We start from the raw sequence: 71,739 nt of genomic DNA on the forward strand, positions 1-71,739 counted from the left end.
TGTACAAGGTGCCATTGGAGCTATATGGTTGTGGCAACGTTTGCAACCTAAACGAAACAGTGACAACAATATCTAAGAAAATCGTAACTATGATTATATAGGAAGCATACAATTGCCAAAAAGAAGCATTTTAGAGAGACGTTCCAACTTTAAATTGGCCCCGCAATTTAAAATGTCTGTTTTTCCCAACAATAATTACAAATAAATGTTAAGCTGAACATCTCTGAAGAACAATGAAACTTGTTATGAATTGAATGCATTCAATTAATGACGAGAACAATTGCTCGAATCTTCGAATCTTACAGGTAGTGGACACTATTGATAATTACTCAAAATAATTATTAGCATAAAACCTTTTTGGTAACGAGTAATGGGGAGAGGTTGATAGCACAAAACATTGTGAGAAGAAGCGGCTCCCTCTAAAGTGACGTAGTTTCGAGAAAGAAGTAATTTTCCGCGAGTTTGATATCAAGACCTCAGATTTAGAATTCGAGGTTTCGAAATCAAGCATCTGAAAGCACACAACTTCCTGTGTCATGGGTGTTTTTCTTTCATTATTATCTCGCAACTCCGCGACCAATTGAGCTCAATAAATGTTCAAAGGTTTATTTGTTTGCATATGTTGAGGACACCAAGTGAGAAGACTGGTCTTTGGCAATCCAATAGTGTCCAGGGTCTTTAAGGCAAGTTTTATTTTGAATGACGTATATGTCGAATAGGCACCATAGGGCTACTTCGGGGGGGGGGGGGGGCGGTGATTTCGTAAAAGATCCTTGCCCTAACAGACCACCCTTCTCTTGCTCTGTGTTCAGACACCAGTAGTAGCCTTTATTTCACCCTTATTCGTCATATACATTGTTTTTCGTTGTGATAGCGTTCTCACTCTCGCGACACTGGCGATGTTCTCGCGAGACTACTCCTCTTGCGACTATGGACGATAAGGGAGAAAACAAATCGCAGTGGGGAGTTAGAAGTGTTGCACGAGAGCAGTGGCAGAGCAGTCTTTTGTCGAGGAGAGCTAGCTATACATGATGTTTTTTTACGCTCTCACGGCATTAACGTCTTGTCACTCTTACTTTACCGTTCCCAACGAACATGCCATTTATAGAACCCCGGTGGATATACCCATTTTGCTATTGTACAATGAACCAAAGTAAGACCTTGAACACAACAACAGATATTGCAGTTTGTGTATATAGCGCGGGTGAGGAAACAAGGGTCACAAGTGTCCTCATAGTGTCAACCTCACGTTAATTTGAACGGAAGTACCCTTGTGGTCCGTCATCCATAATGGTAGCTATCAGCGGCCTGCGTACAAATGTCCGTCCATGTTTTACAGTACATAGCTAGGGTAGGATGTCTGCTTTTTACAATGCGGAAGTAGTTCTCTCTTGGTGCATGCTATATCGTCAAGTCCAATGTTTTGCTTCCCATGTTCTTCAATTTCTACAACTGAGTGATTCAAACTAGTAGGAGTATATTATGTGCCCGCGTGAAGCACATTCCACTGTTCAAACCATGTATGCTGTGATCTTCATCATTGTTCTAACTTCTGTCCCTGATGCGAACACGCTTGGCAAAGACGTGCCACAGAGACCAGTGTTTCACCGTCTGGGGAAACAACAGCCACCACGCCCATTCACGGCAACATGGAACGTAAACTACACAGCGTGCTGGGAAAGCTTTGGCGTTAACTTGGAACTCGAGAAGTTCAATATTGATGTCAATAAGCCTGGTGAGGTTAGCTTCATAAAGCTTTTCGGTCATGCTGGAATTAGCATGTATCCTTATTTGAAAGGGGGCAAGTTTGTCAACGGTGGACTTCCACAGGTAGGTTGTAGGCTATTGCGTGTAACCCTGGTTAGAGCATAGTCTTGAATATAGACGTTAATTTTGTTAACGTGGTTGCCGATATTGTTACAATGCGAAGTACTGTCCGCAACACAAATTACTGGAGAAGAAATATCTGTATCACCAAACATCTCGACCAGATACGTAGACTTGACCCAGTCCTTCCGAGTCAAAACGATCGATGTAGCGCCCCCTACCGGTGGCTGGTACAAAAACTGGGGGTCCCAAATCAATACTAGTTTAAAGAGCCAAGTCCATCATTTTAGTCTGTCCATGTATTTCGTAGGTCTTTCAATTATCCCTTCTGCAAACGCACACAAGCAACCATGGACTTCATTGTCCCTCTTTTTGTTTATACTCAACTTTGTTGCAGAAGCTCCCAATTGGTTTTGTACACGTTTTCCAACTGGACCTTTCCCGAACCGTGGACCCTATTGTCCTCTATAGGTTCCCGGTTTGAATGTGTATACCTACACACTTCACTCGCATCACCTGCTTTGCCACATCTTCTCATTATTCACTGTTTCTGTTCCACAGGTCAGTGCTTGTGAGATATTCGAATTGCTTTTTTTACTCAATTCAATGCACATTTTTAGTTTCCATATTGACAATGACAATAATTAAGCATACAGTTAAAACAGACAACAATGAACATATGAAGAGATGGATGCCACATAATTCAACAACAACAAAAAAATCACTAAAAATCGAGTGTAAGGCCGTGTCCGAATTGGCGACTTCGGCTAAAGCTACGGCTAGGGCACGGCCTAACTATGCTCGCCCGCATCATGCAAGAAAAATCCCTTCGCTTCTATCTGCTTCAACTTGAAGCTCATCAAATGTTACTTATTCCACTATCTTCAATCTATCCCAGTTTAAGAGAATTATGAACAGATGCGTTTTTTCTGTTTAAATTGTCTTCTAGTTGTTGTAGTCTTCTCCTTTTAGTGGCCCTTTGGTCTTGTGTTGTACGACTTTAAAATGAACCTTTAAGGCTTCATGTATTTCATTTTCTTCTCACAAAATATCATAGCTGGTCAACATGACGTCATATCTAGAGAAGGCCACCGATGACATCACCAATGCCATCCCAGATGAAAACTTCTCTGGCTTAGTTGTCATCGACTGGGAGTTCTGGAGTCCAATCTGGGACGAGAACTTCTGGCCAGAACGTAGGGTGTACAGGGAGGAATCCATCGCCTTTGTACAACGCCATTACCCCGACTGGGACGCGGCTAAAGTGGAGAGCGTCGCTAAGCTTGAGTTCGAGACGGCTGGGAAGGCCCTCTTTGAGGCTACGGTCAAACTGGGCAAGCTGCTCCGCCCCGGAGGCCTGTGGGGTTTCTACCACTATCCCTACTGCGAGAACAACGTGCGTCATGTTGGACGCTGTAACGCGACTACGATGAAACACAATGACCAACTACGGTGGCTGTTTGATGATACAACCGCGATCTATCCATCCATTTACCTGAAGGGTGCTGATGTAGGGCTGAACGGGTCGAGCGCTTTCGTTGATGCTACTCTCGGGGAGGCTTTTCGAGTGAGGGAGGAATCGGACAACCCTCTCATGCCAATGTACAGCTATTGCCGGTTCAACTACACGCACACCAAGTACTATTACACTATGGTAAGTATGTCCCATAGAACTTTAAAGAAAACCATGGTTCTTTCCTTTGGTTTGGTGTACCACATCAAGGTTAGGGCTAAACTTGTCACCGGCTCATGTGGTTATAGGGTTACCCCCTTCACAGTCCGTAAAGATGTAGGGCATGAGTTTTGATCCTGGTTGGTAAGAGCAGAATGCAATTATACCTTCCAACATTTTACGAAGCAGTTGTGGTTAAGTGCCTTGTTCAAGGGCACAAGCTAGTGTCATTGACTAGTGTCATGGCTGTGATTCGAACCCACACTCTGCTGCTGACAACATCGGAGCTTGGGTCCGGTAAACTAGAATGCTCGGCCCCGACACGAACAATTTACAAACAAAAGAGGAACAATACATCCAGTCATTGCAGACACACACAGGGCCGATTTTCATGGAGCTGCTTAAACACAAGAAGGCGGCTAAGCACATTGAAGTTATGCTTACCAGAAACAAGTTCACAGCCAAACTACTATGCCAATACACAATTTGGGACCCACATCCTGCTAATTTCTGCTAAGCAGCTAATGTGTCGAGCAAAATTGTCTGCTTAAGCAGATGAAATTGGACCCCCATGGTGTGTGTAGATTCGTCACTTTTACGTTATTTTCATTCTCACTCCTAAACAGGAAGATCTGAAGAGCACGGTCTTGGCGAGTGCAGAGAAAGGTTTAAACGGAGTTATATTCTGGGGAGATCACAACGATACACACGACAAGGCAGCGTGTATGGAACTCAAGGCGTACATCCACTCGGCTCTGGGTCCACTCGTACGAAATATCACCCAGGCAGCTTCAAGCTGTGCCTCCACCTTGTGCAACGACCACGGCAGGTGTACTGGGAAGATTCTTGAGTGTGGTGAACAAAAGAAGACAGCAACTTATCTTGGTCAGAGTAAAATAAAGTCTGATGCAGTCGACAACTGTCAGTGTCAGTGCTCTTGTTATGCTGGTTGGTCCGGCCCCAACTGTTTAACAAAGCAATGACAGCAACCCTATGGTTGTGTATAGTCACACGTTTTGTCTCGGTTTAAGTTTACAACGTCTTATAAACCAGACAATACACAAGTCGTATGAAGTTTTCCCACTTCTTTTTACTTTAAAATCAAAATAATGTAGATATACAATAATACTAACCTGTAAAAATTTCATTTCAAAGTGCCGTAGAAACTTGCCGACAATACTTATTCTGGTCAATGTGAATCAGCGGTTGGCTTGGTAGGATTCTAAACTACAACCTTGTGATTACAAGCTCTTACAGAGGGCGCAACATCAACTGAGGCTAACTTGGAGGGACTGGGCAAGTCTACATAAATCTTGGCTCCAGAGGTGCGTGTGATAACTAATTCGTTTTGCGGACAGTAACGCCCGGTTTATGCGTTCTGCGAGTGTGAATTATACGAATGGTTGAATTATACGAATTATATGAATGGCTCAACTCTCCTCCGAAGCATACGCTGCAGGGTGTATGTTTCCCTCCATCCTACAACCTATAGACTGTTTTACGAGGAATATCCATTATTACCTTTAGCTCCCTGGAGTTCTTTTCACATTGAGTCATTTTTCTTCTTGTATAGCCCCCGTAGTGGTTTATAGCCTTGGTTTGGGCGAACATGCACACACACAAAAACAATCAAAAAGTACAGTCAATCGGAAATAAATTCCCGATAAAATGAAGATGTATACGGTAAAAAAAAAGGAAAATAAATAACATCAAAATTCGCTCCGCACTCACATTATCGCAGGAAGTTTATGAATCGGGCGTTAGTTCGTGCAGCGAACGATATCGCTTAAGGCGACTACCTTAACAAAATGAACATCGCCAATCAAGCCTCGTTACGTGAGATTGCTCTCTCTAACGAATATAGTCTCAGTCAATCAGTAATATTCCAATGCCGCTTCAACACTAGCAGCTTTGGCTTAATTAACTCTATTTAGACTTTGAGACGGGTGGGGGGGGGGTACCTCCACGACATTTCTGCTCGTAATTACGGTGACTTCGCTCATCAAAATGCTAAGGGACATTTGTCCTTTCTTTCTGTATCTAGCTAGAATCAATGAACAAATAAAATGATGGAGAGGTCTGCGTTACCATGACAACCGTTTATTTCACCTTGCGGCTCAAGTTTGGATGTGTTGAATAAGAATAACTTAGTATATATTTTTTTCGTATTGCGTAATTGTGATTGTTCTTGTTTTTGATTTCGGTTTTTTTTCCCTCCAGAAAAAGGGGGGAAATAGCATCACGTAACCATTAAAAAAATGCATTTTGGGAATTCAAAAGGAAAGTCAAGTTGCGACTATCTCGTCTCATCCCGGACAAATGGGTATTACAACATACACACATTCATAAAACCTTTATTTGTTCGGTTAACATTACCTTGATTATGTAGACGATGAGAACAAGTAATCAAATAAGAAGAACACCTGCCCTACTTTGGATATTAAAGTGTTTTCGAAATCACAAACTGTTATAACATATTTCGGAACAAGGTCGATCGCAACAAAGTGTATATATAGCTGGGTGTAGTTTCAACAATAAGTGAAATGCCTGTCACAAGCGCACACACAGTAATTAAGGACGATATTTACGTTTTGTGGACAAAATAATTAGAGTTTTCGTTCGGTCAAACTGTGGTAACAACAATAATCAAGCATAAAAGAAAACATTTTACTATAGGTTTTCTCGGTCAAGTTCGGCAAATGAGCCAAGGTATTTCGCGCGAAATTGAATGCTGCTGAAAAAGGGCCATTTGATTTCGTTTTATGATCAGTCACATGTAATGTTGCGTCATTCGATTTAACAAAACAATTATCCGATTTAACAAAATCATAAAAGCAGCTTTCAAACTAGCACACGCTTCTTGATGCGTGTGTGTCACGAAAGGAACGAAAGGAAATTAACTCGTCTCAAAACGAAATTGAATGGCCGAATAAAGAAAAGCACAGTAACAACAGGTGAGGCAAACCACCCTTAAAGGCAGTAGACGCTATTAATGATAACTTAAAATGATTATCATCATAAAACTTTTCTTCATTACGAGTAATGGGGAGCTGTTGATATTATAAAACATTGTGAGAAACAGCTCCCTCTGAAGTGACGTATTTTTCGAGAAAAAGTACTTTTCCACAAGTTTGACTTCGAGACTACAAGTTTAGAATTTGAGGTCATGAAATCAAGCATCACAAAGCACACACCTTTGTGTTACGAGTGTTTTTTTTTCTTTCAGTATTATCTCGCAACTTCGACGACCAATTTTCACAGGTTTGTTATTTTATGTTGAGATACACCAACTGTGAAGACTAGTCTTTGATAATTACCAAAAGTGTCCACTGTCATTAATTCGAACGCATGAAAGTGTCGAATTTGACAAAGAAAACCTGTACTTATCAGGGGCACAGGGGTGTGGTGTGAATCATTTTTATAGGGGCTGGGACACTTATGGTTAATTAAAATTGTACAGTTTCCCGTTTCAGAGCTCTTGTTATGCAATTTTCTATTTTTATAAAACAGTCTGACGTGAGGGAAAACAGATATTTATATTGCCCGCGTGTAAGCGTGTAACAAGGAAAAATGGGTTTACAATTATTGAATTAATCAGAGCTTACACAATTTTACAATTTACCCCGGTAATTTTTAAAATCAAAACACAAAAAGTACGGGTTGGGGGCAGGCGTACGAGGGTACTGAAATCAACATGGATTCTTCAGCTGTACACTAAAACAAAAATGTATGTAGCTGGAGATGTAGAAAATTACACGAAGGGCAATGAGTAAAAATGTTAATATTTTGTGTCTCCTTTATCAATTATGGTCATCACAAACGATGGCCAACCATTTGCAGTAAAGGCAGTGGACACTATTGGTAATTACTGAAAATAATTATCAGCATAAGACCTTACTTGGTAACGAGTAATTTTGAGAAGATGTTAGTATAAAACATTGTGAGAAACGAATCCTTCTGAAGGTACGTATAGTTTTCGAGAAAGAAGTAATTTTCCACGAATTTGATTTCGAGACCTCAAATTTAGAATTCGAGGTCTCGAAATCAAGCACCTGAAAGCACACAACTTCGTGTGACAAGGGTGTTTTTTTCTTTCATTATTATCTCGCAACTTCGACGACCGATTGAGCTCATTTTCACAGGTTTGTTATTTTATGCATAATGTTGAAATACACAAAGTGAGAAGAGTGATCTTTGACAATTATCAATAGTGTCCAGTGTCTTTAACAAGGATTAACAACACCTGAAGGCCAAATCATAGTGAACTTTATGTTTATATCCCGCTGGGGAAACTATAGCCTTACTTCTCTTCTCCGTGCATAGTCTGTTCCTTCTACTTGCTACAGAATCTATCAGCAGTTATGCAAATTTATTCATGTTCCATCAAACTCAAAACCAAAAGTGTTTTCACATTGACAATGTAATAACTAAAATGTATTGAATTAAATAATAATATCAAAATGTAAAGAAAAATGGCGAGGCAGAGTAGTGCAACATCCGTAAATCACTTTGAAGAAATGTTATAATTAAATTTTCATTTGATTTGATTTTTATACTCATTGTGACGAGAACCAGACAGCAAGTTTGTGAGATGTAATAGCATTGACAGAGAAGCAAAAGTACTATTCTTTACCAATATGAAAGCAATTAAAAAACCGAGTGACAAACGGGCATTGCGTTTAATGAAAGACAACACAATACTCCCGTTGGCACGACAATGCCAAACGAAAGAACGTGACAAGTTGAAGTATTTTTTAAATAAAATAAAAACATTTAATGTTTTCACCCCTGTTTGTCCAACCATCGACTATTCTGCTCCTGTATTAAATTAATGGGGAAACAAATAAGTGTGTGAACGTAGTGGGGGGGGGGGGGTGCACTGTGACGCATCACTGACACTGTGTATAAAGTAATGACAAACACTCCAGTGTGCATTAACACTCCGTCTGAAGAGGATGGGACGATACTCTTGTTGAAGAGCTTTGCATGCTCACGGAGTCAACGTGAGTCTTTGAGACTTACGGGTCAGATCACGCAAGAAAGTTCTTTGGATTTTTGATGAGCACAGAGACACGAACGTTGTCGCAATACGTTTTAGTCATTTTATTAGCATGGAGGTATATGAGCGGTGAAGGAGTGCAGCCCGCTCCTGAAGCTCCGTCCGGAACAAGAATGAGCTCCAATATTACATCTAACGCCGAGTCAGACGAGCCGACTTTTTGGTTCGACATCCTCCGTTCTGTCTTGCTCTTCGCTTCCGTCTTCCTCATCATCACCGGTAACGCCTTCTGCATCTCGGTGGTCAAACATTCCACCCAGATGCGTAAAGTCAGCCGCATCTTCATCCTGTCTCTCATCGTGGCGGACCTCTGCGCCGGACTTTTCTCTGGTGTGGCTCTACTCGCCACAGTGGCCTCTGGACAGCTCATACCCGCCACAGTGGCTGCAGGACAGCTCATACCCGCCACAGTAGCTGCCGGACAGCTCATACCCGCCACGGTGGCCGCAGGACAGCTCATACCCGCCACGGTGGCCGCTGGACAGTTCATACCCGCCACGGTGGCCGCAGGACAGCTCTTACCCGCCACGGTGGCCGCTGGAAAGCTCATACCCGCCACGGTGGCCGCTGTACAGAACATCCCCGTCATGGTTCAGGAGGTACTTTGCAAGCTTTACTTTATATCAGGGATGTTGTTCAACGGGGTGTCGTTCATGTCACTTCTGACCGTCATCTTGGATTGCTATATTGCTGTAGAAAAACCTCTACGCTATCCGTCACTTCTTACGGCGCGCAGAGCGTATAACATCACACTTTGTATCTGGATTACCGTGGTATGCGGAACTTTGACTTACTCCTGGTATTTTGGCGCCGTTCCTCACTATAAAAAGGAGTGGAATTGGTGTTTAGTGGATAGCAATTCCCTATCCGATGAATCTTACACATTATTGCTTGTCATTTATTTAGCTCTTACGGTCATTCTACCACTACTCGTCACGATAGTTCTCTATTCGAGAATACGTCTAATAGTCCGGCGACACGTAGCGCGTATTGCCCGGATCACACCCTCCGGGCACCCAATCAACCATCGCTCCAGCGACTCCAAGTCACTCGCGAGTTTTCTAATGGTGAGCTGTGGAGTCACTTTAACATCTCTACCTCTGAGTATCATTATGTTGTACTCGCACTGGACTGGAAACTACTCAGTGTACTGGGTGAGTGCTGCTATGATACTACATTCATGTAACAATTTATTGAATGTACTCGTTCACGTCAGACGGAATAAAGAGTTCCGGACCACGGCTTGTCGCCTTCTGTGTAGATGTAGGAACCGTCAAGATGAGCCAAGAGGTACGGTTCCAAACTCTACCCATCTCACTAGCATTACTGCTGCAGTCACAATATGAAACCTGAGCTTAATTCAACGAGCACACTTTGAGTTCATTTTGAGAACATGCGAGTTTCCACGTGCATTGCTTCAACATGTAAATGAAACGAAACTGCGCAATGTAAACATGTATACCTGTAGACTCGGGCTCTGTAAGAAGGCCAAGTGGAGCCTTATAAAACGCCAGTCCATATTCACACAAAACCTTACTGCAAGCACAAAAAATTTGCCCAATATTTGTTTGGCTTGGAGGCTAACAAACCATGCACGATCGAGAACCATATAAGCCGTATAACAAATGGTTTGCCATGACATTATGCAGTTTGAAGAACCACAACACTCACCGTACAACATGGGGATGGAGAACCGATTTATACAAAACTGAATACTATGGCAACATACATGATTACACCCTCGTGGTGAGGCCCGAGGAATTAGCTCAGCAGCATAGCAAAAACAGTCACTGTGAGAAACATGGATGGGGAACTGATTGATAAACCGTGTGCAACTTGAGGAACTGGAATAGCCACAGTATAAACGGGGGTTGAGAACTGATTGATACAAAATGAATACTATACATTATTGAACTCTCGTGATGAGGCATTGGGGAACTAACTCAGTAAGTATAGCAAACAAAGACACCGAGAGAAACAGGGATGTGGGAACTGATTAATAATAATGGTTTTGCCGAACAGTATACATGTATATGCAATATTGAGGAACCAGAATAGCCACAGTAGAAACATAGGTTGGAAATTGATTGATACTTGTGTCCGTTAGCAAGACACATTTTTAAAACCACTGTTGCTGCGTCCTTCGGATGGGACGTAAAGCCGTTGGTCCAGTGTGTTATGTATATGGACGTAAAGAACTCAGTGCACTTGTCATAAAGAAAAGGGGTTAACCCCGGTGTTCATAGTTTGATTGGCTGCATAATGAAAATTTGAAGCAGCATTTGCAAAGGTTTCTGTGTTTTATTATTATTGATCAAATTAACACGGGAGTGTTTTTTCCTTTTAGATTAAAGTGCATGACCACAATTCATAATGTTTGCGAAACACAACCCCAAAACACAAACCCTCCCAAAATGTTCTTGTAAGAAATAAACATAAATAGTGTAAATTAATAAAAATCATTATAATAAAATAAAGTAAAAAGGTAGTATTATTAATAATACAAAACAAAAACCATAAAAAAAAATTGTTTCGTGTTAATTTGAATTACAATACAGTTTCATGTTTTTTTCCTGTTTTTTTTTTTTTTTTTTTTTTTTGCCAATGAAACGTTGTGTAATAGTTGGGGATAAGTGGTCAGTGATTTTCCGTATGATGTTTTGTTTCCACTATTTGGTTGTTGTTGTTTGTTGTTGTTGTTTTGAATTGTTTTTGTACCGAAGGACTATTCAGCCCAAAGCTAACCCAAGATTATGTCATCTTGTTTTCAAGAAAGAGTGATCTCTTACAACTGCATTTCAAAAAAAATATGAAGTCTTGCATTTTGTATCTGACCATACATAAAAAATCAAAACTGTCGAAAAAAGCGGCTGAAGAATAATTTGATAAAATCTTGCACGTCAATGTCCTCGAAATGTGATTATACATTTACTTCATTTTCACTTTCTACAAATTGTTCAGGCTGTGGCTCACTCATGAAGCGTGTGATGCCATGGTTTACGAGTACCATTTGTCGATTATCTTCATATTACGCTTTCAACAAAAACAGATTGTTAAAGGAACACGTTGCCTTGGATCGGTCGAGTTAATCTTTGAAAAGCGTTTGTAACCGTTTTTTATAAAATGCATATGGGTAGAAAGATGTTGTAAAAGTAGAAAACAATGATCCACACAAACATGCCTCGAAATTGCGTGGTTTTCCTTTTACCTCGTTGACTAACACGTCGGCCATTTATGGGGGTCAAAATTTTGACTCCCACAAATGGCCGACCATGTTAGTTCGCACAGTAGAAGGAAAACCACGCAATTTCGAGGCAAACTTGTGTGGATCATTGTATTCTACTTTTAAAACATCTTTCCAATCATATGCATTTTATAAAAAACGGTTACAAACGCTTTTGTTTTGACCAACTCGTCCGATCCAAGGCAACGTGTTCCTTTAACGTTTGGAAATTGGAACCCACTGTTTGTAACAATTTATAGTTGTAGATATCTACCATAAAACGTAAACCTGTGAACATGTCCTTTCAGTGAATTTAAAAAAAGGGTTGATTACGTACAAACAGTATAGTCTTCGTTCGAGTCGCTTTCTTGTTTTCGATACTCGGCAGACTTGCATATTTTGTAGGTTTTGCACCACCCATAGTGATAATTAGGCCTATATACAAACATTCCTTACAAACATTCCAACCATACAATTAGAGCTTTTGTTTGAGTGTGCTCTGTCCGAAGACACAAAATTACGATGTCAATATTTTGTACTGTTCATAAGAATTATTGGAATTTTTTACATTGGCAGAGTTGACAGTTATGGCTGATTATTTTATGCTCAGTTCAAAAATGTTATGCATTTACACGTTACGAAGAAGCAAGTTCCCAGTTCGCTATTGTTATACTTGGAATAGAAGGTGCCACAGTCCATGTATAAAGGTCTGGCAACAGTGAACTGGGTAACTTTATTGACTTCCTTAAACTGTACAATGAAAACAAAAAAATTGTTACTTCCCTTCTCTGAGTTTTCTAAAACTAATCACAACTGAGTTGATTGGATTGCGGGAAATGTTTTCTTCGCATGTGTATAGGCGTAATTAGCCTATAAAGGAAATCGCAGTGTTACATAATCCCTTAAGGAATACAGAACGCGTCAGAAATCTTACGCACTCAGATCATCAAGGCAATGCCATTTCTTGTTGGTGCAAATAATTCAAGAAAACCTTTAATAAAAGATGCGTGCAATTCATACTTAATGTATGTAGCGCACTAGTTAGGCATGCCCAGACACTGAACTAGATGATCGTTGTTTTATATTAAACACACACTGAAACTGGGTTCAGTATGGGTATACTCGAATCAGCATGGTTTGAAACTTTGTATGGTGGAAATACAATATAGAATGGTTCGCGGTATTACCATGTACTGATAAACTCTAAATGAGTTGGGGTGGTTCTGAAAAGAACCGTTGATTACTCGAATAGATCGCTCGCTGCATATAAGTTCTACAACGTGTAAAATTTGTTCATTTTCACATTTAGTTAAACTTACGTCAACTTGGCATCACGGCGGACAATTCTACGGGTGTTCTGCTAAGCTCCGTTCTTGTGCACCCGATGGGCTATCATGTGGCATTAGTAGATTACATGACTAACATCAGTTTGGCGTACCTGTTAACTGCCTCATCTTCGTTATGTACTGGGGTAAGACACCCAAAGGCCAGCACAAACACAAGCTTGTATTGGCCTGCAACCGTGGACCTCCAATCGTCCCTCTTTTCCTTATATTATTTACATGTTTTCCAACTGTGGTGGGTTCGAGCGATTTCACCTTCCTCCCCAAAACATCAACGTGGACGCCAGTACATCGCACCAGTCTAATAGCAGCCAGTGACAAAGCATAACAATGGGGAACAAGACATGACAGCCAACCAAAACATCTGCGTCAAGAATGCCGACCAGAGGAATGTTTTACAACATAAGACCACGCCCATGCTCTTTGTAACCAGTTCTTGGTGACTTACAAAGCCCTTTCTTTCCTTTAGTCTGACAATTATTGAGGTCGGTGTCGGTGAAATTGTCATCCATGAAGTTATGCATCTGTAGTAATTGATATTATAGTCCCGTGGGTATAGGCCTACGCCGGGATTGGCAATAGAAGATTTAGCAGGATAAACTAAAATGGAATAAATTAATACAACTTATTCATCACTTGTATTTAAAGTCACTTGACATGTTTGTTATATTGTCAAAGACCAGTATTCCCACTTGATGATAAATCAAAAAAAAAAAATAATGGATAAAATAACAAATCTGTAAACCTTTTGACTAAATCGGTCATCGAAGTTGCAAGAGAATAATGAAGAAAAAAACACCCCTGTTGGACAAAATGTGTGTTTTCAGATGCAAAATAAAAGGCCTGATAACTTTTATTATTCGAGTGAGAAATTATTTCTTTCTCAAAAACATCGTTACTTCATAGGGAGCAGCTTCTCACAGTATTTTGTAATACCAGCAGCTCTTTATTGCTCGTTATCAAGTGAGTTTTTATGCTTACAATTTTGTTGAGTAATTGCAGGATCACAATGTACCTGAGCTAAGACCATCGGGAACTTCTCAGTCGGCGACCTGAGCGTAACTGCAATGACCTGAGCGTAACTGCAATGATTTAAAGACAATCTGAAACAGTCGCCGCTCGAAAACAAAACAAAAACAAAACAACAGTCGCAAGAGCAGAACAATTTTCAACTTGTACGACGTGATCCCGACGGTCGGGAGCTAGTCGCAGGCGCACGATTTTTCAGTTAGTGTGACCTGAGCATAACTATTTTGTCTGCGCGTTGCCGACAGTTTATTGCGGGCGCAAGGAAATCGTAGGTCGACTTGAAGCCGGCTTCAGAGTGCGCCCGAAGAAGAAAACAGAGCTTTGGCCTCATTATAATTAATTGCAGGCACTCGGAACGTTTCTTATTAGACATACAGCTAGGTAGGCCTTCAGTGTAACATTTTGCCCAATGGTAACCCAGGGGTTGTTGACTTTCAACAATTTGTCATTTGAGGATGGCATACAATGGTTCTGTTTTTCCAGAGGTGTAGGGAGCTTTTTTCAAGACTAATGCTCTGACGTACACGGGGGTAAGAGTGTATTTATTTGGAGGGGTATACCTCGCCGAGCATTGGGACTCCCCATATAAAACTGAGCAGAGGACAACAGTTCTTGAGTAAATGGAAAGGTACCCCTTTACTGCAAAAACAAACTATGATAATTTTAAGTATTTTTAAAGTTTTTAAAAATAATATTTATCATTTTGCACTCGGTATGCTATGGGAGTCTGTTTAGTGTTTTTTTTGCGATATTTCTAAAACGCTACCACATTTTAAAAATGAAGTTTTCACCTCAGGTTAGTTTAATAATTATGTGTCTACATTTATATATAGAATTTAAACAATCGTATGGTTCCAATGGGCGAAAAATAATTGCCTTTACAAAGTGTGTCACTTTTTTAAGTAGATGTTGAAATTGCATCGAGGGTAAAGGAAATTCATTTGTTTGTTTCCCCACAGAACTCGCGAGAAAGTACCGAGTAAACAGTGCCATCACACATCGGTGTAAGGTTAGAAGAACCGAGTGAATATGTGTCCCTTTTGTTTGAGCTTGACATACATTTATAGAATTTAGGCTGAGTGCCATGTGAACTGAAAACAAACATTATTGAGTGCTTGTAAACAAAATAGAGTCACATTAATGTACACGATATTTGTGGATGTCATAAAATGATCTAGTTTGCAAATAATATGCACATTACGTTGTTGATCTTACAATATAAATAGACACACGTCTGAAGCTTTGTTTTTGCAGGACTTATACAGATGTTTTTTCTTCTCCTTATAACATGGTTTATTTTGATGGTAGGTAAATGCTGTATAATTATTTGCATTTCATATGATATTTTTTGTTGTATCATATACGCTTTGTTATCACTCTTAAAATTAATGGCAGAAACAAGTTACTTGATGTTAGAAGTATACAGCAATTTTCAATAGTATAGAGCACTTTGAGAATTATTTCACTTCGAAGTAACGTGTTCATGGGAACATATGTTTATCAGTTTTTATCCCAAACATTTGGATCTGAGAAATGTTTCTCAGATTGTGTGTTCCAAATACGGATTATTGTTCCTGCGTGGACATAGCCTCTCTGAGTTTTCGGTGATATTAAAAAAACTCTACCTTATGAAAATGTTACAGGTTAGTTTTATTCTACATTAATTTTATAGGGTTAAAACAAACACACGGTTCACTAACCAAGGGAATATATTTCCTTAGAGGTATAAGTATTTTCAAATTTAGGTCTTACTTTTTTAAATGACAAGTTATTGATATAATAAAGACCCTTTGTTTAAGGCTTACTTGGAAAGCTAAATATGGAAATGAATTGATTTCGTTTGGTATACGTTGTGATGAACTCAAATTCTCTTACATAAAAAATAAGTGACACAATCACAGTCAATTGTTCTATTTTTCTACTTCATTCGTTTTATTTGTCAACTCTCCATGATCACTTAATTTTTAACACAATAAATCAATACATTTCTTAACAACAGTTTTCAGGTCCTCTTGCATTGTCGAGACAGCAAGTCCAAATCTACGAGAAATGATAAAATAACAATGTTTGAGTTCATGATGTACAAGTTCAATGCTATGTAATTTTGATTATGTTAAATGCTGACAATTGTATCTTCTTTAACAGATATGAAATTTGTCAAAAACAGGAATGTGACAGGCATATCAAGAATCAGTAGGCCTATTACGGTTCCAATTTCCAATGGAAATTCTGAGAAACCAACAAAAAGAAATCGTCTAATAATCAGCTGAAAATGTATATCTCTGAAGATTTGTTGTAAACAGGAATGTGACAGGCATATCAAGAATCAGTAGGCCTATCACGGTTTCCAATTTCCAATGGCAATTCTGAGAAACCAACAAAAAGAAATCATCTAATAATCAGCTGAAAATGTATATCTCTGAAGATTTGTTGTAAACAGGAATGTGACAGGCATATCAAGAATCAGTAGGCCTATCACGGTTTCCAATTTCCAATGGCAATTCTGAGAAACCAACAAAAAGAAATCATCTAATAATCAGCTGAAAATGTATATCTCTGAAGATTTGTTGTAAACAGGAATGTGACAGGCATATCAAGAATCAGTAGGCCTATCACGGTTTCCAATTTCCAATGGCAATTCTGAGAAACCAACAAAAAGAAATCATCTAATAATCAGCTGAAAATGTATATCTCTGAAGATTTGTTATCTCATTTGATTGCTGTTAAGGTGCTCTGGATGGCTCAAGGTTCTCAATGGATTGCCCATAGCGTCATTGACTGCCACATTTGATGATAAACAACGGGAAAAGTGCACGCGTATATACGCGCTGTGCAGAACTCTCAGCAAATGACAGCGTTTCACGTGTACGTGTGCCGTTTCATTAAAGATTGCGGTCAATGACGTCATGTGCAATCCATCTAATATATCTTATTGTGAGCATCTACGGCAACTACCGCAACACATGACTATCAGACGCCCCAAATTTATTCAACTTCAAAAGAGTCTGAAAATCTATGGACCACACCGAGCACCTTTAACTCAGCATTCAAATGAGAAAACAATTCTTTAGAGTGATAACATTTCAGCTGATTAGCTGATTTCTTTTTTGTTGGTGTCTCAGCATTGCCATAGGAAATTGTGGGTGCATTTTGGGCAAAATCACATCATTATATAGCAATAACCGACAACAATAGTGAATCTATAACGCGCCATCTATATTCAGTGCAAGCACAAAATCCGAGGCGCAGCACAAAAATCATAACAATCAATAAACATGAGATATAATTTATCGAGAGAACAACTCGATACATGTTTTAGTAAGGTTTGATAACACATGCTAATTATATGCAAAACTAAACAAATTAGTCTTTAGCAAAGCTCGAATAAGTAAAAGTAAAGTGTCAATTTTAACACCCCAACGTTTTGCAGTGCACAATTCAAAACAACTTTATGAGTTAAAATAAAGGTTGCCCTTTTTGCAAAAGTTGTCCTAAAAGTTCTCAAGTTGACGAGGCTTTTTGGTAGTTTCGGTTGTATATTTGAGAAGCACGTTTGTTTTTTTATTCAACCTTACTCATCAGTGAGCAGTTTTTTTTTAACAAGTTAAATCTGCCCTTTTGTGCTAAATGTGCTCACCTTAGTTGCCGATGTAGAGCATCTTGTTGGGGGATCGGAAACCTGCGTTAGACACAACGTTGGAGGTAGAGCTAGAGAGCATGGATGACTTGAGGGCAGCTGGGCTCAGGGATGGGTTGTTGCCCAACATGATGGCAGCGGCACCTGATCAGGGAAGAAATAAAACCGGGGCTCATTAATGCATGCTATAGACATCTATTATTATAGACATTGGACACTATTGGTAATTTATCAAAATAATTGTCAGCATAAAACCTTACTTTGTAACGAGTAAATGGGGAGAGGTGTGGGAAACTGCTCCCTCTGAAGTGACGTAGTTTTCGAGAAAGAAGTCATTTCCACGAGTTTGATTTCGAGACCTCAGAATTAGATTTTGAGGTCTCCAAATCAAACATCTGAAAGCACACAACTTCGTGTGACAATGGTTTTTTTCTTCCATTATTATCTCGCAACTTCGATAACCAATTGAGCTCAAATTATCACTTCATGCTTATACTTTAAGAATTACCAATTAAAGGCACTGGACACCTTTGGTAATTGTCAAAGGCCAGTATAATTTAATTACCAAAAGTGTCCAGTGCCTTTAAGTTTGATTTAGACAGGGTATAATAGCCTTATTAATATTACGGCTGCTATCCATAAGGGCCAACAATAAAACAGTGAATGGCATAGCTATTAAGAAAAATATAGATTTTGTCCCTTTTTTTGGCTTAATGTGCGGGGAACAACTACTTTGGAAATGACCTTGCAAAGCGTCCAATAAGTATGCATACTGGACTCCAATATGTCAATCTTGGACTCCAATGTCAAATGTAACATAGTGGATGACCCTAACTCGTGTTTCACCGTTCAAAATAATAACATTTTATGTGTGTGGTTTATAATGATACGATCACATTTCAACATGAAATAATAAAACATGAATTTGTAACTTTCGTTTTGTATGGGCTAAACCAACATGTGTGTGAAAACATGTGTTTTATATTGTCGTTTTTTTTTTTAAATAGCGGTAAAATCTTTACTAAAAATGCAGAGAAATGTGTCTTACCGGAAACGTGGGGGCAGGCCATGGAGGTTCCACTGATGGTGTTGGTGCCCCAGTTAGTGGTGTGCCATGTTGAGGTGATGTCTACACCAGGAGCGAAGATACTCACACATGAACCGTAGTTGGAGAAGGAAGCTCTGGCATCGCTGCTGTCGGTGGCGCCGACAGTGATGGCCTGGCAGGTTGAGAAAAGAACAATCGAATTATAATCAAATATATGGTTTACTTGTACTGTACTAGACCTTATGCACTTGAATTCGTATCAGGAGAAAATATAGTTTTTCGAAACGACGTCAAATAATTGAGCAGTAGCCCTTAAGTAGTAATTAAGATTTAGTTTTGTTTTGAGAAGCTATGATTTTTGCGTCATCATTCTAAAATCAAAATGGCGACTTACGGTGGGTACTCTAGCGGGGGAAGAGTTGCAAGCATCGACGTTCTCGTTACCAGCGGCAGCAGACACGGTGAAGCCGAGGTTGACGAGGTTCTCTACGGCGTTATCGGTAGCAGAAGATGCACCACCACCGAGGGACATGGAGACAACAGCGGGCAGCTGTCCGTTAGATCCAACGAAGTCAATTCCTGTTGGTTTAGGCATAAACAAAATGGTTAGCTTTCTAATATAATAACTTTTGAAAAACTTTGTGTTACAAAAAAGTGAGTTTTCTGAAAGCAAAACATGTATTATGAAGAATACTCACCATCAACAACACCACTGTTGGAGCCGAATCCAATGCAGCTGAGCACACGGATACCGTAAATGGTGACGTCCTTGGCTACACCGTAAGTGTTGCTGCCGACGGTACCGGAGCAGTGAGTTCCGTGTCCGTTGCAGTCAACTCCGCTGCCGCCGAGGGCATCGTACCAGGCGGTAGCACGGCCAGAGAACTCCCAGTGGTTGGGGTTGACTCCGGTATCAATCACGTAAGCGTTGACTCCAGCACCAGTTCCTAAAATAAGAAGATGGCAATAGGAAATGATTACATGTTGGTGTTTTGGGGTGAGTCGAAAGAATATTTCAATTTGAACGATGTTATTTTGCAAAATAAAGTTACTAGGAGTTTAAATTTACCGGATGGGTTGAAGCTGCCGTCCAAGGGGAGGTATCTCTGGTCAGAACGGTCGAGACCCCAAGTGACTGCCTGGGTTCTGACGATACCGTCTTCCTCAATGTACTCAATGCCCTCGAAAGAACGGATCTACAGAATGAGGAGAGATGACAGATGATAACATTGTAGTTAAAGTAATTTACCTCTTATTAATCATGCACCCTCTCCCAGTGAAAACAACATCAAACAATTCGTGTATAACATATATTTTTTCTCCTAACTTAAACTAGTTTTGTTTAATATTATGGTTGAGATATTTTGATACCTTTTGTAGTATTTCGCCATGACATGAATTTCTATTCACTGTGAATGAAGATGTATATGATATAATAATACCTGTAGAAGTCAAGCTTCATTAGTTGTCAAGTTTTTGAGAAACAAAAGTGAAAATCACACAGCAATGTTTTCAGCAGAGTCGCGTAAATCCTTTGTATAGTCTAAAATAATGTTCGTCTCTAAAACGAACATTGTTTTCGTGAATTTTCTTTTCTCATATATCTCAAGAACTGTAGCTCCTCAGCAAGAAGGTTAAGGAAATCTTTCTACTACCACTTTATTGAATGTAAATATGTGGACGCTTTTGCCTTGTGTCGTACAAAAAGTACCCAAACCATTTAAGTTTAAACTTACGGTGTCGATGAACCTGTCTGGGATGTGAGCCACAACAGCGGACATGACGGTGCGGAACTTCTTCAGGATGGAGGCGGGGATGTTGAGGGATCGTGTACGGGTCTCAAGACGGTCGACAAACTCATCCAACTTGGAACCATCCTAAAAGCAAAGAGGGAAAGGAAATAAATTTTGAAGTTAAATATACACATAATTAATATGTTGCTCATACCTTATGAAACTTGCAAACGAGAAATAATGATAACTTGAGATTGAAAACGTAAGTATTTTCTGGAAAACTCACAACCTACAAGAAAATTCAAGATCCGTCAAGTCAGTGATCTTACCTTGATCTTGATGATGTACTTGTTGGGGATGCGCTGAGACACCTTCTTAAGAGGAGCAAGAGTAGCACTGGCAGCAGCCAGGCACAGGCACAAGAGGATGAAAGTCTTCATGTTGAAATAGTCTGTAAAAAAAAAAGAATATCCACAACAATTACTTTTGTACCCAGAATGTTTCTTGCAGAAAAACTATCTAGTCCCAATTGTCTCTATGGATCAAGGCGTGTAAAAGCTTGCCGGGCAAGGAACCGACATACATTCACAACATGCTCTTTTAATTAGTTCCTGAACAAAAGTAACACCACGTGCATCTTTTTATGAACTCGCAATAATGGAAAAACAAATTCAACATAAATTATTGTAGCACATGATATAGGTTTATGAGACTCTCATGAAAGGATTGCTATGTTGGTTTCACTTGTTTTCCCTATAAACTTTAGAACTAATCAGGCTCAAACTTTCACAGGCAAATTATATTGCATAGGGCCTACATATTCATTCAAAGTGAGTTTGGATTCATAACATGACCAAACACTTGACAATATTAATAAGCTTCAGGCGTTAAGTCTGTTCAAATATTTAGGCATCTAAAAGCAAACCAATTTGTGCAACAAGGGATCTTTTTTCCATCCATTATTCTCTTGCAACTTCAACGACCAATTGAGTCCAAATTTTCACAGATCGGTTACATTATGCACATATTGGGCAACAAAACCAAGTGAGAATACCGGTCTTTGACAGTAACCAAAGGGGCCCAGTGCCTTTAAAGTGTATAGCGAACTAGATACGAAGTACAATAACCACTTACCGTTTGTTGTCAGGCCGTTTCAGCTTGTGGTTGTCCAGTTCGAGTCACTCCCTTTTATACCAATTCGGCCAGCTACTTTGGAGTATTTTTAATTTTCCTTAAGCAGCTTTACGAAAAATTTACTTGAGTAATCGCCGATTAAGCAAAGCTTTTTCATAATCGCCGATTAAGCAAAGCTTTTTCATAACAGATGTCAGCTTCACATACAAAAATTAAGCGCGATTAGCTTTGTTAAAAAAATGTATAAGCTTACTCAACAAGTTATTCAAATGTTTAACACAGTCAAACAGTAATAGATGGATTGCGCATGACGTCATTGACCGCCATCTTTTATGAAACGTGCACGCATTCAAGGCTATCATTGGCTGAGAGTTGTGCGCAGCGCATATCACGCGTGCACATTGTGGTCGATGGTGTATATGCAATCCATCTATGATTAACTACTGAATTTATTTCTTTCACATTGGATCAATGCTTTCGATCACCGTTGAATATGGCTGCAACAAGAGTTCTAAATAGTACAAACAAAGTTTACACTACGACCATGGGGTAAATTAGCATTAGTCAGAAACAATAGTTTGGTTGTCATTTAGCTTATCAGGCAACAGGATGCCTTCGGCTGTACAATGCATAATATTTTTATCCCGTGAAGTCATGAGACAAAAATAGGTTTTTCTCTTGAGATAAAACCGAGGATTATTAAAAAATAAATAAAAAAACAATGATAGCAAAGCATAAACATCATCTATAATCCGTTAATACTTAAGTTGAATACTTAATTATGTCTGTCGAATGTTGCAATGGTGTGTTACATTTGGGATTTAAAAATAACTGCTCCGAGTGGTAATAGTTTTGTATATCAAAACTCTTCTTTTTTTCATTTTCTTTTTTAAAATAAGTTTTCCCGGCGAAAAAAAGGCAGGACACTTAAAGTTGTTTTCTTTTTACCTAGCAATATAAGGTCTACAACCTTCCGACCGTTGTTAACGGTTTTATTTTGTGAGTAAATTGGGTTGTATCTTCGAGCGCAGACTGTTAAAAACATATGCCTTCGATCCTTAACATAAATGCGTGACGTCATCATTGAAAAAATATCGGTGATCACAGATTTCACAGATGTGATTGGTCAATGATAGAATTGGGGCGGGGCCACCTTGATTACGTGTATATTGGTGGCAGGCGCTAGCATACGAAACGGATTATAAAACGAATTCACAGGGCTGCCCTCATATTTACTGCTCTTTAAGGAGCCTTATTATAAAATAAAAAGTCATTAAAGAACAATGGTCCCCGTAGCGAATTTCTAAAGAGGTGTTTGTTCCACAAGGAATACGATGTACAAAGTCAACTACAGGGACAAAGGAAAACACAATAGAACGTCTCCACAGGGAAGTAGAAACAGAAATGGGTGTTCATGATGTATACATTGTGTACATCTTTGTGCTAATTTTTTTTTTACAATTTTTATTTTAATTATTGGTTTATTCAAACACATTCAAACATCGCAGCTACAAGCTGAATTGAGTTTAACATACAGAGATTCATAAAAAAAATAGAAATACTAAAAATTACAGAATTTTTTTTTTTACAATTTGCATTTCTTAAAAGAAATGCAAATTGCTTTTATACATTAAAAATGCAAACTGGCTAGTGCCAGTGACAAATTAGATAAAACAAATAATATTGCACGGCAAATCACATTAAAGGAACAAGATGAACGGATGGGGACAAAAGGCATACGAACTGAGTGAACACAAAATCAAGAGCTATTGTTGAGTGATTGGACAAGGGATGGGATGCAACTATTTGTGTAACGACCAGTCCTACATTTGGGTGGCGGGGGCACATTTGTTGGCATTTTGCAAGTTGTTGTTTTTGTTTGGTGGGAGCCAGTGCCTGTAATTTTCAGATTCAAACAAGGGTTCACCAAAATTGACAAACAAATGAATGACTGTGTTACCTTATTTAGTACCCTAAGGAGATCTTAAGGACACATGAAAACAAAAGGAAAACAAAGGTTGTCATTATAGGGGAATTCTAAATATCTGGGGTGCTCCATAAGAAAATGTGTGTACAGAGTCAATGGATAACTGATGAATACAGGGACAAAGGAAACAACAAAATAATGCTCCACAAAAATGCATCTTTAAAAAAATTGTACGCTCTTCCAAGCCTGTGTAATTAATACCTTTTATTACCACACACGACAAATTATAAATAAAACTAATTTAATACACAGAAGAAGTCGTAAAACAATGGAAAGAGACTAAGAGACAGCTACAGTTAATTGCACCAACAAGGGCATATAGTTGCATCACGAAACAAACTATGCCCCGTAGTATACAATTGCCATCCTCAAGGATTCCTTTTTGGAATCGAGTTCACTCTAAAAATATGTTAGTCAAAACAACACTAATTAGTCATACGAGACATGATTTTGACTCACTTACATCAAAATCATGTCTCATATAAGTGTTGTTTTGACTAATATATTTTAAAAATGTTCAAAGAACAAATTGCCCCAAATAAAAAGCACTACGACTGTGGCAATTTTGATGTACACAAAAAGAAAATTGCGCCCGGGCAACCCCACAGACTCTCTAGTGGTAATACTTTATTTGAAGCTCAAAGAATTGACATAAAATCGACAATATGATATTGCTGTTACTGAGAGCCGATAACTAGAATAGTACAGTCCTTTCATATCAGTGTATCAGAGAGTCTACGAAATTGTAAATATTGTCTTCGAAGAGCCGAGACGTCGGATTGCGAGTGGCGTAGGTGTACTTAGCAAAAGATATGTGCGAAGATCAAAGTCATTTTGAGGCAATGCATGGTAGCGTATCAATAATATGTTTGGTTTGCGGTAGCGCCATCTGTGTATCTACTTGCCAGGTAGAGTTTGTTCTTAGAGAACTGTCTTTCTTATTCTACTATACCGCGCAGTAGATTTATCTGATGTTCGGGAGACTTCTACGTTCTGAAAAGAACTGTCCTACTTTTTAAAATATTATTTGTAACTATTACCCTGGCGGATGGTATAGGCTGGTATTACTACTTTAGCTTATGGGATCATAATGAACTGTACTACCGCGGAGCGAGTCCGAATGAAAAAGCAATGGTTAAGTGTCACGTTTAAGTGTCACGACTGGGACTCAAACCCACACTCTGCTGATCAGAAACACCAGCGTTTGAATTCGGTGCTCTTTAACCGCTATAGGTCACGACCAACCACAATGGCCATGGTATCTTATGCTGGACCATACCACACATCATTGTGGGGGTGCAAAAGTCGATTTGGGCAAAACTCTGTAACATCTTTTGTGTACAAATCGGTATCTCAATTCGTCAGTGGATTGATGAAGTCAAATCATGAAACTTTTAAGTTATACTGTTAACAAACAAGTTTGTATATATCCACAGACAAAACCTGTGCATATACCACACACTCAGAGTCAACAATGAGAATACAATCAGAAAGGCCATCTGTAACCCATGGGAAAAAACATTGGCTTAGCAACCAAACAGGTCCCCCTGCTTTAGGGTTTTTAATTAACAGTTGCAGTTTCGGCTAACGCATTGCTTAATATGTTATGATTCTCTCACTGTTTTCTATCGCGACAGCATCAGAGGTGCTAGTGAGAAGGAACGAGTTTGGAACGGTCCCTCTTAGTGCTCATCTTGACGGTTCCTACATCTACACAGAAGGCGACTAGCCGTGGTCCGGAACTCTTTATTCCGTCTGACGTGAACGAGTACATTCAATAAGTTGTTACATGAATGTAGTACCATGGCGGTACTGATCGTATACATAGAGTAGTTCCCAGTCCAGTGTGAGTACGACATGATGATAACAAGAGGCAGGGAACTCATGGCACCACCGCAGCATACAATGAGAAATGTGGTCAAGGATTTGGTGCCTTCTGTTCGTTGTTGATAATGGGACGAGTTGCCACTTTGGGCAGCACGGGCGAGATTGGCCACATTATGGCGGCGTATTAACACCCTAATCCTTCCGTAAAGAGCCATAGAAAGGACGAGTGGAACCACTATCGTCATACCACAATAAGCTACCAATAACATGATATAAGAGTAACTCCTGAGAAAGTTTACATCCAACACACACCAGTGCCACTCTTTTTTCAGGTGGGACACCGCTCCAAAGCCAACACTGTACAGTATTGCAATACATGACATCAAGAGCCAGATGAATAAGGTTATCGCGTACGCTCTCCTAGCTGTCAAAAGGGACGGGTACCGCATGGGTTTCTCGACCGCGACGTAGCAGTCCAGAGTCACGGTCAAGAGTGACAAGAACGAGGCACCGTTGAACACAATGGAAGCAATGCAGGACACTTTGCAGAAGATCCCCAAGATGATGTCCGGAATCCAGTGTGCCGTCGCCTCCGTGGCGAGGAGTAGCACTCCGGAGAAGACACCCCCGCACAGGTCCGCTACGGCGAGAGACAGGATGAAGATGCGGCTGACTTTACGCATCTTGGTGGACCGCCTCACCACGAAGATACACAAGACGTTCCCGGTGATGATGAGGAAGACAGAAACGAAGAGCAAGGAGGCACGAAGGGTGTCGAACCAAACGGGTGGTTCATTGTGAGGGGTAGTGTCCAACGTAGTGTTGGAACTCATTCTATCCAAGAGTTGCACAATACTCAATGCATTAAACACAAAGGAAACTGCACATACATTTATTCAGTTATCAGTTTGCGGTACTCTTAATAAAGACCATAACAGTTCAAGACGTTTTGCCTAGATTTAATACAGAGTAAACCACGTGACCAACATCACAGCAAAAGCTAGATGTAAACCAAATCCAAAAACTTCCGTCTCCTGGTATACCACTGATGCAAGTGATGATGAACAAGCCGAAGTCATCTAGAGCGGTACGCCATTAAAAGCTCTGGTGACCAACATTTTATGATATTACTTAAGTCGGACTTAATCACTCTTGTGGTTTCACTCATGCTTACAGTTAAGAACAGCATGTCTGAAACGGCGACTTCGGCTCCAGCTTACGGATAGATCAGTGCGTCTGCCAGTGTTGAAGAACATGCAGGCGCGCGTGATCTATAGCCATCTGTAGCCGAAGACACCGGTAGCTGTAGCCGAAGTCGCGATTTCGGACACGGCCTTTCTTCCTCTCGAAACCTTACATTGGTTTGACGTCTTGATTGCATTTGTCAGGTTGTCCGATTTAAGAGATGCAGCGGTTTTATATCTTCGTTGACATTTTTACAGTTATGGAAGACTCACTTATATAATATAAGTTTGACGTAATATGGCGAACTGTGTACTTCTGTTCGCGCCCTCTTTTGACTTCTTATCCTTCAACCCATGTTAATTTCCCATATGGGGGATAGAATCGCCGGCGGACAGAATTCCCTGATGGGACACCGGCCACGCTGGTTGAAAACGGCCCTTGAAGACTTCGTCGCCTACTATTTTTCCCTGTTCACACGTACACACGAGTCATAGTGCAACTCCCAATGTCGTTTATGCAGAGTTATTTTGAAAGCAATCACTAGAAAGCACACAATTCAAATTATTGTCCTTCATTCGCTTTCCAATTACGAGTTCACTGTGACATTCAATGCCAAGCGAAATGAGAAATTGAGATGAAAAAAAAACCCAAACCGACATAGCTTTGCACTCAAGGTTTGCATTTACAAACAGAAGAAAAAAAGATAAAAGAAAAACAAGGAAGAAAAGGAAAGACTCCAAGCCCCGCCCATTTCCATTAGTGTCCCTTCAGTTCCAATTGAGTTTAGGTGTGTTTTTATTTTCAGCACTAGCGCATTTATTAAGTTACAAAGAATATACTGGGTCTGCAATTCGATGTGGAATGACATACAAAGTAAAGACAATAAGTTATTTTATTGAAATAAATTGATAACGTCAGTCAGGCAATTTGATAGAAAGTACAGTCTGCCATAAAGACATTATAACGGCTACTTAACCATTTCAAACGTAAGTGGTTATCTCGGGCAGCTGCTTTTCATGACAACCGGTTTTTGTTTTCACTGGGTCAGACTTCTTATTTTAATGCAAAAAAACATATCTAATGGTCTGACATTTCGACCCTGGCAAAGTCTTTATCGAAGGCTTAATGACAAGGCACTAAATATGAACAGGTGTAACGTAAGTGAGAACCAAATACCATGTAAATTTCCCTCTCCAAATGGGATAACATAAGACTGGTATAGCGCCCCCAATATCAAAAATACAAAGTCACCAGTCACTGACATTCAAACTTAAACTGGGGCAATGACGTCCCGTTTCCCCCCCTGGATCAAGTACGACAAACTATGGGTTGTTATGCCCAATCACGGGTTAAAATGGTTTCTGTCTACACAAAAGAAAACATCCAAGCAACAGATTATTGTCTTCGGCTAGTCAATAAATAAAAAGAAAAACAACAAACACCAGTGAAAGCCTTGTTGTTGCTGTTGTTGTTGTAGTTGTTATTGCTGCTGTTGTTGTCGCTGTTGTTGTTGTAGTTGTTATTGTTGTTGTTGTTGATAATTGTTGCTGTAACATAGTTACACTCCCGAAAGAATATGCTTTTTCCCGAACCGACTTGCTGCCAGTTTTCACGAGGCACTCTGATCTTCAAGTTCCCAAGCCTAATTGGATCAATTTTAAAGGCAGTGGACACTGATGGTAATTGTCAAAGACTAGCCTTCACAGTTAGTGTGTCTCAACATTATGCAAAAAATAACAAACCTGTGAAAATTTGAGCTTAATCGGTCATCGAACTTGCGAGATAATAATGAAAGAAAAAACACCCTTGTCACACAAAGTTGTGTGCGTTTAGATGGTTGATTTCGAGACCTCGAGTTCTAAATCTGAAGTATCGCAATCAAATCCGTGGAAAATTACTTCTTTCTCGAAAACTATGGCACTTCAGAGGGAGTCGTTTCTCACAATGTTTTATACCATCAACCTCTCCCCATTACTGGTCACTAAGAAAGGTTTTATGTTAATAATTATTTTGAGTTATTACGATTAGTGTCCACTGCCTTTAACGCCCAAATTTACCAGCTCCCCTCAAAATTCGACGCACTCAGCACCCTAAATTGGTTAGATTGTTATTATTCACAGAATCTATTAATTACACAAGTACGACCACAACAATTCATTCAAATGAAAATGTGGGTTCACAACAAATCGTAGCTTGAATTTAAGCGTGTGACATTTTTTATTTTATGGATTCCACCTTTTAAATCGATTTAGTAGAAGAAAAAGTCCCCATTGAAAAGCACGACGACAGTGACAATTTTGGTGTTCAGAAAACGAAGCCCCAGAGTGAGTCTTGGCTAACGCCCTCGACCGACAGATTTTGATTAGTGTGAGGCGGGGGGGGGGGGAGGAGTAGATCTGAGTTTACTCAGTTTGTCTGCTGCCACCTATAGTCTATCCATGACACAGGTAGAAAACCAGTAAGTCCTATTAATATTAAGTTTTACAAGGTGGTGGGGAAAAAACCCAGCAAAGGTCTGTCATCGAGTTAATGATTTAGATAAGTCTTTCATGCCATAGGTTTACCAAATCCCTCTTGTTCATTGTTCATGTATGATTGTCATTATAATTAGGTAATCTGAAGGGTCATTATGTTGTGACCCCAAAATGATGTACCTTTTTGTCTAGAAAGCCCTATGTTATAAAGATGGCAAGTAGTAAGAAGCATCCTGCTAATTTATTTCGTCTCAAATGACCTAACTGATCAAATAAAAGAGAGACAGGTCCTATTTAGGTCGCGGACACACATTTCAAGTTGTTGGGTATGCAAAAAAGAAAGTTGCCTCAGACCTAAGTAAGATAGAGGGCGCAATTGCGTGTGCTACATTATTATCTAAAAAAACCCACCAGCAAACAAACAATCAAAGACGAATTATGAAACTTGTTTGTGTTTTCCACCTTTATACCGTGGTACATAATTTGGTAACTTCTCTAAGTTGTCAATGACGGTAATTGTCCCAAAACCGACGGTATACTACTCCTGTTTTGTGCCGGTGTTGAAGGGAAAACTGTCCGCCGGGAATTTGTGCCCCCCATATTGGTGAATTTACGTGTTTTGAAAGAAGAGGGTTCTAAAGAGGGCGCTATCAGAAGTAGTTTGTACACAGTTCGCAATACGGGGGGGGGGGGGGGGACACCACATAATCTCCGAGGGGGGGGGGGGGGGTATCTCCTGTCACACCGGTTTGAGTAAGGATATAGACAGGTAGATTTCTTGTCTCAAAATCGGTCAATAATGGTGTCACGTTTAAAATGTGTCGACATGAATGGGAAATTTACAGTTACGGAAACCCAAATAAAACCAATTCAATGTTTATTGGTTCAGTGTCGTGTACGTGATGTTGAACAACAAAACAATTCGCTTGTTCGACGCATGTTTCCCTCTCTGATTCATTAAACACAAATGTATTCCGGTGTTGGCCTTTAAATTGGGGTCACAAGTCCTTATTATTTGCAATGTTAAAGGCACTGTTGGTAATTGTCAAAGACCAGTCTTCTCACTGCATACAAAAATAAACCTGTGAAAATTTTAGTTCAATTGGACATCGAAGTTGCGAGAGAATTATGGAAGAATAATAACACCCTTGTCGCACAAGTTGTGTGCTTTCAGATGCTTGAATTCGAGACCTTAGCTGAGGTATCGAATTCAACTCAAATTATGTTAGTGAGAAATTACTTCTTTCTCAAAAACTACGTTACTTCAGAGGAGGGGGGGGGCGTTTCTTACAATGTGTTATAATTATTATCAACAGTTCTCCATTGCTCGTTACCAAGTAAGTTTTTAATTTTTGCTAACAGTTATTTTGAGTAATAACCAATAGTGTCCAGTGCCTTTAATTTTGCTGATGACGGAAAACAGGTGTTCCATCCACCAAGGTGCTAAGCATTGTAGTGAGAACAATGTATACTGAATGATACACACAGTCTGGTGCACGGTGTGTATTGAGAAAGATGCATGCTCCAGTTTCTGGCAGATTTGACCTTAACTCTTATGTTTAAATGAAAATTTTAAATAGCTATTTCTAAAGACAGTAAGTTTCATAAACGGAATTAAACAATTCATTTGCAACCCTATTGGTGACCTCCAACGATTGTTTAGTCAGATTATTCAACTCTAAACCTGTTTTGACCACCACCCCCTCGGTCCACCCCAATGCTGTCTCGCCTTGTGCCATTGTCTGGTGGCAGTCAAAACAGGCTGTGTTTAACTTGGGTTTCTCGGTACAGGTATTTGGGAAAATTCTGTTATGAACACGGTTAAAAAGAAAACATCTATATATATCGTTTGCGGTACCTACATGATTCGTACTGCTTCTATAGCTACCGGGTAACCTCGGTAGCTAGTTGGTAAGACATTGCTCTAGAATTGCAAGGGTCGTGGGTTCGAATCCCACCCGAGTAACATGCCTGTGATTTTGTTCACAGGACTCGGGAAAGTACTGAGTTATACAGTGCTATAACACACATCGATGTATGGGTAAAAACCAAAATAATATGGTTACATTGTGTTCATAATGATTAAAAGCATGGGGAAATGGTAAGTGGGTAGGGTATATGGCTTTAGGTGAGGATGGAAGTTAGAATTCACAAAGGGAAGAATGAACCCCGCCCTATGGGACTATCAATGCTCTAAAATCTACATCTCCGAGAAGAAAAAAAAACCGCCACCTTTACGATCATCAGAAGCAAGAGGAGTCGAGCCAAGCATGCCGCAAGGGCTGCTGTTTAATAAAGTGTCACAGGGAAAAACCATTTGCGAGGAGAGCGGGCCAGCGTTGTCGAAGAAGCTGCCGTGTACGTGACGGATCGGTCGGTACTAGTCAGAAGGAGCCGGCGTGCCGTCAGGAGTCCATCTCCGGGAATGATGGATCACGCACAGACACACACACTGCACTAGATGAGTACATAATGACACTTACCGCACGTCCCTTAGGAACCCCCTGTATACGCAGATCAGAGCTTGGAAAACACCACGGCAGTTTTTTTTTTTTTGCGGGAGGGAAAAACAAAAGAAACAGGAAGACTTTAAAACAAGGGAGGAATCTGTACTCAATGTGTACCCCGTGCGTCGTGTGTTTTATTTTTTCCTCCATATTTTTTTGTATTTCAATGGTCGTTATCTGGTAATGGCCCGGGGCCTGGCGTGAGGGGAAACCCTGGTTGAAATATAAATGCCAATATGTATTATGCATGGACACTGAGTGGCCGTATACTGACAGATGCTGTTAAAGTTGACTTAATTTTTGTTCTGTTCATCTTTTTTTTTTCCCTCGTGATGTTTCCCCTTGTTGATGACATCCGGTTGTGCCCCGGAGGAAGACGTCGGTTGCTTTTGGAACCGCTGTCCCAAAGAAAGCACAAGTCAAAATATTTAGACAGCAAAGCTCGTTTTCAGAGGGACACGAATTAGTTTTAAAAATTTATAATGTACAAGTTTTAGCTATAACGTGAAGAGTAAAGGGGTAAATGTTGAAGGCTGTTATGCAATTTATGCGACAGCAATTTTTTAGGACAGTTTTTGGCCTAATGTCTTTTCTTATTTTCAATAAAAGTGTCGTGCAGCTAGCTCAAGAAAACATTATCTAATTGCACATCATTATCTGTGTAATATTTGTTTCCAGAAGATAAATTCAACACCAAAGCTTGTAGGCCATTGTAAAATCAGAATACATTTATGTTGTTTGTCTTAAAGGTTGTACCATCAACAGCAGCTCTCCATTGGTTGTTACCGAGTAAGTTTGTATGCACAAATAAGTAATTACCAATAGTGTCCAGTGCCTTAAAAGCTCGCATATTCACTATAATGAACTGAGCTGAAGAAAAAAAGGATCTGTTTTCTTGAGGAGTGTTGATGAAGTAATAATATTAATAATAATAACCGTATTTTTGTCAAAGGATACAAAGCGCCAGATCTTATTACTGCAAGGAGTGGGATGAAGTTTGCGATATAAGACCTAATCCTTAGCACCATGTAATGGTTAGGTGCTGTGGCGCAAAATGCTGTCAATCCAGCCAGGAACACCGGGGCTAATCCCTTCTCTTTAAACGATAAGTGCACTGGGTCCTTTTAGATGCGTTTACACAACACATTGGACCAACGGCTTTAAGTCCCATCCGAAGGACGAAGCAATGGTTAAGTATCTTGCTCAAGGACACAAGTGCCATGGCTGGGGATTCGAACCCATGACTCTGCTGATCAAGTACAAATTTCACGTGACAAATTCCACGTGTCACTAAAGCTGTCACTTTGCTTTATTTGTCATATATTACAAACGGTAAAACTTGATGTATAAATTTAAATGCTTGATGGTTGTAATTTCATTTTCTTTTAATGGTTGAAAATTCTATTGTAGCAAAATAGTTCAGTATCAAGCTTCATTCAAATTAAGCTTGCGTGAGCAATGGAAACCACCATATAACACAGGCATAACAAGATATAGCCACAACGGAAATGACAAATAAGTTAACGAAATTGACACACAATCATCCAATTGCCGAAATATAGAGCACTTAAAACATGCGTCTTCCGCAATTTTTAAGCTAACCTCCAAAAGTCACTCAATCCCTCGACCCATCACAGAAAGAAAAAACCCGTATAAGCTCCAACAAATCCACCGTGATCGATTTGAACGCTTTTTGAGCACCACTCTGTTTTGGGACATCCGCAGTCGATTTCCTCTCCGGAAGATGAGGCGTGCGAGTCGACACTTCGCGGCCGCTCGGCCGGGCGGAATGCTATAATATTCCGCTTGACTTACCCCCAGCCACCCGCAGTTTGTATTCCAACCCTCGTACTCTCACTCCTTTCACTTTTTCTCCCGTAGCTTTTCCTTTCTTTACTGTCTTCCTCCCTCACACACATACTCAACCTTTCGTTGCAACGCAAAGACTTAAATTTTAATCGGATTGGGATCTCGATAATTCCTCCCACATTTCGCGCAAAAACGAATTCGTTGGGATCCCCTCTGTATTTTGGCTACAAGTACCAACGGCTGGATGGGGAAGTTTTTTCCCTCTCTTCATTTTTGCTGTTCCTTAAAACCCGGGAGAATTGATGTTGTTTCCGATGGTTTCTTACAGAAAGCAATGTTCATTTGATATTCAGATTGATAAGACCAGGCAATGACTCCATGTGAATTAAACAGTGTCTACAATCGTATATCATTAACACACGATGGGGAAAGTAACAGTATGTGTTTTCTTTTTGTGACAGACAAACCCGTCCAGTGTCCATATGTACTTCAGTCATTCCTGACGTTTAAAGGCACCGGACACTATTGGTAATTGTCAAAATAATTGTTAGCCTAAAAACTTACTTGGTAACGAGCAATGGAGAGCTATTGATAGTATAAAGTAATGTGAGAAACGGCCCCCTCTGAAGTAACGTAGTTTTTGAAAAAGTAATAATTTTCACACAAATAATAAAATATTTCAGGCCTGAAGCCTTCTACTATGCACCTGAAAGCACACAAATTGTGCAACAAGGGTGTTTTATTCTCTTGCAACTTTGATGAACACTTGAGTCCATGAGTCATCTATCCTTGGATATACGAAAACAAAGAAAAAATTCAAGAATATCATAAAATAGTACTGAATCATTGGGCACATAAGTGGAGTGTTCCTCACCATATTATGAACTGACTATTTCCTTTTTAAGATTCAAAAATAAGACTCCAAAAAAGACTCTTACCAATATCCACGATTTATTATTCCCTGTTCGTTTTATTAATGCGACAACACCCATGGTTTCAATTTTAACACACAGTTTTGCAGTGTATGTTTCATGATTGTGCTCGGTTAGAATTGAGAGGTAATATACCTTGCGTTTCTTTTTAAAGGTAAACAAAGAAACTCAACAATGTTATACTTTGCACTTTCCTCCAAGGAAGATAACAAACACTAAACAACTACTATATAGGGGCCCCTAATTCAATTTTGTTTTAACCTAAAAAAAAAAGAGAAAGGAAAAGGGGCATAATCACCGGCGGAGGGGGGGGGGGGGGATCACCACAATCTCCGGGGCAGGCCGGGTTCGAACCAACGACCTCTCGTAACTTAGACCAAGTCCCGTATATCATGGAACTGCACAATACAGAATTCGGCTAACGGCGTCATGTAAAACGCGTTTAAATTCTATGTGCCGTCAGCGCGTCCAGCACAGTGCAATATTAATGGCTCTCTCGAAGCTATAGGATAAGCGCTGGTACCTGCTGTTTTGGGACCCCTACTAGGGCTTCTACATTATGCTCTGTGTCCTGTGGCTATAGATTACAATTATAGTATGGAAGGTTGTGGCTTCGAATCCCGCCCGAGGTGTCTGCAGATTTTTTTTCCCGAGTTTGCAGGAAACCACTGGCATCACAGTACGTTTCAAATCCTATAGCTGATGGGATGTTCAAAGTTTTGACTTTGTAATAGTTTAGTACAAGCGCACTGCCTTCAAAAATGAAATAAACATAATATACAGACCTATACCTAAAATGTGACATATCCCCCCCCCCCCCCCCCAAGGAAAAACAATACAAGAAATACCCTAGCAGAGTCTCTCTCCTTCTTTCTAATAAACATTTACTTCATTTTTGTTATATTTTTTTTTTAAATAAAGAATCAATCAATGCGAAGGGTTCAATGATACAGGCCAACTGCAAGAGTAACCTAAACTAAAACATTTCTTAAACAACTACAACATCATCACAAGCAACCCATCTGACTTTCTCCCATTCTCCCTCTCTATCCCGTACCGAACGCAGAACCCACTCATGCCCCGGTATCTCCAGTCCCATCTTGAGCTTGGGTTCGGTGCTTCTCCTTGCTCGCTCTGTCCATTCCTCTCCCCCCTCATCTTCTTTACTTTCAGCACCTGCTCTACAAGCTAGAATGCATTAGTCCGGCCAGCTAAGATCTGATGGGATCAAGAGATAGGGAGTCAGACAAGACAATCTCAGGCTTCTTAGATACCCCCTAGGGGGGCCTTCCAATCCAGTCCTTAAGAAAACTTAATGCACGTGGACTTGGAGCAAAACACTTCTTGAGAAAGAGAGATGTTTGCTTCATCTTCTTCTCCCGCCGTTGTCGGTATGAAGTTTTCATTCTTCGGAGTTCATAAAAGGAAATTAGTAACACCTTTGACCGACTGTTTATGGACAAACCTCTAATGGTGCATTTTACCTTAAAAATTTTTTTTTTTTTAAATAAAAGTTTTAGAGGGAAAAGTGTTACTAAAATATTTGTTAAGAGATATGTTATTGCAACAACATCCATCTTTACCGCACATTATCCAGCGTATTATTGCCCCTCCCTTAATAAAAAAAAAACAAGATTATGAATAAAATTTATAATTCATGGATTTATAGATGCCACTTTAACTTATTATTAGTACACAACTTCATTGTCAGTTTTTTATTGTTTTCTTCATAAGATACACAATAGTTATCAGTGAATATAAACTTCACAGTCTGAGCATCGCCAACAAAATGATGGTCCCCAGATCAGAAAATGTGAACGAAAACAAGGGGAAGTTAATGTGGTCCATGTAAATGTACAGGACACACCCTTATGAATAAAAAGCGTTACAGGCCCATTAAAAATAAATAATAACCAAACCCAATGATTGTTCATCATCATTTAATATCAGCATTTGTTATCGTGAACTGTGGTGGACTTACACATATATTATTCAGGGTTTTGATATAAGAACTTGACTCATCCGATTGTATGGGTTTACAGCATATAGAGCCGATATGAAGGTTGCTGATGAATAATGCAGATAACTGACAGGGAATACGGGGCCTTACTCCAACAGAGAAATCTGACTTGAGGATCAATTAATATGAGCGAGTTATGATATTTGGGAGTCTTACTGATATTATGGTGTCTCTGATTCGAGGGATTTTTATGGAAAATATCAAGCTCTTGTTGTTTTGATTGAACTTGTTACACATCTTCATTGTCAATGTTTTATTGCAGGTTACTGACAAGACAGATGGGACAATATTTTCTACAGAGAAGTCTGTCTGGAAGATTAACATATGAGCGAGATATGAGATTTGGGAATCTCACTGACATTGTGTCTCTTCTTCGAAGGGTTTTTGAAGAAAATATAAAGTTCTTTTTTTTTTTTTTTTTTTTTTTTTTTAATTTATTTTTTAATCTTCGGACATAATTGTTTGTTGGCAGGGGCCGTCCAGGGTAAAACAAAAGTTGTAAAAACTGTCATCAAAGCGATGTGCCCTCCCAGACCCCTCCAACAAAAAACATACATGTTTATAAAAATACAGAAAAACTTATACAAAATACAGATTGAACTTATTATTAACACATCTTCATGTCATTGTTTTTATTGCAGTTTACTGACAGGGGAGATGGGGCAATATTTACTACAGATGTGGGTGTATAGGTCTTTTCACAAAACGAAAAACGAAGAATCCTAGGCATTCGCCATGTAGTTTCCCTTTATTTATAACACTCCACAACTAAAGTATGTGGCAAAATACGAGAAAAAAGGTGAGATAAACATCGAGTTTTAAGAAGATACACTAATCCTGTTCTTGGCCTCTGGGTCCCCAAGATTTCAAAAGGGCGAGAGGAGAAGAAGAAGAAGAAGAAGAAGAAGAGAGAGGGAAGGGGGTGTTTATAATTCTCGAAGGGGGTATTTAATAGAGAGAGATGCAGATCCGTGAGGCGGTATTTTGAAGAAACAACCTAGATGGAAAGGCAGAGTTTCTCGGGTTTCTTTACATGTCTTATGTACCCTACCCTTAAGGGCAAACCAAAGACACCAAGATAAGTTGCCATTCAGTGCCAACAGAAACTCGAGTTTTCTTTTCCCCAAAAATGAACGGGGGTAGCGCGGACAATAATCGACTATTAAATCTAAGCCATGGACGGATTTAAATATCCGGTGAAACAGTTTCTCTCTCTTTTTCCCTTCTATTTTCTTGTCTGAAGAATCTGTATAGGTATTGATGGGAAAGATTGAGGGTTTAAGAAGATGATCAGTTTGTAGGAGATGACAATCTAAGCATAACACACTTAAAATAGGGGCAACCCTTGAAGGTCTGGAAGAGGGATAATAACACAAACAAGAGACACAGTGTATTTAATTCGTTTCTTGAAGAGAGTCAAACTAATTTGGAGTGCAGGTCGTTTACACATCAGATAGCCTGAATGTGAACAAAACATGTTGGCGACGTTTTATTCAGTACAAATTTTGTCTTTGAGATTACACTACTTTTGGAGTAATCACTCTAAAAACTAACTGGGGCAGAGTTGACCCGGATTCCGGTTCTCAAGAGGCCTGACCCATTTTTGGGTCCCCAAAACTGGTATTGATTTCAGCCGGAATTATGTGTCAGTTTGACCCATTTCTTGATCGTTTGACACCGATTCCGGATCACACTGATACAGAAATGGATCAGGCTCATGGGCTAACCTACTTCCGGGTCAGGCTGACACAGAAACTGGTTTAAAAAGTCGGATCTTAAAGGCATTATGTGTAATTTTGAAGATGTTTGGGTCATTTTGACACAGATTCCGGGTTATACTGACCCATTCAGGGTCAGGCCCACGGGCCCCTGATCCAAATTAATTCTGACCATGGTGCAGTTTTCCTTAATCCGACCAGCCTATGTATATGTCTACGGATACATTCATTCAAAGTCCACTTTAGGTCTGTACGCGAGTCAACATGAAATAAGCTACGATTCAGAAATGAAATACATATGATGACTGTCTTACGGGCGAGCCGCGACCGGCTCCGTGCACCGTATGTTCGGCTCGATCAACGGCGGCTATTGACAGAAGGTGCATGCAACGACATCACGGATACACCGCATATAGTCACGGCCACCAGTGAATCAATAACAGAGAATAACCACGTTTCAAAATCTTTCGACAAGTCACAAAAAAATGTAATCCTGCTCTTTAAAGGCACTGGTCACCCATTGTCGATCAAAGACCAGCAGTATACTTGGTGTATCCATACGAACCTGTGAAAGTTTGGACTCAATTGGTCATCGAAGTTGCAAGAGAATAGTGGATGAAAGAAAAAACACCGTGTTGCACAATATGTGTGCACTTAGATGCCTAAAAAGGCTTCAGGCCTGAAGTCAAATTTTGTCACTTTTTTCAGTGAGAAGATAACTCTTTCTCACAAACTACGTCAGGTCAGAGAGACCCGTTTCTCACATTATTTTATACTATCAACAGCTCTCTGTCGCTCGTTACCATGGTACATTTTAATGCTAACATTTGATTTGAGTATTTACAAATAGTGTCCACAGTTCCTTTAAGGACCTTCAATAACTTTCGAAAAAGTTTTAAAGAGACGACCTAAAGTTTCAGTTTTCAGTAGACACAACAGGCGTTTTTGGTTAATTCAATGAACAAAACTGAAATGATTGAGGAACAAGTATCCTCTAAGCTCTTAACAACACAAAATCCTACGAAATCATGTCACGTTGTTATTTCGTCTACAAGCATTCCCCTTCCATGTACATAAAAATGTACTCTGCATGACCCCAGCATCTTATCCACCTCCCCCACTCCCCCGCCCCCAATCCTTCCTTGCGAAACACACCACCAGTTTCCGAATTAGCTCTTTCAAGTTTTCAGCTCTCTGTCTCAGAAACCTAATGAGTCCAACTCGTATTTTTCCTGTATGTATAATTAGCGGTTCAATCATAATTAAATACGTTTAATCACTAACACTAGGAACGGGAAATGCGTACAAACCCCAACAAAATACCCCTGCCTTCCTGAATGCATTATAATAAATTGTGAAGAAGAAACAAATCCACTAAGGATTTAACAAAGTTAAGGGGGAAAAGGTGGTGGCAATTGCCAAGAGTCAATGTACTTTGCTCACATTCAGTGAAGTATTGGTACCTAATGCAGACGCCAGTTAGAGGTGTTATCGTTGCAAAGTCAATTTAGGAAGTTTTTTTTTCTACGCACTTTTTTCTCTCGAATGATACATTAGATGTGACAACCTCGAGTCTTTGAGGACTTCCGATATTAAGAAGCTCTTAGTGTTTTGTTAAGCTTTGTCCTTGGTGGGTTTTTTATTTAGAAGGGTGGGGTGGATTTTCAGGGTGTAGAAAGGAAGGAGTTAAAGAGTACAGGTATTTCGATTTCAATAATTCAGGTAAAATTAAATCAACTGTTTCAAACCATCCAGAACCAGCGGGGGACCTGGGCCCAATTTCATAAATCCTTTAGGCATTCGTTTGCTTAGCACAGGTAAATTTGCTTAACAGAAACGGTCACCAGCAACTCCCCTGTGGTATTTTGAGCTTATTTGTTTACTTGGTATGATTTCATCATACCATTGACAACTGACATACCGATTTGGTACACAAAGGATGCAGGTAGAGTTTTGTCATGCCCCTCATCACTGACCCTTGTTGTTTGACATCCCTATAGGATGAGTGTGGCACATTCCAGCTTAGGATATCATGACACATGACCTGACCAGTGTGTACGATGCGGTTAAGACAATGGAAATATTAAAATAATTTCAGTTTCTCCTGCCAGTAGCCCTGAATGCTAACTTACACTACAAAGTATGACGGGTAAACAGAGTAACTTAAAGGCAATGTTTAATCTATAGGAGGACATCAGTTTTGTGAGTGAGCACAACTTAAAGCAGCAACCCATTGACCACTGGGGCACCACTACTGAATTATTCTCGTTAGTGTTGTTTGTTTCAATTCAGTTCGTTGGAGTTGGTTCAAGTTTTTGCAGAGTATAACAATACCATAGTTTTATGTGTATTTTTTCTTTCTTAAATCGAAATACCAATCTTAATACAATTTATATAATAGGATATGTTTTTTTTGCATAAGTGTTTTGTTGGCACTTCGCCAACCACCTCAGCTCAGTTTTATCCAAATCTTCTCGCAATCTTGGACTTGGAGATAGGTCATGTGACCCCTTTCTCCACCATTGCATCATCTTACGGTCCACCTCCCCGCCCGAAAGTCCTTAAGCCCCGCTTCTCCTCAATACATCTCAAGCGGGTCCTGTGCCCTTAAGCTTAAATATTAAAATGAAACCTTCCATTGGAAAATCAAGCCATTATCACGGATAACCACTTTTATTTGCAAGTCAAGTCTCTTGAACTTGCTATAGTTTTGCACGACTACAGTTTCTCACTTCTTAAAACAATATCGATTTTACTTTGTTTTTCTTATTTCATTTTTTTTTTTAAGCTTTCAAAAGACATGCAAAGTTGTTTTTATGCTCCTATAGGTCATTTAGCTCTTGTTTGAAAGCTGTACGAATTATAGGGCCATATGACCAACTATCGTTTGTATTTGAATAAACACATCCTGGTTAGCATAACCTCCAGTGTTGATTCTACGATCAACGGCCGATCCAGGACTTAATGACGAAGGACTAGGCCTCCAAAAATGGGCCACCAAGAAGGAATCAGCGGCCACATTCCATCTGTTTCTATTTCTGCCGTCAATGTGAGATTGTCTAATTCGATGCTAGTTGATCTATCTGTTAAGCCAATCATATCAGTCCAACCAAACCTCGCCCCTCCTCCAACCTAAACATTTATTTTTTTAAAGTTACATGTTTTTTGACTTTGTGTTCTGAAAAAAGAAAAAGAAAAAAAAAACTATTTTGGCCGGGTGTGATGGTATCCATGGTTACGTTTTCTCTGGCGTTACCAGAAGACGCCGATGGTAGTTGGGTACATCAATCACGCCACGTCAGGATGTGGAGCATAATTGTGATGGACGATCCCCCTCATACACGAAACCCCTTTCCAAACTTGTATTTAGAAAAGAAGGGGGAAAAAAGACAAACAGACTTGATTGCATCCATGCCAGCCGGCCTCGTAGATAGTACTTTTTACTTTTGGAAACGGGTGCTGCATAAAACTGATTTCACATTAGGGGTGTAGACCGCGCCCTATATAAGGAATCAAATCTCGACTTAGTGTTTTATGGACTCGAGTCTCCAACGACTTGATGCTTGCTCCCCCGAAACAAAACGCCACAGTATGCCACTTCCAGAGCTATTTCCTACACCACCCTACCCCCTTGTTATCCACATGGCTGGTGATCACTACAAAACCGATTCGCTTGATTGATGTTCAAGAATAGCGGGTCAGGACCCACCAACTTTTCTGCTGTCATATTTCACACGTTTTTACAGTTGCATCTAAGCTGTGGCCTGGGGGCGATCGAGTGGCACACACACACACAACCACCGGCGGCTCCTATCACGAGAAGCCTCATCTCCCCTCGGACCCCAACCACCGGGCGACTTGCAACCAGATGGACTTCTTAATTTGGGTGCTAGAGTCCTCGGCCGATGTGTGGTACAACGCGTAGAATTCCGCTCCCAATATACAGCAAACCACACAGTACCCTATCACCACGGCTTGTTTGCACGATCATGTCCCCACCGTGTCCCCAGAGAGAAGCCCGCCCGTAATCTCGAATTCATATTCCACGGCTGGCTGGTCCAAAGTATCGTAGATGGATTTTTAATGAAGTTGCCCACACTCCTTAATGGAAAAGCGGTGAGGAAAGACGCCTATAGCCCGTGCACTATATAGACTGAAGACGCTGTCATCACAACTATATAGAAAATAACAACCAAGTAGGGTTTTTGTTTTGTGTTGTTGTCCAGTGACTGCTCTCCTAGTTCAGGTGTTGCTGCACTGCACCACTACATCCCAACTCCAGGTTAAAGAGAACACGTTGCGTTGCTATCAACGTCACGAGACGAGAGCCTCATCTACCATAAAGCTAGCGTCTTGAGGAGGTGTAGTCTCGTGTACAAGACTCTCATCCAGTGTCATTTCTCTTTGCAATCAGTGAGCATCCATCCTCCTTGGACAGAGCGTCTTGTCTCTTGGTTTCATCATCAGCTCAGGTAAGTCTACACGGAGTGCATCTTATATCTGATTGTTTCGATCAAGATGTTCCCGGCGCCCCGTTATCTCTTGCATTTTTTTGGCTATGAATTTTTGCATAACTTACCTTTTTCCCACTTCTTGTTTTTCTCGGTTGTTGAGTCGATTTGTCAAATTTTAGACTAAAATCTCGATTTGTTTCAGATTAGTTGGGAAATGTGTTTGAGGGACGTCTTTGTTTTCCACTTTGAACTTAATACTTGAATGGAAAACAGGTATTAAGAATTCAGTTTATGTTACCCTGGTGACCGAGTGAAAAACAATGTTTACCTTTATTATACAAACATGTTTTGAATTATTAATTCTTCTTATTTTTTAACGCACATTTCCAACTTATTTGTTCTTCCCCATTCATAATCTATTTGCTAGTTTCTCATGTATTTGTGATAGGACATTATTTGTTTCGCTTTGACAATATTTCACTTTGTGAAACTTTTGTAAACACAGCGGAAGTGACTTTGTAATGTTCCTCAGATGTTTGTATAATACTTATCACTAATGTACTTTAATTTGAATCAACGTCAGGCCATTTTTTATTTATTTAAACCAGTTAACAGTTTTTAGAAAGTTTTATAAAGACATAGTTTACATGGCGATATGGGTGCTAATTAATTACTGTATTCACTATACAGGACCATGAACACGGAAAATGTTTGTATACCGTAAATTATAAATGATATTAATTTATGAAGGTTGTTGTCACTTAAAGAAACTAAAATGACCCGCCTATTCTGTTTCTCAAGATAACAAGAATTCGTTTGGAGTTCCGAATTAAGTTTAATGCTCCTTAACACATTCATTTCGTAATGTCAAATCAAACAATTCCAACAAAATAATATTTAATCTGTCACAAATTCACTATCATTCTTCATTAAATGCATATAACTCCTTACACGAATCTGTCAGGTTTCGGTCAAGTTTATGAATGAACAGTCTAAATGAATTGGTCAGACCACGCTTCAAGTGCTTGGGGTATACAGCATAAAAGATAATGGTAACATAATCAGAGTCTAGCAAGCTATACTTGTCAGTTTGTCTGAATCTTCTGAGTGATCTTGTAAAGCATCTTATACAAAGACAAAATAAATATCGGTTAGAACATTTACTTGTGACATGAGTCATGTTTTGAATAAATATGGCACAAATATGATGTTGGTACAATGGAAGGTTAACAAAAATGTGTTTTCGAAAAGTATGCATAACATTATTGCCTTTAAGGATTTTAGTAAAGAAGAAAACAAGGAATGTTAAAGATTTTTAATTTTTACTTTAGTATTGCAAATGATGGTCGCATTTTCTATTTTGAACTTTACTCATCGGTTGACAATACTAATACATGTATCCTGAACAGAACAAGCATTGACATATCAACGAAAGTTTGAATAAGTACAATTGAAATGAATAGTGACTACGGAAATAAAACAGTTGTGATATTTTACGTTCAAATGAGAAAGACACTTACAGAATTTACACCAAATGTTGGTGTCATTTTTATGTTGTGATGTTTTTATTCATCAGTAGCTGCTGTTGTTGTTGTTGCTGTTTTGTTTTTGTTGTTGATGTTGTTACTTTGTTGTTGTTGCTGTTGATGTAGCTATGTTGTTGTTGTTTGTGTTTTGGGCTGCAGCTGCTGATGTTGTTGTTGCAGTTGATGTTGTTGTCTTGGTCGTTGTTGTTGGTTTTGTTGTTGGTAATGTTGTTGTTGTTTGTTTTGGGCTGCAGTGGCTTTTGTTGTTTTTAGTTTGTTTTGTGTTGTTGTCTTCGTTGTTGTTGGTTTTGTTGTTGCTGCCGCTGTTTTCTTGTTGCTGCTGCTGGTGGTAATTTATTCAAACCTTTAACAAACGAGTTTCCAGAACGTCTTTAACCATTAAAGACCCGGTGTGAAAGTTAACGCGATACCTAATCACTAATTTCCCTTCAAATTTAAAAGTGAAAGTGTGAAGATGTTTATGATATGAGATGTCCTTGGACCCATGGACGTCTGAAATGCTTCCCATTCAAACCAAAGTAAACATTCTTACCATCGCGGTAATCGATATTATCTTAATTGTAACTGATCAACAAATTATAGATCCAGGTCTTAGTATTTATTTTGCGTTAAAAACTCATAAGTGCAAAGACCTATCTCTCTCTTGTGGTTGTCTTGGCCTTTATGGACTTGGCGCGCCTTGGCAGACGGTTTATAATGGATTGTTCTGACACTCAGTGTTGTCAAGACGAAGGGACTTGGTATCGAGGTTGACTCAAACATTGCCAACATGTTACTGGCTAAGATCTTCGGGGAAAAGTTGGTGAGATAAATAAACACTACCTATCATGACACAGAAAAGGAGTGGCTGAACCATGGATTGAAGACATTGCATTATATACAAAGAGAAACATTCGTAATATTGAATACTTCTGAAAGATCATCATAAGTCATCTAAATTTTGAAATACAATTTCCCGTCAGTCATCGTCGCCCCCCTCCACATCTCAGTTCCTCGTTTTACATAAAGTTGTTTTAATTATATTTCATAAAATGTGAAACAGAATTTTGTCTTTATGTTTTGAAAATTTGCAATATGGTGGGAGTATGTGGTGTTTCGATGAGCGTACTGATCGAAGAGTTGGGCCGTTTAAGAACCGATGCACCGGATCTTCTCAATACCACAACTACTCAGACTTTCACTGGTACTATACCACAAACAAATCACCAAACAAATCAAAAATTTAAAACTTATTCTAGTGACAAAGGGCGCTAACTGGGGAGTTAGTTGTTACATATTACATATTAAAGGCACTGGGACACTTTTGGTAATTACTCAAAATAATTGTTAGCATAAAAGACCTACTTAAAGAGCAATGGAGAGCTGTTGATAGTATAAAACATTGTGAGAAACGGCTTCATATGATATAACTTGGTTTTGAGAAAGAAGTAATTTCCCATTTAAATATTTGAATTTAACAAAAGACCTCAGCCGAGGTCTCGAATTCTAGGCATCTGAAAGCACACAACTTCTGCGACAAGGGTGTTTTTTTTCCTCACTCTCGCAACTTCGACGACAAATTAATTTGAGTTCAAATTATCACAGGTTTGTTATTTGTCGGGAGACACCAAGTGAGAAGACTGGTCTTTAACAATTACCGACGGTGTATAGTGCCTTTAAGCAGAATGTTATTGCCGCAGGAAGTCCTAATTGATCCAATGCTTTGCGAAACCCAAATTACATGAAAACTGATGGAGTGATGGGTTGTGTGGACATGGAGGAAGAAATAGTGCGAAGTTGTGATTATATTATCCCCTGTGTTTTATTGATTGCTAAGTAATTAAATCAACGGCAATTTTGTGGCCAAGTGGTCACTTGTCAACTTGTTTGCTTACATCAAAATAAAAAAATATTACATCAAAATATCTAAAGAATTAATTGTTCCGTGTGCGCGAAAGTAAGGAATGAAACTGTAGACGCATGGAATTAAAGAATGAAAGCTCCCCCCTTTTTTTTTTTTTTTTTTTTTTTTTTTTTTTATAACTTTACGAACAAAACGAGATTTGTCATTCTGTTTTACTACCCCCCCCCATCTCATCTCGTTTTGGTGTTCTGCTTTTTGCTTGACAATTAAAGGCCTAAGTTTGGTCTTAGGTTCATGTATATCGTTTGTGTAATGTGTTTGTGTATTGATTTAGTGCCGTCTTTTGTTTAAATTTTTACCGCAATTTTAGAGTGTGTCATGTACAGTATGTAACCTTCTTACGAGCTAGGCCTGGGAGGGCACATCTTTTTTGATGACAGTTTTTGTTTTAAAGTTTTCCCCTTCCCTGGACGGCCTGTGCTTGTTTTATTGTTTTGTCCGAAGAATTAAAATAAATAAATAAATAAAATAAATATCTTAATTATTCAATGCATTTTTATAATCTAAATGGCTCAGTATGCTGTCAAGCGGATGGTAAGCCTATCAGACGGATGCTGTCATTATGGACCATCTGATACGCGTCTTTAAGTGTTCGCATAGGTACACAAGTCATGTACTATAAACTATACATTATATAGACAGCCAGCCGACCAACAGATGGTTCAACACGGAAACCCTAAAGACCCTACAACAAAAGCCGAAGGTCAAAACGGGGAAATAAATGCTCCATGTTCCCGCTTCTTTAAGTGTTCTCAACTCGACACGTAGTTCGGTCACCTCTAACGCCGCTTGGAGTGACGGATCAAGGGGTACCATAACGGCGCTACGGACGGCCGGGTTGTATTGTTGCGGCACGCTTAAACTAAAAGCACTTGAATGTTTCCGGAGTGTGTGCTGCTGTTATCAATAAACATGAGATTTAACTCAGTGTGGTAATTAACCCTCATCGACTGAAGGGATTAACTCGATTACCAGCGTGCGATGAGTGGCTTTACTGATTGTTATTAGTTAAATTAACAATTATTACAAGTGATTGCCGCAATCACTGAGAGAACACGTCATCAGAATTTGCACAAAGAAAAAACAAAGCATCAAAAATGTAAAGCAAACTATGCAGGCCTAACTGTACTTTTGTTTACGTAGAAATGTGTCGTGTAGTCCTGAAACAAGGATTAAACAAACATGGTGGAAGTCAAATTATGTAAAAGTCAACAAATTTTCGCGCAACCAAACCATTAAAAGGAGGATACATCAAGCGTTCACGACCATGACAGCTTTATGAAAAACTGATATGAAAACAAATGACATTACTTCCCTTTATAACAATAAACTTATCGGTTATTTAAAGGCAGTGGACACTATTGGTAATTGTCAAAGACTAGCCTTCACAGTTGATGTATCTCAACATATGCATAAAATAACAAACCTGTGAAAATTTGAGCTCAATCGGCCATCGAACTTGCGAGATAGTAATGAAAGAAAAAACACCCATGCCACACGAAGTTGTGTGCGTTTAGATGGTTGATTTCGAGACCTCAAGTTCTAAATCTGAGGTCTCGTCGAAAATAACTTCTTTCTCGAAAACTATGGCACTTCAGAGGGAGCCGTTTCTCACAATGTTTTATACCATCAACCTCTCCCCAATACTCGTCACCAAGAAAGATTTTATGCTAATAAATATTTTGAATAATTACCAATAGTGTCCACTGCCTTTAATCCCATTTATAAATAACACTAATTTATTTTTGCATTTACTTAAAATAAACAATAAAACAAACAAAAAACAAAAAATGTATATCATTTTATAATTATCTCCTTTCATGATGATAGAGTGACAAATAAATAATTTTGCATTGTTTTAAATTGTCTTATAAGTGCATTTTTGTGCAGCGTTTTGCCCGCTGGCTAACTTGACAGCAGCATGCAGCGTTTTGAGCCAAGCTGTGTTTCCCTGCTGCATTACGATACGAATCCGTGTGGTGACAGCAAAGAGCCAGCAAGCACATCTGGTCCCGACTTGCATCTGCTTTCTCTACCGTGTTCCTGAGCCGATGGACGGCGCTAGTTCCCCTGAAGGGATGGCCAGCTATTTAAACTTTCCATTTCTCTCTTAAGTGTATACTTTATTTCGGTTGTTTACTACTTTGTGGCAATAGTCTCGAAGTGCACACGGTAATAAAACATAATTGCTGAATTTTAGTCTGAAAGTGAAATGTTACTTATTATGGAATTCATACAGGAACATTTCCCCCCACTAAATTGAGTCAGATTCGAGAAAACTGTATACAAAAACCACAAAACAGCTGATTTCGGTTGCCAAACATGACTGGGCAACGTGTTTGAACATGCTGAGCAGTGTGCATGATTTTCACTTCTTTCTCCTGACTCACGCAACGGCTTAAAGGCTGTGGACACATTTGGTAATTGCTCAAAATAATTATCAGCATAAAACCTCACTTGGTAACAAACATCGGGGAGAGGTTGACGGTATAACAAATTGTGAGAAACGGCTCCCTCTGAAGTGAAAGAGTTGTCAAGAAAGAAGTTATTTTCCACGAATTCGTGGAAAAGTACTTCTTTCTCAAAAACTACGTCACTTCAAAGGGAGCTGTTTCTCACAATGTTTCACACTACCAACCTCTCCCCGGTGTTTGTTACCAAGTGAGGTTTTATGCTGATAATTATTTTGAGTAATTAGCAATAGTGTCCACCGCCTTTTAACCCAAATTTTCACCATGATTGTTATTTCATGTATTGTTGATAACACAAACATGAACACTGTCTGCGAATATTTTGTCAGATCACCCAATCCTGTAAAACAATTTAAAAGAACAGTCCCAGAATAATCCCCGCATTGTTTCAATAACACAATTCAATTATGCTCTTTCCAATGCTCTTCCTGAAACAATACATCTATTAAAACAATAAAGGTATTCCATAACGAAAATTGTGAAATTGCATCCGGTTTTTGAGCATCTTTTTTAGTGGTCAATGAGTTAAGCCAGAAAAGGAAATCTTTCTAATTATACAAATTGTCTCAGTGTCACTTCATCCATAACTCATCTCAAGCCAGTTGGACTGTGGTTGTTGATCCTCAAAATTGTTTCCAGATCTCTGTTGCTATGAAGTTGAAAATGTGTTTTCAACGGGGGAGATGGATAGTTGTTTTAAATCGGAGTTGACATTCAACCGCAAGCATAGCGTATACACAAAATGTACGTTTGATTCAATCTATAACCCTTAAGGGCATGAAACATGTTCAAACTCTTCGGTCGGCACAACCACTGGTTTGGAAGAGTATTTATTCCAATCAAGAATTTTTATTGTTTTTATAAAAACTATAAATACAAATATCGGAACCGTTATTGAGGGAGGGCGGTATTAGCTTCCCAGAAATGTCGATAGTAAAAAAACATTGTGAGAAATGGCTCCCTCTGAGGCAACGGCAGTTTTTGAGAAAGAAGTCATTTCTCACTAAAATGTTAAAGGCTTTTTGCCTGAAGCCTTTTATTGGGCATCTGAAAACACACAAATTTGTGCAACAAGGGTGTTTTTCTTTAATTATTCTCTTGCTACTTCGATGACCATTTGGATCCAAATTTTCACAGACTTGTAATCTTATGCATATGTTGGGATACACCGAGTGAGAATACTCGTCTTTGACCATTACCAAAGGTGTCCAGTGCCTAACTTTTCACCCGGACTTTAGAGCCCGTGCTCTAAAATCGCTGTAATTTTACGGCGCATCCAGCGTCGCCCTCTCCTCCCCTGGTCACCCGTCCAACCCGTCCAGCAGCCCGGGCAGCTACATCCCCCTCGAGAGACCTTGACTCCGGTAAACCACCCCCATCGTCCGAACATGATGATTTTATGCACAAAGGCAATATCACAAATCGGCTAAAATAATTAAGAAATGACCCCCGCGGCAGCGATTTGCGGCTCACTTGAAGACAACAAAAAAAGAGAGTGAGCGAGAAAGTTGATTCTGGACACAGAGAGTATAAATAATACTAGACCTGGAATGTGACCCTACTTTCAAATAGGGTTACCACTACACACTGGCCTTTTTCTGAAATGAGGCTATTCAAACAACAACATGTGTATAGTTGATACAAAGTAACCCCCTTCGGGGACTTTGGTTTGGCTTAGAAAGAATAACCTCTCTGGATTTATCGTGTAAACCAATTTACTTTTTTTTTTATAAAAGATTGTTTTGTGGGTACAGCGCAATTCTCAGGCGCGTTTTTTGAAGGTCTTTTAATGAACGGTTATTATATCCGCATGTCTTCACACCTTTATAGTCGGTCAAATCAAATTTGATACGTCGTAGTTATTTCTTAAGCTTTCTTTTATATGTCAACTCGAAAGAATTTTTTTTAGCAAGTATCTGTTACCCGATTATTTCTTTATTGTTGTGTTTGATTATTTATGTATTTCAGGCTATTCGCTGATTTTTTTTTTTAAGTCTAACAAACACACTGGCTCTTTTCAGAGCCTCACTCCCACAAAAGAGATTTACACATGGTTGTACCCGCAAGTTTACTATTTATTTAGAGTTTCTTCCTAAACACTCCTAAACGTTTAAATCTTGTGTGCCGTATCAGAAACTGTGTTGTGGGGATTTTTAAATCAGCGACAGCAGGAAATGTTCGAAAAGAATGTTTGTGCTAAATTTCCATCTAGCACGAGCAGTGCGACGAACGCACTCTGATACACAATGGAATAATAATTTTAAAGTGGGTCTATAACCATTGGTTTCAAGGAGAATGGACTCATAAAATTATAGCCTTTTGTATTGCACTCAATGAAACGTTGTGGCAGTGTGTTGGCTCCTTAACGGGAAGGTCTACGGTGAGGGGACGGGGGACAGGGGGATGGGGGAGGGACATCAGACAGAGAAGGGGAGGGGTGTTGATCCATTCTCCGTACATGTGTAAAGGATTAAGAGCAAATACATTCTCATGTTTGCAGGAGTGATTTTCGAGTTATCCTCTCTATTATTGTTAATTGAAAACAAAAACTACAAGCAAAAAACGAAATGTTTCAGTGAGTTGCTTAGAAGTCGTCAGGATTGTCGAAAGGCCGTAATACGTCTAAAATTCCCGCTCTCGACCTTGCTCTTCAGAAGTTATAACCTTTACAGAATGGCTATATAGGCCTACAATTCCTTTTATGGCCAATGTATTGTATTCAACCTGTAGATTAAACGCAGTGATAACTTTCTATACCAGGTTCCAATCATTGTATGCATCTATCCTACAACATTAACATTAACAGAAACATAAACGTTTAGATTCAGTGGTGAACAACGCACCCAACACCCTCCAGTTCGCATGACACCTTGATTGCTCGGCAAGTAACACTAAATGTAGTTTTAGTTGTTTGGAAAAAGCAACAGGCATTCTAAGTAAGCTTCACTTTTGGAGCCTATTTGCGATTAAGACAAACAGTACTTAATGACTCCCCATGCATGGAGCGCCATAATTTATAATCAAAGGTGCCACCGCAGCACTATGTAAAACAATCATCAAACTATATATAATAGTCAGCTATTAACCGATTGGAAATTCTCCACATTTTCTGGTAAAAATTGTCAACGATTGGATTTCACCTGTCAGAACTCAATGGGGTAGAGTTTCAGAGGTCCTCTCACGATAAATAGTTACTGCTTTCGAAGTGTCATTTATACAGGTATATAGGTTTGCATGGTCCATGTGTTGATGTCAGAGTAAAAACCCAACTCGGCTAGGGGTACTACTGACAGGGGAGGGTGAGTCAAGGGACTACCCGGTACCTCACCGTCAAAGGGATTATGCCCACCCGCCTCAAGGCTCACCCAAAATGATCGGTCTTTCCAACTCACCCATCATTAAAATGGCTTGACGGGGAAATCTATACCGAAGAAAGCAACAACACTTCTGAAAAAAGGGGAGGGAAAAACATTGATGGAGAAACTAATATGCGCAGCATGGAGTCGGGAAACCAGCACCTCATCCTAAGCAAACTGCTATCCCGAGTCTGACAACTCAATAATTACCGGTATGCCGGTTAGAAACTAAAGAACCGGAGGTTGATTGATGACACATTGAAAGACAATGCGGGGAAGACGGGAGCGAAGAGGATGGGCTGCCTTTGGGGACGAGGATGAATGCTGGTGGATGATACCGACGATCCATGATCCCTGGTCGTCTTGTTTCTTACAAAAAAAAGTCATAGTTTTCAGAGTGATTGTGTACACTAATGTATACAAACTTTACAAGAACATAGAATTGTAAAAGGAGGAAGGGTGTGCATCGCAAGAAACTTGTTCTCGACAAAGTTACTGAATTAACTCCGGAAAAGTTCGACAATCAGAAACATCCAAAGAGAGCAACAAATGGTCTAATGTTGAGGCCGAAAACAAGACATCATGGAGGAATGTTTGTTGCCCATTTTACTCTTCGAACATCAAGCTCAAAATACTAATCCAAAAACATCAGTAATTGTTCCTAAAGGGAGAAAACTTATAGCGAGATGGAAGCAACACATGGCCTATGCCAATCAAGGCCTATGTAAATCAACAAAACTTCTGAGAAAAAGAATGTTGGTTATCATGTAGGCCCTACTCTTCAAATATCAAACTCAATGTACCAATCCAAACACATCAGTAATTTTTTCTTCAGGATAAAACTTAAAGCGAGATGGAAGCAACAAGACATCTGAGAAAAAGAATGTTGGTTATCATGTAGGCCGCACTCTTCAAATATCAAACTCAAGATCCAATCCAAAAACACCACTGTAGTTTTCCATGGCATATGTCGTGGCGGAAAACAAGACAATTGAGAAAAGGAATGTTTTTATCATTTACTCTTCAAACATCAACTCAAGATTGGCTACCAATAAAAAACATTTAAGTGCTTTAATTTAAGGAGAAAACTTATGGCGAGATGGGAGCAACACATGGTTTCATGTCGTGGCCGAAATTAAGACATGAGAAAGGAAATTGTTTGTTGATCCTTCAAATATCAACTCAAGATACCAATAAAAACATCAGTAACTTTGTCTTAAGGTGAAAACTTATGGCGATGCCGTTATAGTGTTCAAAAGGTGCCTGGGGCAAGAAAGACCAGGGGGAGATGATGTTCTTCGACACAGGCTGTGACAGGCTGGGGTAGTAGAAGCTAGAGCATGGCTTAAAAACCCGCCAAGGGCGACACTTGAAGCTCGAGTGTGCATCGTAATATGCACTCAACATTCACCGGGGCCCGGCCCCGGACCGAGTCGCTCACGGCCTCCCTGGACCCGACGGACGGAGCGGTTTGCGGGGCCGAGCGTCAGGGCCTTGTAGCCCCGAGATGTTTGGACAAGCTGTATATAATCGTCGAGAGTCGAGCGCCACATCCTTCGAGAAACCTCGATGGGTGATTGTGTGTTTTATGGCATCGCCTTCACGCGTATCCATTAGCAAATACTCTACAATTTAGATATTTTATTATCATTATTTGGATATCGTTGTGTTTTATTTCGGTTAATGACACTCGCCCAATCATTGTTTATTTTAAACTCAGTATTGGGGAGCGTAGTCATCTCTTACTATTTCAATTTAGGTATTCGCAGATGGAAACTAGAGGACAATTTTTGCAAATGTTAGTGATTCGGTTAATGACACTCGCCCAATCATTGTTTTATTTTAAACTCAGTATTGAGGAGCGTAGTCATCTCTTACTATTTCAATTTAGGTATTCGCAGATGGAAACTAGAGGACAATTTTTGCAAATGTTAGTGATTCGGTTAATGACACTCGCCCAATCATTGTTTTATTTTAAACTCAGTATTGGGGAGCGTAGTCATCTCTTACTATTTCAATTTAGGTATTCGCAGATGGAAACTAGAGGACAATTTTTGCAAATGTTAGTGATTCGGTTAATGACACTCGCCCAATCATTGTTTTATTTTAAACTCAGTATTGGGGAGCGTAGTCATCTCTTACTATTTCAATTTAGGTATTCGCAGATGGAAACTAGAGGGCAATTTTTGCAAACGTTAGTGATTCGGTTAATGACACTCGCCCAATCATTGTTTATTTTAAACTCAGTATTGGGGAGCGTAGTCATCTCTTACTATTTCAATTTAGGTATTCGCAGATGGAAACTAGAGGGCAATTTTTGCAAACGTTAGTGATTCGGTTAATGACACTCGCCCAATCATTGTTTATTTTAAACTCAGAATTGAAAAGCATACCCATATTCTTTACTATTTCAATTTGGGTACGGTATTCGCAATTGGAAACTATATAATGAGAATTTAACAAGCTTTGTATGGTGTGAATAATAATAATAAATTTTAATTAATCGTAAACTTAAAAGTGACAAGCACAAAAAAAAACTCAGCGATTTCCCTATAGTCTAAAATTAAAACAAATCCACAAGCAATAGGCAACCCAAAGCTAATGAGATACAGTAAAAACAAATTAGTATATATTTCCTAAATAAACTCAAAGCATGTGTCGATAAAAAAAAAATCATCCCAGAATCAAACAGACCAAATTGACGGTTTGCTTTTCCAGTAGATCCGTAGACCACTAACAACATTAGCAAGCAATACTTCTATACCGGTGATATGACGGTAGGTCTATATTACATTTCCGCATCTCCTCCAATCATCAAATATTTACCCTGATTTTTAACCCAATTTCAAGGCCTCCGACAAAACAAAAACCTGTAAACCTGCTAATTGATCAGTAGAGCATGGTTAAAAATTAAAAGCGAGGATGGTGTTTGTATACTGGTCATTTTGAGTCAATCTGGCTGGTCTTCAGGGGATAGTGACTATAGGGAAAGCCTTAATGGACATCGACGCTAAAGCAACAGAGTCATTATGTATCTCACTCTCTCTCCATGGTCTGCCTTGCTTGGGGTATCATTAACACTATAGCTAGATACTGTGGCGGTGGAAGTAAAATGCTTCACGCGCTTGTTACGGTACGTGTTCGTGATCTCATCGGGATAGGTTTTTTTCTCCCCGCGCCTGAATCTAAACTAAAAACCTGGAGCATGACTACGAAGCCTGAATCTCATGGGGTACACGGGGAGAGAGACTAAAGACGCCCAAATAGAAGAATATTTCAGGCATCGAAGCTTTGATAGTCACAAGGGAATAATTTGTCATGTTTCCCCCTGTCGCGCTCGCTATTATTTCTCACTCAATATCGTAGTACTTGTGTGTGTTGTCTCTCTTCTTTCTTGCACGCCCGAGCATGTAAGTGGGCATGCACGGGGGTGTGACGCTGCATGACAAACAGCGAGAAAGCTCACCGCGGTGTGTGATGGGGAGATCGCGCCCGGGCACCGTACCTCGTACATGACCAGGCGATGACGAGTGTTGGAGAGGGGGGTTGCATCTATGTCCGCCCCGGCCACCATCAATCATTGACCGATTTCGATCTTTCGCTGTCTTGTAGCTTTCATTAGGACGCCGCTATGCCATCAACAATAATTATCCACCTCAGGAACATTGTAATGATACCCGTGGAAAGCTCGCTGACGAAAATAAAATTAACCAACAGTAGAATGGACAAAAACATAGCCCCCCCCCCCCACAAGAAATAAAGAGATGCAAAAGTAGGAAGCAGAAAGAAAAGAGCAAAAGAAGACGAACAAGTAGAACAAGCTCGCTAAAGAAAATAACATTAAAGCCATTATACACTTTCGGTAAACAGTATTGTCCAAGTCCCACACTTCGTGTATCACAACTTATATATAAAATAACAAACCTGTGAAAATTTAGGCTCAATCGGTCATCGGAGTCGGGAGAAAATAATGGGAAAACCCACTCTTGTTTCCGCGCGTTTCGCTGTGTCATGACATGTGTTTAAAATAAACCTGTAATTCTCGCTTACGAGAATTTATATTGTTTTAATGTTTTCTCAAAAAGTAAAGCATTTCATGGAACAATATTTCAAGAGAAGTCTTTCACCATTACCTTCTGTAAACCCTGTAAGTTATTTGTAAATCTGGGATTTTTTTTTCTTGTACCGAAAGGGTCCAATGGCTTTAACCAACAGTACGTTGGAAAAAACGCAGCCCCCACAAGAAAAGAAAAAAACATATGCTAGACGCAGAAAGCAAAAAGAAGAAGACGAACAAGTTGAAGATGTTGAAAGGACCAGAACGCTAGATAGACCTAGCTCAGTTGGTATATTATCACCGGCACGTTAATCCGGAGGTCGTGGGCTCAAATCCAGCTCCAGCCAGTGTTCTTTGTTCAAACCCCAAAATTTAGTACAAATTTACCCAGTCAGTTTCTCCTGTGGCTTATTATATGAAAATAAAAACAACCAGCAAAATAAAACCTCCCACACAATTTCAGATAAGAACAACCGTACTTCTTTGTAGAGAAAAAAAGGACAAATAGGTCTACATACGAAATCAGCCAGACACCTATTTTATAGATTCAACTCATAGTTATGTCAAGTACAACATGAAGGCTAATCCAACATTGGTTACGCTATGGCGCCTCACTCCCTCTGCCTAAATCCAAGTATCTATCGATCTAACTGCTGTTTTTATCAAGCCTTGCAATACACATTCATCGTAATTATCCCTAAGCTGCCAGTAAAAAAAAAACCAAGAATTCAACCTAGTAGTGAACATTGTCATTGAACTGGGTGGTCAAAATTGAGAGAAAACAACGACCGTTTGTACGTTTTCATACGTAGTTATTCAGATAGATGCAAACAAAATAAGCCTCTGTGGTTCGGGTGCTTAAAGGCACCGAGTCGACACCTTTGGTAAGTTATAAAGACCGGTCTTCTCACTTGATGTATCCCAATCATATGCATAAAAACAACAAATCTATGCAAATAACTGATATTGTAAATATTGAAAGGAAAAAACACCACTGTTGCACAATAATGTTTGTGCATTCATATGCTGAAAAAAGACTTCAGGCCTGAAGTATTTTAATATTTGAGTGAGAAATTACCTCTTTCTCTAAAACAACTTTATTACAGAGGGAGCCGTTTCTCACAATGTTTTTATATTATCAATTATTTTTAGTATTTACCAATAGTGTCCAAAGCCTGTAGTTTTGGTGGTCAAATTTGAGAGAGAAAAAACAAAGAAAAGCTGTTTTTGTTTATCACAGATTTGTACGCTTTCAGACGTAGTTATTACGGTCGCTGCGATCAAAATAAGACACGGTGGTTCGGGTTCTTTAAGGGACAATCAATCCACCTTTGTTTTAACTTATTGATGCCCGATGTACGTTAGAATGCTGCCCTCGATATGACAATTAAAAATAAACAAAGAAAAAATAAAAAAAATAAAAAAAGGGACGATGGAAAATACTAAAAAGGAACAAAATGATATCAAACAAAACCTTATTATCAGAATGATTTCTTAAAAGAAAGGACAAAAAAACGGCTAAACAAAACAAAGCTGTTGCTAAATTGCTATATTCGATAAGCGAAGTGACAACAGTATCAAAGTTGCGGCAACCACAACTCATAGGTTTTCCACCAACACACCTCACCACAATGCACGCCACGTACAACAGCAACCGCAGCACCATCCCAACAATTATTACAAAATGTCAGTTAATAAAAACAGAAAAACAAGAATACTGTCATCAGCAACAAGCCAAATACAGCAGCTATAAAAACACAAGACTTACTCCGTCATCTTAAGCTTCACCAGACAAGTCATCCAATAAATCACCCCTCACTCTCTCCCCCTCTTCACTCAAGAAAACATCAATCTCTCTCTCTCTGCCCGAGCCGAAAGTATAAAGATATCAGGTGGGGTAGAGAGTGAATAATAAAATAATATAATAGTTCAGTTGGGTCAACCAGTCTTCAATTAGGTAATCATTTAGGTCCAGCCACAAAGTCCTTCCCTAATATGTCGGTCCCCTCTAATAAAAGTTCGCTTTAAATGGTATAATAAGCCCAGAGACAAAAGCAGCGTAAGGAGTTAGTAGCCCTGGGCTAAGCCTCGCCGCACACCCCGCTACAAACCCCGCACAAACGGCTGATGCGCCTTCATATGTTTTTCTTTTTCGGCCTGGCCGTTTTTCCCTTTGGTCGGCGCGCCATTTCCTTAATTTCGGGCCGTGTGATGTTGCCGCTTCTCGTTCAAGTCTTAGTCTTTAATAAATAGATGGAAACAAGAACACGACCGGCTACCTCGCGTGGTGTTAATAGTTGACTGCCAGTCCCCACTCACTGCAAAACACTGCACAACAAAACTACATGCGATTACCAATTTTCATATCAGAAGTGCCGGCTCCGACCAGGGAACCAAAAAAAAAAGAGGAAAAAAAAAAAAAAAAAAAACTGAAACCACGCTGATTGTTCGCTTTGCTGATAGATCTAGATCATCAATGTATAAAGAGTCGACACGGAATCGTTTGTGTCAGGGAAATAATGAAATTAATCATCACCAATGATTGAATTATGTTGCACATTTCTTAACACGTCGGTTGTGAAGAAGAAAGATGGGTCTTGGTGATACCTCCATAATTTCCTTGTCCCAATCGCTTCGGATCTCCAGATTTGGATCTAGCACTATGCCTCTGAAACTTAAGCGCCCCACCGTAAAACACCACGACCCGTATAGCATCTAATTTTGTTTTCTCCCCATTTAAAGTTTTTTTTCCCCTTTCTTGCTTTTCACTTGATGAGACCCGACACCAGAGGGCGATGAAGAATAAACTTGAAGTGACAAAACTCCTGCTAGCACAAACAAAAATCACCCACGGTAGGCCTAGAAGACTATACTTGAAGTGACAAAACTCCTTCTAGCACTGAACAAATCACCCATAGTATAGGCCAACACAGAGTCGCAAATTTGCCGAGCCATGTGTTTTTAGTTCGAATAAAAACAAAGCCGTAGAAAGCACAATGCAAGAACAGCACAAAGTGAATTCTTTCAGTGGATGATCAGTTACTCTAAAACGTAGTCTGAAGAAGAACGTAATTTTTATGTGACTTCATTGCATGATCGTTGTTGTTGTTGTTGTAGTTATTGCTGTAGTTGTTGATGTTGTTGTTGTTGTTATAGTTGTAAGTTGTTTTCGTTGTTGTTGTTCCAACATTTATATTAATGTTAACAAAAGTAGCCAGAAATCCACTATCCATATACCCAAATGGAATATTTTGTTTTTTCTATTTTGCTCTCCGTATCTTGTGCGTTTTATTTATTTATTTCGTCATCTTTTATTCTCCTTTAAGTGTTAAATTTTCCCCTCATTTCCAGCAGGTGATAATAGGTCCGATAGTACACCTTTAAAGTTCACTTATTTGCATAAACCAATCGCAGCCCGGCATTGGCCATTTTTATTTTTTCCCCTCGATTTATCCCAACACTTGACAAAGCTTTATGCACGAAAGGCGGCGGTTATTCTTTCAATGCCCAATCCTTAATCCACGCGCTCAAAACTCAATTCGCATTTTCCCCCCTTTTTGTCCGCGAGCAAAATGAAAATTTCTGGCTACACAACAAATCAAGCTAATCCGGTGGTGACAATAAAAATCGGATTTCTTCATAATATATCACTTTCAAAGGGGGTCCCGGCATTGAACAAACCGGTGGGTTGAGTCCGGCCCAGAGAAGTGTTTTGAAGTTATGCCGCGACGGCCGCTTTACTGTTTTGGACTCAAAGGGGTGCCGGCCGCGCCATGCAGGCGTGCGATAGGTCCAATGAGCCGGGCGCTCCGCTGCAAGTTTAAGGTTGTGTGTGAGATATACCTTGTTTGGCATAAAAATCAATCAAGTATGTATTGTGGATTGGCCATGGAGTAAAGAACGACTAATAGTCAGGATTACCAGCGTAATAATTTCTTTTCATGCCGGAGCGATCTGGGCATAAATGACCACCGGAGGGTCTGAATGAGACAGCAGAAGACTGGTGTAGAAATAGGTCAAGTCTAGTTTGGGACGGGAGAACGAACTCGAGAAGCATCCGAGCGCATCACACTCTCTCTTGAGTCAAGAGCCAACGAACACACTGTAAGCAAACACACACTGCTCATTTTGAAAAATAACAATTATTACTCCCCCTTCATCAGAACGTTGATTGTTTTTCGAATAACAGGACGTTGGGGCCTGGGAACAAAATCAGTGGATTTCTTCTGGGGGGAAGGCAGCCAGTCCGTGATGAAGTTAAAGCCCCGACGGTCGAGAGTTGCCGAGTTCGTCATTTGCTCACTTTATTCTTTACCCGGGGTATAGAGGGGGGTTTGACTGAGCGAGGCTTGGGCCCCGCGGCCCCCGCGCAGCAGCTTCTGAAGAGCCGCCGTGACTTGGCTTTGCCCTCTGCGAAAGTCTCCGAAAAGCGATTACTTCCGCTTCAAGGACCTTCTTCAGTTGTTTAATTTTCTGTACATAAATAGGAACCTCTCGCAAATATGTGCGCACGCCTTTGCTCAATAGAGCACATCTAGGCCTAGGAGGCAGTGACTTATGGGTCTAGCCGCTTTCGCCTTGTGGCCCTTTCATTCCCAGTTTCGGGAGAGAAGAAAATATTTAGAGGAGTCGGTGGGCTGGCGAACAATGCCGCTGTACACCACGAAAGGTTTTGTTGTGGGCTGAGTGTGGGGAGCTGCCAACTTGACTTCTCTCTCTGTGTGTCTGAAATGGAGAAGTGTTATAATTCCACAAGGGTGTGATATTACTGAAGGCGCCAGTTTTTCGTTCTTATAAAACATCTTGAGATTCGTCTTCTCTGTGAGCGGAGCCACTTGTTCTAGTTTATCGAAATTTGGAATAATCGCCCATAAAACAATGACTTAAATCGATTTGAGGAAATGTATAAAGACGCGTCCGCAGTTTGTAAAGACTGTTAATTGTGGTGAGTATAACAGTGAAGCTTTTTGTTTTCTTATCTTGTGTTTTTATCTCAAAAGTCAGCGTTTATTTGGAGCGAGGTTACAATTGAGATCCGAACTTGGATACCGCACCGATGTTCATTTTGTTTACCTATTGCTTCCTGTTAGTTTGTTTGTGTTTGTTTGTAAGTTTTCCTTTTGTTTGTTTGTATTTCGTTTTTGTTGTTTGTGGTAGTATTGTTTTGTTTTAGTTTTTGTATGATTATGGGCGACCAGTATTGAGTGAGTGGCTATGACACTACTTATTTGTTCCCGTATTATTTATTTAATCATTTATTTAATTTAATTTGTTTGCAGTCTTGGGTTTTATTTTATTTTATCAATCAGCTTTTACATTGCGTAGGATTACACTTGTTTCCTAACTCAAGATGGTCACCCGTCGCCTATGGTTCCCCTATCCATATCATACCCTCACCGCCTCCAAGGATCACAGATGATGTATCTTTCGATTATAATATAATCTTACTAAACAAATCCACGAGATTTGCCCGCCGTGACTGTTATTGAAACACGGTATAGGTAATTTGATCTGATCTTCACCGGGGACAACACAATGACCGTGTATCGCCGGCCGGCTTCACCCGGGAAAACATCGCGTTATTCTTCGGCAAACAAACCAGGGTCGCGTGGTCGAGCCCGGGCGAAGTCACGCACATGACGGCCATTAATTTCATCGTCTGTCTGTCGTGGTGATGATCCCCCTACCTGTAATTTGTGTCAACACACGTCCTCCGTGTGGACGTGGTCCCAATAAAGACACGTTTGTAGACATTTTAAGCATGGGTTTTATGCGGTTGATCTGGGCTGGACAATGATGTTGTAATTGAGTCCATGCTAATGCTGCTTTTTGCCGAGTGTAATTACAAGATACTCACTGTCAACTTATCAAACATGGATTTCTTCAACTTGTCAAACAAACATTTGGAGACGGATCAGGAAAACTACATCCACGGCGAGGGACACTCTGATTCCCATGCGATGTGAATTCAATTACAATGTTACAATCGCTATGTTGATTGTAGCTAATTTCGTTTGTCGCAATTCCATAGCGATCGTGGGACTATGTGTCGAGACGGACCACCAGACGATGAAAAGTGTAACCCGTTAGGATCGGTTTAAACACGGCCGGCTTTGACTGACCTAACACGGTCTGCATTATCACCGTCATGACAGTTGCATGACACTGTTTTTGGTGTATTTCCACAAAAATAACAAGCTTTGATTGTGTACCGATTACCCTTTGTTCGTTCGTCTCTATTATGTTGCCCAAACTGTTTGACTGTATCTTCCATTTTATTTTTGTCAAAAGAAAATAGGTTTGTCAAACATGTGAGATTTTTTGTGTTTATTTCAATCATTTTATCCCTAGTGAAAGTTACTTGTTTTATTTTCAAAAGGCATTTTATCCCAGCACAGTGATGTACGCGTGAAAAGCGGTCCCACAGACTGATTACGTTAACTGTCGCAAGCTATTGCACTCGTGCATAAAATTTCATTTAACAAAATTGCACTTGACTTAATGGACCAGTAATAATTGCAAACTACGACGAGCACACCCTGTACACTTTTCACAATCGATAACTTTACGTAATCTATACAAATTAGTGATTGATTTAAGATCAATGAATCCGAATCTGGAAAATAATTTTATAGTCAACAAAAGTTAACATTGTATAAAATGCTCACTATGTTTGAAATCATAACTGAAATAAAATGCTTACTTAAAGTAAAGATTGCCAAGAAGACAATGAAGACATTTCAGTTTAAGACTTAGTTGAAAACTTCTTGGGGAAAATTCCCACAGTCAGGTATAGGGACTGAAAACCCAACCCACAACGCTAGTGCCAGTCCAGGAATCAAACCGGGGTCCATTGAGGTGAAAGACAGGGGAAAAACCACTGAGCCAACCTGGCTAAAAATCACTCCTATGATCCAATGTCATAAACAATACTTTGGTGATGTAAAACGAATGTGTTGTCTTGTCATGAAGGTTGAACCAAACCATCAAATAAAAACATATACCTTTATTCAATAATAAATAAATATATATGTCTTATATGAAACTACACGATGACTTATCAATAGAAAACGTTCGAGCAATCAACGAAGCTTTACTTCATACACACGTTATCAAATAAATAATTAAAAAATCCGTTCACGCCCTTGCACTTTCTCCTCCATTGGTATAATATGAACAAATGTCATATCCTGACTCCTTTCAATCCAGCAAAACGGTTCATTAAAAAAATCCTTTCTGCAAACTTTCTCATCGGTCTCATGATATTATTATTCTAATAATGGTCTATAATACACGCTTCCTGTATAGTGTCGTCCGCCTCTTCATGGAGGTTTGAGACTCAGTGCAACCATGGTGCAACCCCCACAATTCGTGCTCCCAAATACTGAACAGAAAAAGTGTAATAACCCGTTATATCAAAGTTTATAGGAAGCTCCAATATTGGGACAAAAACTAAGACCCAGATTTGCACGGATGGATTCACAGCTTTTCAATGTGCTTATTTCACAGTAGTGCAATTTTTGACAATTACTGTTATCCAAGCAGCGTTCAGTCAATTGAAGTGGTCTAAATCGAGCGTGCGTAAAACCCGAACAGCGTTTGTTAGCAACGCTTTTGGGAAGGAAATATGAATTTATGTATTTTTTGTTTGTTTTGTCTTGGGTATATAGCGGCTGTAAAAAATGCAGTGGGGGCAGAAAGTACAACATAAAAAGTAAATCAAGTAAATAAATCACGGGTTGTTGGTGGACGTTTACAAAAATGGTGCAAATTTGAATGAGTCATATACTAATCCAATGCGCTGGCATTAAACTAACTCGTCGAACATTGACCTATAAACTGTACTGATTTTTCAAAAAATCTCACAAAACATGAACTCTTTGTTAGTCATGCTAATCCTTCATGTATCTAAAACACATGTCCTGAAAAGACACGGCACGTTTCATGAATAACTGTACATGACTGTATAATAGGGTTACCCTTTTTTATATTCAGTTAAAAAGAGAGACGTTTTACACTATGAGGAATACATTAAAAAAAAATCATAATTATAGACGTTAAACCAATGTTTGATGAGAGAGATTTGTTGTTGCGAGCTTGGTGTTAATATTCCCTTGTGGGAGTTTGCTGAGTTCCCTTGACGGGGAGATCATCTAAACAAACAAACAAACAAACAAACAAACAAACAAACAAACAAACAAACAAACAAACAAACAAACAAACAAACAAACAAACAAACAAACAGGTTTACACTATGGGGAATTCAATAGTCACTTTAAGACCGTTCCCGTATGTAAGATGGAATGACACCTGTGTTCAAAATTAATCTACACGTGCCAACATTAAACATAGATCGCCTGATACATGTATGTTCATATGCACATCAAACTAATGAAATGCTTGCCTCGGTTGTACATCAAACAAATCCATTCCAACCATACGAATGTGACCAATTCCTATTACCATTAATTCCAGTGTGGCTCTCGAGCAGTGACCTACATTTTGTTTTTGCTCTCATTCCCATACACTCAAATATATCGTTTCAGAAATCGGCTACACAAGAAAACTAGATCAGCCATTGATATGTCAATATTTGTTAATCCTCTAAAAGCGAGTCCAATTCAGACACTCTCAACTCTGTACACTCCCGTTCATGGACCTAGACTGGTCTCTCCAACTCCAATGACGCGTTAACTTGAACTGCTCTATCTCACTCGTTAGAGTTCAAATCTGGTCATCTTGTAATCAAGGCGAAAGGGGGGGGGGGACCAACAACATATCCACAAATAAAGAGGTAGAAAAAGTTCATTGAGCAAGATAAATAATCGAGAAATGGACTGGGAGGGTGAACCATTCCATCTTGTGTCAAAATAATTAAAACGCGGGTCTAGCGTCCGACCTTTTCAACCATGATATATTCCCGCACAGCCTAAATACAGGATTGTATTGTGAATTGTGAGTCGGGACAATGCGCAATTTTCTCAATTTTACTGGCTAACAACAGAGCCACTCCAAGGGTGAAATACATCAAGCTCTTTAAATTTATTTGAACAGACAGCGTAAGAATAACACAGAAAATTAGTCGGCCTAGTTTACCTCGACCGAGTATTACAAAAAGATAGACCTGGCTAGCTGCCGCGTTAAAGTTACTTATATGTGTAGGGCCTCCTACTATGTTTTTGTTCGGGCGAAGTGTTAACTGTTTATAATTTATGCAGTTATAATTATATAACCGATGAAACTCCATTTGGCTAACATACTTAGTCCATGATTGCAAACCCATTGAGTGAATTAGTTTCGTCTTTTCCCTTTCTCCATTACAAACGAGAAAATTGAAATCGGTTTTTGTTGACTGTGATTGCTCCCAATTCAATTTCTATTCCTCGTCTTCTTTGCCCCGGGGCTGCTGTTTGTGAGTATTATATGAAGAAGAGGAAATAAACCGCGGGATGGTGCGACCACACTCAAGCGGACGACCATGCGGCCCTGCACCGACGCAGTGGTCGGGTGCAGCGACGCGCGGCACCCGGTGACTCTGTCACTAACAACAAGAGCCCTATCAAATAATGTCTACATGTGATTCACACAAACCGGCGAGGATTACCTCTTTCTGTAGTATTATTACAATACTTCAACCCATAATACTTTTTTTTCCCTTCCTTCTCCTCTTCGAGTTCGATATTCTCTGGGCGAGAGCGATCGAATTTGTAAGTCGCAGGGCAATTAGGGACTCTGAGCATACTGGGGATGTCAAGTGCTATCTTGTCAAATTACTCACTGGCTTACGGCAGATGCGACCCTCTCTCGCTAGTAGTCCGCTTCTCGCCCCGTAATGCATTTCTGTCTAGTCGAGACTCTGTACTGATATTTGTTTATGGAATAACACATTCGTGAACGGTCTTTTTTGTTTTTCATCCGTAGTCTACGTTGGGATGGTTTAAGTGCAGAGTATTAAGTTTGTGTATAATAAAACACATCTAACACACCCCTGTTGTTTTGTCAATTTCCAAATGTTTGGGTGAAGCTTTTGCTGTTTTATTTACTTGAAATTGATTAGTATGTTATGTTGTTGTGTTATTATTTCATTACCGAACATGTCATTCTTATTATTATTTTGTTCACAAACAAAAATGATTTTAAGGCTGAAACTACCTGTCCAATTAATGTACATAGCATGTGTGAACAAATAACTTCCATGATAAAGCTGAAACTTTTGATGGTTTGTTTTTAAAATTAAATCGTTTCAAAAAGGGAAAACAAATACGATTGTTCATATTATCGGCAATGACGGTATTTTTTAGATGAAGTGGAAGAAATGAATTTGTTCGAAATTTAAATCAAGGAGCGAAAACAAAAGATTGAATTAAGTTAAGTTACCAAGCTAATAAAAAGGATTGAAATATTAATTCAAAACAAAAACGCTACTTTTTCAAGCTCAATTTCGATCTCAAATAATGTAATGTAAAAAGAACATCATTGGCCTTTCATATAGGCCTTTTAATTAATAGATACAAATGGGATTTTTGACTATCTCGAACAAATTAATTTGGTTCGGTAAGTGTTGGTCCTTGTTGCATGTAAGCAAGTCTTTGAACCATTTATGTCTAGGCAATCGTGCCACATCGTAACATGATTGGCTTGAACGCAAGTTAAAATATTCAAACAATTTAAATCAAACGAGTTAAACAAGTGAAAATACAAATGAGTAAGAAGTTAACATTGCACAAATGAGCGAGGCATTTTTAGTCGATAATCAAGTCGTTTGCAGCACTGTACCTCTAAAGTCTAAACGTCTCAGGTTCGTCTTGTAACTTATAGTTCTCGTCTCAAAATGTAGCCAAGTAAAATTTCAGTCTCCTCATTAAATTAGTTACTTCAAATAAAACAATTTCTATCATAACACGTTATCTATAATAGTTATTTGCATTGCATAAAACAACCGCCTATTAGTTTCTTATATAATTCAGCTAGACAGACAGCATAATTACATCTACAACCACTTCAACCACTTCTTCATCTTCGGCCAATGACCAATGGTGGACAGACCTCGTAAGACCACCTAACTTCCCGTGAAAAATTGACACAATACTCCCTGCTAGTCTAGAACCTACACGCATTAAACCAGTCTGCAACCCTATCAATGAAAACAACGGCACCAGTCTAAGCTATTCCCCACGGGCCTAGGTTATTATTAATACCGGACGCACCATTCACCATACACTCCTCATAGACAGAAACGTGATACCCCACCTTGCAGCTGATGGGAAGGCGAATATTATTTCTTTTTAAAACAAAGCTAATCAAAATATGAGCCCCGTGGACTTAAGTGGATTAACGTCGACGTGTCCATCTTAATCCGATTATGAAAATATTTAGTAACTGGATTAGATTATACACACGAGATGGTAAAGGGAGGTATTGTGGAGCGTACAAACTTACAGGAATAACACTTTGTGGGAACGTCAGGAGTAAACATTCTTGAGAGGTTACGGTTCAGTGCCAGTTGGACAGGTATGAAATAACCTCGTCAATTTTCACCAAGGGTTGGATTTGTCTCCAAGGGCCTTGAAGGTACGTACATAAATATAGCAGGGCTTTGTAGACGTCTGCAGGAAAGCTGTCTTTTCCGGGAGGAAAGTATCAAAGGTCGAAACATTTCCTCTCTCGATTTATTTTTGTTTACCTATAATTATATTTATAACTTTAAAGGGATTTCACAAATAATATAAGTGTAATTTTTGTCATGCGATACAATTTCCAAAGGCGATTTTGTTTTAATTGCAATGCCCCTTTTTAAATTTTCGAAACGAATTTTGATGGTGTTGTTAACATGGTCTCTCATGTTCTTATTTGTTAAAGCCAGTGGACACTTTCGGTTCTCGACATGACAGCGTTTCAAGTAATTTATCAGTGTAAATGTATCTACCTTTAGCAGGCAAACTCCTGATTGATTTGCAACAAGAATACAAATTATTGTTGTGTTTTGTTATATTCCTTAAAGGCATTTCTGGCAGGTTCATATCTTTATTGAACTCACAACTGTTGGTTTTACTGTCATTTAATTTAATAATAATAACAAACATTTATATTGCGCAGTTACCTATATAAATATACTCTACTGCGCATTACAGGGTACACAAATGGGTTTTTCTTAGATTTAAATAAATTAAGTGAAGAAAACTGTATAATGCAAGGTTAAAGATTGTTCCACAGATTTGGAGCGGCGTTAACCTTCATGACAAGACAACAAATTGTCAAATTACTGCATTCAGTACAACTATGTTATATGTCAAAGGTAATCTTTCTTTCAATTGTGTTGTATGGACGGCTCGTGGAGGAAAACCCCATCGTAGGATCAAACAAAATTATAATTTTTTTCTCATAATAATAGGCTAATATGGGGGCAGCCTACAAATTTTCAGCTTCGCTTTAGACACACACATTTAACACAGCAAAACATGAATATACGTTTATTTATTTATAGTTCACTGTGCTGTGAATGTTCAAGGTTGCTGCCAAACCCTCTACACAAATCACGTACATGCTGACATTTTAACCAACAGGTTTTGTCAAGAGTTACTGAAAATGTCAAAGTTCACTCACAGGCCCGAGGACCGAACTGTGCCAGTTCAACAGGAGTGTACTTTTCTTCAATGGCGCCCCCACGCATCCTGTAAGACACTTTGAGCCAACTTTTTTGGGGGGTTATATCTTGACGGTTGTAACAGGCGCCACCTTGGGTTTCTGCATCTAAATCCCTGCTCAATTAGTTCAACATCAATGGACTTTGAGCTTGAGCTGTGATCGGCGGTATTGACATTACGATTTGGACAAGTCTGTTGCATGACTCTAACTAAGACCGGGGAAATATTATGCCTGATGTAATAAACATGACGTCATTGACCATCATCTTTGATGAAACATGGACGCGTGAAATGGCTATCATTGGCTGAGAGTTGTTGTGTACAGTGGTACAACGGCCGTCGATTTCACAAAGAGTTAGGACTCGTCTTATCTCGAGTTAGGACGAGTAACTCGTCTTAACTTAGAATTAATCTTAAGGTCTGCATGCTACAATGCAGGGTTGGGACTCGTCCTAAAGTCCTAAGATTAGTCTTAAGTTAGAAAGATTTTTCTGAAATTGACGGCTGGCACTTTTCCATTGTCACAGGTGCCATTGTCTATCATCGAATAAGGTGGTCGATGGTGCTATGTGCATGCAATCTTTTATACACGATGTTATTAAACAACCCTACCTACTGGTTCTCTGCAATAAACAACTGCGTCAATTTATCCGCATGTTGCTTTTTATAGCTCCATGTTATAACTAGTTTCAAACTCTGACAACTAATTCGAAAACGGCTAAAGCATACCCATTGCAAGTTGCAAATGGGAAAATGTGTACCAGAGTGTCATAAAATTCCAAATGCTTTGTAACCATCAACAAAAAGATGGTGTTGTAAATGAATAGTATTAACTACGATTCATAAATACCTCAGACAGTGTCGCTTTTCCTATTGGTGAAGAGCGAGTCACGTGGGTGTGTATAAACCTTTGTTTATAACAAGTAAAAAGTGTTGAAACATGGGCATGACACGCGAGCTTGCACCTGTGTTGTTAAGACAGTTTCTTCATTCCTATTGGTCGAGAGCAACGGCTGAAACAGTTGTGCCACATCACGCGATACGCGCGACGCGCACAGCATTCCCTTATAAGGAGTTGTTCACCCGAGGGCCTTAACTGGGCCTTACCATTTCATAGCTGGAGGGGTGTCGTGTTGAAAGAATTCATTGAGCAATTATAATTTTTGCATTTATTTTACTTTTTGACCAAAAAGTGTTGATGTTTTTTGACCGAAAAGGTATTTATGAATGGGAATCAAACCCGCCGGAGCCTGGTTCTTGATAATTTACCTCTACTTCGTCTCGGTAAAACTATCCGTTGGTAGGCCTGAGCAGTTTGCAACAACTAAGTATATTTTCTCAAGCAGTATTGTAGCTTGATTACAATACCGGGAGAACACCTCCCCGCCCCGCCCCATTCAACAAGCCATTTGCAAATGAGTGTTTTCCTTGAATTCTTAAATCCGGTATTCCAGACTCAAATGGAGCACTAGATTTTATAATCACCGGGTGCCCCCCCCCCCGCCCCGCCCGCCCCATTTCAGCCATTCGCAAATGAGTATTTTCCTTGAATTCTAAGTTCCGGTATTCCAGACTCAAATGGAGCCTTCAGATTTTTAAATCACCGTTTACACTACCTTGCCATCAGATCCCAAAGCCCATCATAACTTCCGCCCCATCCAGCCCCGTGATGAAGTACCTATACGCTTAGGGTCCACCATGTATAAAGTCATTATTGGTCCGTTTATTGGCCCAGCAGGTCCACGCGCTAGGGTGCTAATAAGGACTGGCAGTCAGCCTGGCACGCGACACGCTGGAAGGGGCGGCGTCGTCTGTACACACCGGCAAAAGCGTGAAGTGTTGTGCAGGTGTGAAGTCCGGTCCGCTCTGCTTCTAAATACACACCCATCCTAATGTGTTAGACTAATTTAGGGAAATACTTCCTCCATTGTTAGACCCGGTTTTAAAATGGAGGTAATAAACGGGGACCACAAAAAAATGGTTAAGCACAACACATTATGCTCACCAGAACAATGTTGCCAGCGAAGATACCATCTCACATGTACAATTTGTGACTGGTATCCTACTCATTTCTGTTTTGCAAAATTTTCAGCTTAAGCAGCTCAATGAAATTGGGCCTTGAAGGGTACGACTGATTGAACTTATAGTGAGTAGTTGCTGAAATTTAGGGGTGGACGTCAAGGTGCGATTGCGGGTAGCTTTTGCGGGTAGCCCAATGGGCTATGGTTACAGGCACTGGCCACGCATGGTAATTGTCTTAGACCGGTATTCTCACTTTGTGTATCCCAACATTATGCACAAAATAAAAACAATCTGTGAACATTTTGACTCGATTGGTCGTCGAAGTTGCAAGAAAAAGAATATACATCCTTCCTTTGTTGCACAAATTTGTGTATTTTCAGATGCCTATAAAAAAGGCTTCCGGCATGAAGTGTTTTAATAAAATATTTGATTGAGCTCGGTCGTTGCTTCACAAACTCGTAACGGCAATTTTTGGCTTGAGTAAACAAACTATAAATATTACGAAATATTGCAATATTTCAAGATTTAGTGACTGATGAGAAATGCCCCTGTCTGTCTCGGGACACTGTATGTTCTAGCTTAGTCAATATGATAAGCATCAATGTACATCCAATCAATGTCATCGTTCCGATCGTAAATCGTAACATGAAATCAATGAAAAATGCAACATTCTTCATTTCCCTTTTGACAGAGAGAGAAAGCGAAGGAGAAAAAATGAGGTACAATCGGTCGATTGAGTAAGACATCCACCCCAGAAGCCAATAATGCCTCTCCTGAAATAAATCTACATCAAGGGTGTGTAGAGGTGTATCCGTCCGCATATCTGTCTGCACTAGGCTACACCTGACCAACCATGTTACTGCTCCGCACAGTGGATGTGACATGTGAGCTATATCATGGCGTCACCTCACCCCTCACACTAGCCCCCACCCCCGGAAATACGTCAGAGGGGGGAGAGGGTCCCCTGGGGAGAATACTCCCATGAGTTGCAGCGTGTTCTGCACGGTGAAGCTGGGCCTGGTATCGCGGTACCTAGCACGGTACAGCTTGCACGTCCCTAGACGGTTAAGGGCTGCAAATGGCTCTTATGGGAGTGCTGAATGTCTTTTCTTGAAAAGGTC

At 39.6% G+C, this 71,739-nt stretch overlaps 3 protein-coding genes across 3 annotated transcripts; 1 reads left to right on the top strand and 2 right to left on the bottom strand.

The window, feature by feature from the left end:
* Positions 1 to 1,299: 1,299 nt before the first annotated feature.
* Positions 1,300 to 5,444, top strand: LOC139954176 (hyaluronidase-1-like). Its single transcript, XM_071953876.1, has 3 exons — positions 1,300 to 1,830; positions 2,885 to 3,481; positions 4,126 to 5,444. The coding sequence occupies exons 1-3, from the start codon at positions 1,483 to 1,485 to the stop codon at positions 4,480 to 4,482; spliced, it is 1,302 nt and encodes a 433-aa protein (XP_071809977.1). The 5' UTR covers positions 1,300 to 1,482; the 3' UTR covers positions 4,483 to 5,444.
* A 10,614-nt stretch (positions 5,445 to 16,058) lies between these two features.
* On the bottom strand, positions 16,059 to 21,735 carry LOC139954324 (extracellular serine proteinase-like). Its single transcript, XM_071954078.1, has 9 exons — positions 21,706 to 21,735; positions 20,901 to 21,022; positions 20,575 to 20,715; positions 19,908 to 20,034; positions 19,537 to 19,785; positions 19,233 to 19,417; positions 18,839 to 19,010; positions 17,791 to 17,934; positions 16,059 to 16,193 (listed from the first exon to the last, which is right to left on the bottom strand). The coding sequence occupies exons 2-8, from the start codon at positions 21,009 to 21,011 to the stop codon at positions 17,792 to 17,794; spliced, it is 1,128 nt and encodes a 375-aa protein (XP_071810179.1). The 5' UTR covers positions 21,012 to 21,022; positions 21,706 to 21,735; the 3' UTR covers positions 16,059 to 16,193; position 17,791.
* A 3,639-nt stretch (positions 21,736 to 25,374) lies between these two features.
* On the bottom strand, positions 25,375 to 26,352 carry LOC139950056 (adenosine receptor A3-like). Its single transcript, XM_071948692.1, has one exon. It carries the CDS (start codon positions 26,350 to 26,352, stop codon positions 25,375 to 25,377), a length of 978 nt encoding a protein of 325 aa, XP_071804793.1.
* Positions 26,353 to 71,739: the final 45,387 nt, after the last annotated feature.

The sequence above is a fragment of the Asterias amurensis genome, chromosome 2 (assembly GCF_032118995.1).
Source record: "Asterias amurensis chromosome 2, ASM3211899v1".
NCBI classification, from domain to species: Eukaryota; Metazoa; Echinodermata; class Asteroidea; order Forcipulatida; family Asteriidae; genus Asterias; species Asterias amurensis.

Excerpts from the sequence above, each read along its gene's own strand:
- LOC139954176 (XM_071953876.1), top strand. The coding sequence starts at position 1,483 with ATGTGCCCGCGTGAAGCACATTCCACTGTTCAAACCATGTATGCTGTG. Across the intron at positions 1,831-2,884 it reads TCAACGGTGGACTTCCACAG|CTGGTCAACATGACGTCATA; the intron begins GTAGGTTGTAGG and ends AAAATATCATAG. Across the intron at positions 3,482-4,125 it reads CCAAGTACTATTACACTATG|GAAGATCTGAAGAGCACGGT; the intron begins GTAAGTATGTCC and ends ACTCCTAAACAG.
- LOC139954324 (XM_071954078.1), bottom strand. The coding sequence starts at position 21,011 with ATGAAGACTTTCATCCTCTTGTGCCTGTGCCTGGCTGCTGCCAGTGCT. Across the intron at positions 19,418-19,536 it reads CAACAGTGGTGTTGTTGATG|GAATTGACTTCGTTGGATCT; the intron begins GTGAGTATTCTT and ends CTAAACCAACAG. Across the intron at positions 17,935-18,838 it reads GGCCTGCCCCCACGTTTCCG|GTGCCGCTGCCATCATGTTG; the intron begins GTAAGACACATT and ends TTCCCTGATCAG.
- LOC139950056 (XM_071948692.1), bottom strand. The coding sequence starts at position 26,352 with ATGAGTTCCAACACTACGTTGGACACTACCCCTCACAATGAACCACCC.